Raw genomic sequence first — 55149 nt, 5'->3', positions numbered from 1 at the left:
CTCACTGATCACTGCTGCCGTATTGTAGATCAGCTTGTTAGTGTCGGTAATCGTGGTTGTAGGTATTGCCCGTAGTGCTGCATTAACATCATCTAGCAGACCTTCTGAGGGTACTTCACGTAATCTTGGTAACCGGCTACGGGGGATCCAGGTTTCAAGCTTGGCCATGATCCTATTTTTCAGGTCAGTTCCTCTCGCACTCAACGATCCTTCTCCTATCGCACTTGGGGCTATGTACCCAATCTCGGGTGGGGGTGATGATATCTCCCCCCTGACCTGGCATCCTGACTCCTCCTTGCCGTAGCATTTGTGTTGTACCTCGTCAATCTCTAGCTGTGAGAGCAGTCCCTTCTTTCGAATGTTGGAACACTGAGCTACTAGTTGTTTCGCCGTCATTGTGGATGTTGGGTATCGAAGAATCCATAGGTCCCTCATCCTATTCATGTAGCCCCTTCCGCCGGGGTTACTTGCGTAGTAGCATTCCAACAACGCCCTGTTTTCGTCCCTTGCCCACCGATGCCTTCTTGTTCCAGTAGCCCACTTTTCGTCAGGGTGCCCTGGTTCCTCAACACCTGACGCGGACCTTGTTGATCCGGGCGACGTCCGAGCCGGCATGCCTTCATATTTATCTGTCTCGCTCATGTCTGCGGTAGGCTCGCTTAGCATAGGGGGTCTAGCCTTAGGACCCTTACTGGATACAGACGCCCCAGGCAGGAATTGAACTTGCGATCCTCTGTTCCAAAGGCGTGTAGTTTAACCACTACGCTATCCAGCTGACATATATATATATATATATATATGTGTGTATATCAGAATCAGAATATATATGTGTGTATATATATATATATATATATATATATATATATATATATATATATATATATATATATATATATATATATATATACATACATACACACACACACACACATATATATATATATGGTAAGCTTTCCTTACCATGCATGGTAAGGAGCTTTCCTTACCATGCATGGAGGGTTTCACCCCAAATCCAGCACCCTGAGGCTGTACGCTAAGCGGAAGGAAGGGGGCCGGGGACTGGTGAGTGTCAGCACCACAGTCCAGGATGAGACAACGAACATCCAAGAATACATTGGGAAGATGGCCCCAACTGACCGAGTGCTCAGTGAATACCTCAGGCAGCAGAAACCCAAGAAAGAGGAGGGAGACGAGGAACCATCATGGAAGGACAGGCCCCTGCACGGTATGTACCACCGGCAGATAGAGGAGGTGGCTGATATCCAGAAATCCTACCAGTGGCTGGACAAAGCTGGACTGAAAGACAGCACAGAAGCACTAATCATGGCAGCACAAGAACAAGCTCTGAGCACAAGATCCATAGAGGCTGGGGTCTATCACACCAGGCAAGACCCCAGGTGCAGGCTGTGTAAAGATGCCCCAGAGACAATCCAGCACATAACAGCAGGGTGAAAGATGCTAGCAGGCAAGGCATACATGGAACGCCATAACCAAGTGGCCGGCATAGTGTACAGGAACATCTGTGCCGAGTATAACCTGGAAGTCCCGAGGTCAAAATGGGAGATGCCCCCAAGGGTGGTGGAGAATGACCGAGCTAAGATCCTGTGGGACTTCCAGATACAGACGGACAAAATGGTGGTGGCTAACCAACCGGACATAGTGGTGGTAGACAAACAGAAGAAGACGGCCGTAGTGATCGATGTAGCGGTTCCGAATGACAGCAATATCAGGAAGAAGGAACACGAGAAGCTGGAGAAATACCAAGGGCTCAGAGAAGAGCTCGAGAGGATGTGGAGGGTGAAGGTAACGGTGGTCCCCGTGGTAATCGGAGCACTAGGTGCGGTGACTCCCAAGCTAGGCGAGTGGCTCCAGCAGATCCCGGGAACAACATCGGAGATCTCTGTCCAGAAGAGCGCAGTCCTGGGAACAGCTAAGATACTGCGCAGGACCCTCAAGCTCCCAGGCCTCTGGTAGAGGACCCGAGCTTGAAGGATAAACCGCCCGCAGGGGCGTGCTGGGTGTTTTTTTTATACATATATATATATATATATATATATATATATATATATATATATATACATAACACAACTGCAAATGTTACATATATACATAACACAACTGCAAATGTTACATATATACATAACACAACTGCAAATGTTACATACATTTAACAAGTGCTCCAAAAAATCTGCAACATAATCAAGAATCACAGCAACTCAAAATACAAGTGGCACAGACCTCACATCACCTAGCTTTGTTTAGTGGGGTTGTACGGGGCGGCAAAGTGGGTGTGATTCATCACCGAGGATTGCTCATCTCTTGCTGCATCACTTGGGACTCACAAATCTGTCATACTGTGTTATTGAAATCTTACAGGACTACAGACAGTAAAAATACCAGACAGTAAAGCAGAAAGTTAGAATACACTGCGCAAATACACAATAGAAAAGAACTAGTGTGTATCTATCCACTTTTGGATAGATACACATTACAGACTGTTTAAGGGGAGCTGCCATGAAGCTCCCAGTCTACAGTTTTTTTGGCACTTTGTGGCTGAATTGCTGTGTTTCCTAAGCATTTCCACTTTCCAATTATAGCACTTAGATTTGATGGTGGTTCTATCTCAAGGATAGAAGGACCCACTCTTTCGTAAATCTTTGTAAACCAGACTGTACGACTATGTGCTTTATTTTAGACACCTTTGGCGCTAGGAGTAGACAAAAATTATTTCCTTCATTTTCTTGGTTTAAGAAAATGAGCATTAAGTAACAAAGTCATTTGGGTACTTGCAGCAATTTGTTTCAGCTTCTATGATCAGACCAATAATTTCTGGATCATCAGCAAATTTAATATTAAAAACATCACATGAGTTAGATCAGCATTCATTAGTGTAATGAGTAAATAAAACCAGAGGGGTAAGACTCCCCTGTGGAGCTCCGGTGCTGGTAATAATAGTAAATGGCACTGCAGCATTTACTCTAACACACTAACACGTATCAGCTTAAACAGTATTAAATGCAGATGTAAAATCCATAAACATGGCGTGTATATACATGAATGAGTGGGAGTTTTTAAGAACTCAGCATAATTTCACACCACATTTTCGTCATTTCAAGTCGTCCTGTGCAATGTCAGTTTTTTCACGCTAAAATACATTAAGCTCCAGATGTTTTAAAACATCAGCCACACACACAGTGAGGGGAAAAAACACCTAAAATATAGATAGAGTCAGTTGCCTTTTGGGAAAGGCTTTTTTACAGCATGCATGCCCAGTAACAGCCTGTGTTATGATCCTCGGACTCAGATCAGACGTCTAAAGGGACCAATAAGACCTCAATATTTGCTCAATTGCAGCTCATACAGTAGTTTCCTCCTGTGAATGCAGCCTTGTATGAGATGCAGCTGGAGCTGACTTTAGGTGTGCCTCTCTTGGCCTTGTGTGTAATAATGTTACACAGCTGCCGCTTGACAGATGTGTACCTCTCTTAGTCTGACTCACATGCATACAGATGTGCACTGAGAGAAAAAGAGCAAAGTTTTGCACCCCTCCTCTCCCCCGATTATCCTTCCACACCTTGTTGATGGGACCGGAACTTTCCTGGGTTTCGTCAGGGTGGGCCCTGCTTGACTCATGGGGCTGAATGAGAGGGGTCACGACCTGTGCCGTGAACTGCTTCCTGTTTCTGTTGAAGGGGTCTTCCGAGACCTGCAGTGATCACAGAAGAGGCTGAAGGGTAGTTGGAGTGCATCCGGTTTGAGGTGATGCTGCCGCAGTAAAAAACATACATCAATGGAGCAGTAGCTGGAACAGGGGAGAAGGGAGAGTGAAATGATGTTATTTACTGCTGCGAAGGCTACAGGGAGTCATACATATGCTCATTCATACTAAGAACAATGTGGAAGAGGGGAGATAGTGTTAGACTTCTGGGCTCTGGGTAACTTGATGAGGTAAGTTTTTCCACATTGCTCTTGACCAATAAATATCAATTTTACCTTTGTAATAAGTTGCAAACACTGCTGTTCCTCAAGTGGCCACTTGAGGCAGGCTCCAAAATCAATAAATATAAATATAGTCCCACATTAAAATCTCCAGCTCTACAGCAGAAATAACTGTATTTACAGCCCTACTGAAAACAGTTTGGTGATTTATAGCTAATTCCTGCCAGTGTGGTAACTGTATCAGGGTGGATTTTTAATATAATTTACCCATTTAAATTGACTTGAGGCTCAAAGTTGAGCAGTATTATGGCGTGCTCTCACCAGAGTTATTATAGTTTTGTATTTTTTAATTAGTTTTATTTCATTTTGACTTTTTGTTTTTAAGTCATTGTATAGTTTTGGTTGTTTTCCAGAGCAGATTTGCACATTTGAGTTTAGTTTTTATTGTATGAAAATGTATAGTTTTATTTTTAGTCTTTAACAGCTTCAGTGTTGGTTGTAGTCTTTTTAATTCTGGTCAACTCAAGTCAAGTGGCTTTTATTGTCATTTCAATCCTGTACAGTGAAATGAGACACCGCTCCTCTGAGACCCTAGTGCTACATATGACATGTAATAGTAAATCAACACAGGACTTCATAAAGTGCAACGTGCATTATTATTATTGTATGGAGTGCATTTGTCAGGTAAGATTTAGGAAAATCAGCAGTTGACTTAAAATCTTACTAAACATGTTCACCAGCACTTCATCAGGTAGGTTGTGATCAAAAGAGTCTAGTTTTTCCTTTTACTTTAGTTTTAGTTAGCTAGCTATGCATAACAAAGAAGTGCCCTGATGCATATTCACATTAAAATATGTTCTGTTGGGAATCTGTATTCTCCTATAAACTTTGGCTCCTCTTCACAACACCTACAATTAACACTGGAGAACAATTGTCAGAGAAAGGTGAGCAAGATCTGACAAATGATATGGACTGCTGTGCCATTTGAGTAGAATGATCTCGTTGTAATGTTAAGGAAACCAGTTTGGCATGATGAGAGCTCTGTGACATGGTGCCCTACACTCCTGGAACAGCCATCAGAACATGGGTACACTGTGCTCAGTAAGAGAGGTACAGGCTCAGCAACAAATTAATCAGGTAGTCTGTGGTGTTTAACAATGCTCGGTTCGGTACCTAGAGGTGTAAGGTGTACCAATCACTATCCCCTACACAATTACACCACCAGCAGCTTGAACTGTTGATACAGGACAGGATGGTTCTATGCGTTCATGCTGTTTACGTCAAAGTTTGACCCTAACATCCGAATGTTGCTGCAAAAACTGACACTCACCACACCAGGTTACATTTTTTCAGTGTTCTGTCAGGTTTTGGTGAGCCAGTGTGAGCTGTTTTCCTCAGTTTCCTGTTCTGATCTAACAGATGGAGCCCCGGTGTCGTCCTCTGCTGCTAAGCCTGATTCGGCAAGTTCGATGCCCTTCTACACACCTTTGTAATGAGTGGCTACTTGATGTACTGTTGCCTTCCTATCAGCAAATCAACAACCATGCCACATTCAAAGTCACGTACATCACATTTTATTCCCATCCTGATTCTCAGTTTGACCATGTCTAAATGCCTAAATGTATTAAATTGCTGCCATGTGAATGGCTGATTAGATGTCTGGATTAACGAGCAGCTGAGCAGGTGTACCTAATAAAGTGGTCCGTGAATGTAGGTTTATTCTTTGAATAAAACATGACTCCAAACAAAAGTATTTTCATCAGGTGTGTCTCCACTGTGGTGAATTCCTCTCACAGTGAAGTGACATCGTTACATAGAAGAGGCCAAAAGTTACATGAAAAAACAGTTTTTATTATCACATTTACAGCTCAGAAAATCAATGTTAGTGTAGAAGTTTTATTAATATCATTAAGTGAATGATAGGACTGTAATTACACTGTAATTACACTCTTTTTTTTTTATATATAAAGTACACATAAGCTTTATCTCCTAGCTAACAGACCCAGCTGTCCTATGCAATTTTATTTCTTTTCTTTTCTGGCCCCCTTATACTCCACCGACAACTGTCACACACTGATTTAGGATTATTTTTAAATCAGGAGCTGTCGAGGGTTGATGGGACGAGGATGGGATTTCTGTATCCCTGGAGGCCTTGTAAATCTGGACAGTTTACTACGGAGAGGGGGAGGAAATAGCCTCGCTCTCTCCTCGTACAAGCCCGTCAGTAATCCCACCACTTCCTCCTCTTCGCGGGAGGAGGCTCACGCCGTAATGCATTTTCTGTAACTAACAGCCGTTGTTTCCCGATTGTCACGCTCCCATCCCTTTCACTTGGAATGTGCGTGTATACTTGTGTGTGTAGCAGTAGGATAGGGTGTTAGGGTTTAGAGTTGGAGAAACGTAGAAAAGAAAAGAGAACGACTGTAGTGGAAGGTCTGGAAATGCAGTTAATATCAACACCAGACTCCTCCGTTAGAACCTCTTCCTCCTCCACACGGGCCTTTGCCCCATGACTGAGCCCTGCCAGCCGGGCGGGGTGCTGCAAATGTGGGCCTCCTGCTTCCGTCACGCTTGCCCCCTCTCTCTCTCTCTGTCTCAAAACACGAACACATGGGTGTCAAGTCCTCTTGTGCTGGCAGTGTCGAGCCCCTTTCAACAGCCTTTACTCCATTTAATTAGCCATGTCCCTTCATTTCTACACCGAGCACCCATTGCAGGCTGAAACACACACACACTCAGCACAGGATGGCACACTGAGCGCTTTTGGCAACAGTCAAAGGGCAATCAATTCACAGTCATCTGTCTCAGTAACAATCTTCACAACCCTTCCTCACAGGTCTGAGTCAAGTAGCCCATGTGCTCCACAGCATTTAGAACCTGACTAGCAGCTCAAGTCCCTCACAGGAGAGCAACAGGTTTTGGGGAGCCGTGCCAGCATTAAGTGATGAGAGCATTGACTATAAAACTCACCTGCCTCTCTAATGCTGGTTTTAGCAGGACAGGCACCACTGCAGGAGAAAATAATCCATCATTTTGGAGCATCTTATAAGTCAAGCGGTTTGAGAGGGAGCTAGACCTCTTCTGGGCCCTGGTTTCAGTAAAGATCACCCATGAAGGGAGACTTTGGTCAGCCATAGGTCTTTTTAGACCACATCAGGACAGGGCTGTTTAATGGTTTAAGCAGAGCACCATTTGGGAGAACGTGGTTTAAAAATAAGGTTGAAACATCAACTTCCTCAAGAAGACAGCATCATGAATGGAGAGATTTTTTATTTCTTGGTGATTAGTCATTCATTAAGTTTTTTGCCTCTTTTTTTTTTTTGGCTTATGTTATAATAGATTTTTTTTAACTTGGACTTTCTAATAAAGGAACATTTTTGCAGTGCTAGAAAAGACATTGAGACACCTAGTTCAAAAGTCATAAATGACTTTGATCGCATTGGCACAGCTGGTGATTCAACGCTGAAATGTTTAATGGGTTATATCAGCTGATATATGATAGTGATGTTCATTGAGAGATCCTTTCCCCCCCTCGTGTTCACTTCCCTCCATGCACGGAGTCATTTATTAGTCTCCTGTGCGTCTGACTGTGTGACTGGTGAGCTGCGGGTGGGATTGGGAAGAGAGACATGAGCGATAAAGGAGTAACTGGAAGCTGGTGAGTGAGCGGGTGAAGGTCAGATCTCCAAGTCAAATTGGCTGCTACTCAGTGGTGACAGAATCCATGGTCACATGACTTACGGGTAATAATTAGCTTGCTGCTTAAGGCTGTTTGTGCTGACAGGAAGTGAACGAGTTGGTGAACAAATCTGAAAGAACTGTTTAGATTAAACTCTTTTCGCTGGGCCCCCCTTTGTTTTACAGAAAACAAACATGTTTTGCTCAATTGCGGTTTATTTCACACCATAAACATTTAGTAAACAATTAAGCAAATACAAGTAATCTGCAGGTAGTAATAAAATAAACTACTTACTCTTTTACACTACGTCCGCACCTACACGGGTATTTTTGAAAACGCAGCTGTGTCGTCCACACGTAAACAGCGTTTCGAATCACCAAAAACAGAGATTTTTAAAACTCATTTTTTGCGTTTAGGTGTGGACAAGGAATACAGAGTTCCTCATGCAATGTTAAAGGTATGTGCCTTTTTTCACGTCAGCTGTGCACCACGTTATTGCTTACCTGAGAAGAATTGCAGAATGGCAGATAAACAGTATTTTGTCTCTATCTTCAGGTTTTACACTCTTACATATAAACACGCAGTTACTGTCCCTCTATTTAGAAAGGCAGAGGTTCACGGTTTAATTCTTTTACACGTAGTTGTTTTTTTCCTGTGTAATAATATTCAACATTGCTATCAATAATTTTTTTTTTTAAATGCCTCTCTGTGCAAAATGGGTTTAAAAACATAAACAACTGTCTGTCCGTGATTTAGACAGGGGGAACAAATCGTGGCAGGATCAGCCTGATGTTATTTGTATCCCACTGCAACTTTACTGTATAAAGAGCTAACATCTCCAAAATGTCAGGAGTAGTTAGTCATTACAAGAAGTGTTTGTGAACTAAAAATCAAGAATGTGGGATACTGTTTGTCTGTGATTTGAAGAGCCCAGCCCGTGCTCCCGACGAAGGAAAGACCAGTTCTGCAGGGGAGACCTACCTTGGCACTTGTGCAGGTGAAACCAAAGGGAAGATATGCTTCACCATATTTTCTGGTCTTTGGCTTAGAATGAAGTTGGTTTGGAAACATATTCAGCTATGCTTCATCTCCTGCTTTGCGTTTGTGTGGGCGCCCCGTGCTAGCAGTGTCCAAGCGTTGTTTTGTTTTTTCTCTTTTCATGCCGCGCCCCCCCTGCAATGGCTCTGCGCCCCCCCCCAGGGGACAGGCCCCACACTTTGGGAAGGTCTGGATTCAAGGAATCATACAAACTTTATTCAGCATCACCATCATACACGGTGGGGGGGGGGATGCTGCAGGACGAGGGCTTATCATCGTCTTAATAACAGAATCTAGCATGACTCAAAAATACAGCTTTTGCTATAAATTATTGGTCTCATTTAAGGTGACGACATACACTTTTGTCAACTGCAAAACTTTACAATGAAACATTGGTGCAATCATTGTTTTGAATTGAATCTGGCTGTCATGCAGTAATGATAAAAATGAAAAAATTACTTCAAAATAAAGGTTGAACCGATGCTAGTTTGAGATTGTTCTTGAACACTGAAAGACTGATGTTTTCAGTTCGTTCATTTCAGTCTTTTAAACTAAATGGTGTATGACTTTACTGTTTACCGGTATATTTTGTTCCTGCAACGTCGATGTGGAGCACCCCTGATGTCGTACAATGAAACTGTAGTACTGTCTGCCAAAGCAAGACAACCAGAACACTATAAATAAATACTATATATACTGAATAAAACATACACAGTATGTGCAGAAATATATGCTCACAAGTTACTAATTAGAATAAGAGAGCCTTTTTCAGCTTTGGTTTTCAGAAGAGAATTTTTTATAGCTCACCTTTTTGAATTTTAATGAAGCTAAAAAAGATCTTTATAGCTCCACAGTCGCCTTGATTGACAGGGTGATGCCATCACATAAGACGTTGCAGCTGTTGCTTTGCTGACTGGAATTACTGAATCGTACCTCTTGACCATATTTATGTATTGAGGTAGTAAAATGTTTAGTGTTTGATGTTATTTGTTACTATCTTTTCCTTTATGCATGACAGTGAGATGCATTGCTGTTTGCTGCTAGTGCAATGCCTGTAAGCAAAGTTTTGTACAACACAGTTTGCAGATGGCCTCTAAATGCATCAAATGTAGGTAGCCATAAAGTTACTGTTCTGATAAGAAGACAGCTATAAGTGAAACACTCCTCAAACATCTGTATGTTCAAAGTGTGTGCAGAATTGGCTATACTTGATGATACAGGTCATAGGTCATTACATAATAGTTTTGAACACTGCAGTAAAAACAGCCCAGACACCCCAAAGAAAGCTTATCAACTAACTCAGCTCCTGCAATTATGTGTGATTACTAAACACGCTGTTTAACAAACACTTTTCCTTGTGCACCGCGATGAGTCATTCATCTCAAAAAGAATACACGGGTGACAATATAAAGCAAACATTTCCATCTCCACTCAGGAAAGTTTCTCTCATTTTCCTTTAATCATGACTCTAAAAGAAACAACAACAAATGCGGGGAGAATAAAAAGATAACCTCAATACTTCAAAGCTGTCTGCAATCCCATCTCCTCATAATCTCCTCACCAGTTTTGCCCAAGAGGTGATGGTTTTCAGTGTGTTTTCACTAAAATAGATCCAGGCTGACACCTGAGGAGGGGGGATCACTGCAAGTCCTCTGCAGGTTGTCGCAGGGCATCAGAGTGCCGCAGTCAGGGCTGAAGGGTAAAGGTTGAATGGTGTGAGAGGTAGCCTGTGACCCCCTGATTTGGCTCGGGTCTAACGGTCAAGCTCTCGGGGGGGAAACCCCTGCATGACCCAGCTCACCCTGTGTGCAGTGCCGCAGTGCCACCGACACACTGCCTGCACAAACACGAAGGAAGTAAAAGAGACAGAAGGCGTAAAGAGGTGAGGCAGATTTTGATGGGAGACAAAGGTTCGGCCGTGCGGGCCTACTGGGACTAATTCCGCTTTAGTTCAAGTCTAGGTTAAATGCGTTGGGAATGAGTCAATGCTGGCTGCAGAAAGTGTGACTAACAGAGCGGGTCAGTAACAGGGAGCCCTTTTCTGGCTCCTTTCTGACCAAAAAGAGGCTGAGGGGAGGGCCAGAGTGAAACAGATGAGATGAATCCATCATCGGCTCCATATTCTCACTCAGTCCTTAACGGTAACAAAGTGTACTTTGAGGGGATAGGCGAGTGGGGGAGCTGAGTGGAGCGTGGGATTGTGGAATAAACAAGAGATTTTAAAGATGTCATCCAGATTTATGGCAGACCTCTGAAATGGTAATTTTGAACATTTAGGTGGCTGCTCATTTGGGATAATTGTGCTTTTCCACAGGCATTTAAAAATGCATTACACAAAGTGAACCGATATACTCAGAAACGCTTTGCACACACCAAGTGCTTTTACTTGCGCTTGCAAAACTAACACTATTAACAGACAAATACTTAGCGGTGTTTCCACTCCAGCAAAGATCTTTTATAGAACTAGCAGGCAAATGACCCCAGGCACGATCTCATGTGCATGAAACCCTTGTTTGGTGTGTCAGTTGCAACAAAATCACTAAAGTAACAGAGACAAATGTAACAAGCCGCCTCATGCATACAGATAAAAACACTCTTTTGTTATAGGTGGAGGAGTTTTAACACACAGAAGGACCCAGTAGAACCTGAATTGTTATTGGTCAAGCAGGCTAAACTATAAGCCTAAAGGATATGTTAGCTTTCTGTCAACAGTCACGTGGCTGCTACAGTTTATGAAGGCCCAGCTTGTGTCACAATCAGCTTGTCAGCTCACGGTTAGTGCAGCGTTCCAAAGAGATGTTCGTGTGCCCTCACTGTGAAACACTACACTACGATGCAAACACCCTTCCAGTGGACTACAAGCTGAAAAACATATAGCAGTAACAACTAGTCATCCAGTGGACGTCTTGAGTAATGTGTGGATGACATATTTCCCTCTTTAAAAAAAGAGAACAAGAGATGACGTTTTATCAAACTCACGTTTCATATTTTATGAAATCGTAAAGTATTAGGAGTATGGCCATGGATTGGTGGTGGATACATCTTTTTAGTTGGTTCTATAGTGTAGTGGTAATCACATCTGCTTTACACGCAGAAGGTCCTGGGTTCGATCCCCAGTGGAGCCAATGACAATTTTCATAAGTCATACTAAACTATAACCAAAAAGGATTTGCTTACTTTCCTGTCGAAGGTGCTGTAGCTTCTGAATCCCAAGTGTGAAAAGTCCAACTTATACTTGTATGTGGTGCTCCACTACAAGATGCTATCCTACAGCTGTCTTCCTCTATGGAGAAATGTATAACATATATAAGAGACAACACTATTAAGGAGGTTGGCTGATTTAAATAAGAGATGATGAATTTTGAAGAATGTTTTTGGTTGCAGGACGAGTTTCTATTGACTGATCCAAGACAGTGTTGCTAAACGTCTTTAGGGGAAACTGCATGTATAAAGTATATGCACACAGCACATCTGTTTAGTGCTGCAAGAAGTGAACTTGGTATGTGTTGTTGGCGTGTTCTGATTTTGCAGAAAGGCAAGAAGCAGATGCAATCATCACCACTTCCTTTAAAAGAAGGGAAAAGATGCAGGTTAGCCACTGTTTAAATAGAATATTAAAACACAATATGACAATATGCTCTCTCTCAATATTTTATGTATGTTGACAGTTTCTTGCATCTTTCTACACTCTGCTTAGACTGCTTTGCCTGAAGAATTGTAAAATATTATTATTTCTATAGTTGTTCTATAAATATTTACTATTACTGGTCAATGACAAATGGCAGTGGATTTTTTTAAATGTTTTCCTTTAGTGAAAGTAGCATTACATGTCTATGTAAATGTCCTTAGGATGTACTCCAGTACATTTAACTTAAAGTGTTAAAGGTAAACATACTTAGTGTTCAATTGCTTAATATTAATGTAGATGTTTAAGGATAGTCTTATTTTAAATGTTTTATAGAATTTATTTTATCTACAGTATGAATTGCTGTAGTGAAACTGTAAAATGTGTGTCTAGCTCATTTCCTTCTTAATTAAAGGGGGGAAATGCCCTGATTCTGCTGGAGGTTTCTTCCTGTTAATAGGGAGTTTTATCTTCCCACTGTCAACAAGTGCTTGCTCATTGTTCAACAAATTGTTGGGGTTTTCTCACTATTATTAAAATGGCAAAAGCTTAGATGCTAAAAACAGGAACCGATTGGTGGTGGCCATCTTTTTATACAGTTTATGGTGCTGGCTAAGGGTGCAGACACAGAGATGGGCAGTTATAGCAAACAGCTGGTTAGCTTTGCTTATCATAAAGACTGTAAACAAGAGGACGTAGGAATCTACTGGAATTTAAAAAAAAAATCACAAATTAAGACCTCTGAATGTCATTTATTTAAATGGATGTCAAAACAACAAAATGCAAATCACTTAAATTGACATTTTTTTTTACAGAAGCACAAACTATGAAATAATAAAATCTACAGGATCTATCTGGGAAGCTGGGTGACTAACTCAGCGACCATCAAAACTGGTAAACCAAAAACTGCTAATTGTTTTTTGTTTTTGCACTCTTTGAGTCACAAAGGAATAAATGGGAGTTCTTTAAAAGTTTTACGCAGCATAAAAGAAATAAAACTCAAAGCAAAAAAACAGAGAAGTTTATAGCAGAATTTAAGCTGTGGTGTTACTGAATCTTTGCCTTTACATGCACCCAAACAGAGATCGGCTCCCCTCAAGGACAATGCAGCAGATAAGCACCTAGCCCCTCATTAACACTCTCAGCCCAAACAGCAGTGTGTTGCCTGGCTGGACAGCATTTCATCTAAAATGAAGCCAACATTTGTTGCTGCCTGCCACAGTCCCTGATCTTCAGCCTCTGGAACCCTCAAACAATTGTTTATTCATTTCAGGGAAGAAGACTGGACAAGGATGTGACTGCTACAGGAAGAGAAAGGAGAGCACTTTTGTTTTCCATCTTTTGGCTTGCTGTTTTGTTTTTGTTTTGTTTTGTTTTTTGCATTTCCAGAAAAAATGCCAAAAACTAGGCTTGAAGCCGATTTTCTAAGCATACATTTGGGTGCATTCATATGCTTCCATGTGTTAATTGCACTGTGTGTGTGTCTGTTCATAAAAGGCGTCACGAGGAGAGGAGGGCATAAAGTGCAAGTGATGACAAAATGCATCCTGGCCTAACACCTCAGTGTTGGTGTGATTTGGAGACCTAGCGAGGCAGAGGTGTTAACAGAGGAAAAGCAGGTGGTAGGCTCCACTGTGTGTGTGTGTGTCTGTGTGCGTCAGTGCTGGGCCATGAAGGAAGAAACCCCACACGCTCAATTACACAATTTAAAAGATTCATAAAAAACTGTTGTGCAAAAATATTTCAGACGCCTGTTGTGTTCTGGATCGAATTTACTTAATTTACCATCACAGTCCTTCAGAGGGAAAAGAGGGAAAACAAACCAATACAGCTGCCAACATAGTGCACATTTGCTTTATGTGATACTTTGTGCGCTAAAAATTACAATAAAGTTCACACTGTAGGAAAATTCAATTCCTTTTCTTAATTTTCTGGAACCATGCATGGATTACTTGCCTTTACACGCACCTCTACTAAAACCATTATATACCATTTTTAAATAGATAACCGTGCACAACAAAGTCATTAGCAATCCTAAACCTTTATGAAAGGTTTGGATTCTGCACGGCTAAGCGTAGACCATATAAAAAGCCAAAGCACAATACAATAAACTCACTATGTAGAAAGCTAGTCGTCACTTGATTTATGATTTGTTGTTGTGTTCATTTTGTAAGCATTCGTCCAATTTAAAGTGAAATATGTAATGAAGCTGGGCATGTTTGACAGTCTATAAAGCTCATAATACAACTCTGTTTTTCACAAGTACATAAAGCATTAGTAAATGATTTATTCCACTTTAGTAAAGCCATTTTTGACAGATTGAAGCGTATTAATACAACAAATATATGTATAGCCAGCAAAGAAAGCGTATATTTCTTGTCAATTGTCCCACTGGGGAGTGAACCCAGGACCTTCTGCATGAAAAGCAGATGTGATTACCACTCAATATAGAACCAGTACATAGAAATATCATCACCACCAAGACTTTGTATGTGAAGGCCAAAAAAAAAAGGAGAAAAACAAAAGAAAGTAGTTTGGGAGTGAATCACTAAAGGTCTGAACTTAAATCTGATTTACATGCTTTGGGGATGACCTTAAACAGTCTGTTCATGCTAGGATACTCTCAAGTATACCTGAAAGTTTTGATAGCCTTTCATTCACTTATTAAATGAAATCATCATTTAAAATCTGCTTTCTTTTTGTTTTATTTACTCAGGCTATCTTTGCCTTATATTAAAGTTGGATGATGTGAAATGTCAAAGTTCAACAAAGGACAAAAAAGAAAAACATTTTGACAGTGCTGGAAGTGAAGGATTAAAATTGAGTTTGAGAAGTAAGATGAAAGGAGTCCAGATTCAGCTTCAAGTGTTACTGAGGAGTTATTAATATTATTATTTTTTTATACATCCAACAGGCTTCTGTGAGAACAGCAGATAAAATAAGCTCGGGAACCACTCTCACAACTTACTGTATGAAAAGTAGTTTATGTTATGACAGTTTACTCTTCCCTTTGCAGTCTATTTAAACAGTTATGCACGGTATACACATTATTGTGGAAAAACCAGAGATGGAGACCAATTTTGCCATTAGAGAGAGAGAAATCAGGTGCAAACATTGATCCCAGCCCAGCATTTTCCTCTTCCCACCTCTGTTCCCTACAGCTTTCTGCATTAACTGCATTAGGTTAGTCTGTGTTCTCAGGCATTTCAGAAAACAGCCATTTCCACAGGTGCAGTATGTCCCTGATGTAACATTATGGCCTTCAGAGGTGAGGTTGCAGGCAGGGGCAGAAAATAAACAGTAGTAAACAACAGTAGCAGTAGGGAGTGGGCTTCCCTGCTGTGTTGATTATTGGAGGGCTATAAACAGGCCTGATCCCCTCTGGGAGCTCTCCGAGTGGGAACGACTGTTGCTGACTGCCTACAGAGAGGCCAACAACATCTGGGCCTCAGCTCAGCTCATCATGCTCCCGTTGCTGTGCAAGACTCGGGTGTGCCTGTGCATCGGCGCTGGCGGGAAGGAATAAACACAGATAGCAGTAACAAGCAGTCAACACAACCTGAGGAAACAATGCTGCAGTTTTATGTAAAAATACCGTCCCGGACAAAAACTGGCTACAGAGAAGCAGGCACCATGTAAATTGACTGCGCAGGGTATTCTTATCACAGTAAATAAGACTGCAAAATTACAATAAAACCACCAACCAGGATAATGAAATCTGAAATTTTGGCACACAGAGCCGGGCTTCATTGTTCAGCATTCATCAAATCAGTGTTGGGACACACTGTGGGGTCGCAATATCTCATTTCTAACTAGAAAGTGCATTTTCTGAAGAAACTGCAGTGTGAATGCTTGAATCTGAATGTATGCACTGAAATGAATTAGTTACTGAATTTAAGTTAAAAATCTTGAATGAGATAAAAAAAAAACCCGAATTTAACCTGAAAACAAAGGTGCTGAACTGCTAAAAGCTGAAGGTTACACAGAAGAAGAAGTTGGAAAAAAGCTGAAAATGTTTTAATTGTAAATTAGAAAAACCTAAGAAATGAGAAAAGAACATTTAGAGTCAGAAAACATCTGAAAGAATATTAAAAGGTCATATTCTTTGAATCACTGAATGACTAAAATGTGATCCCTCCACTTGGACCCACACAGTTTAAAAAGTTTACATCTCTGAGCTTTGAAAGACAAGATGTTGGAAAAAGAACAACGATGGCGACGTTTTGAGGGTAAAATGATGGCTGTAACACTGTGGACACAGCAGCAGTTGAAAGAGAAGTGTTTAAGATGAATCTTGGCAGAGTGAGAGAGAGAGCTCGTTAAGCAGGCAGGTGTGAGCCTGGTTGCTATAGTGACCGCACCCAATGGCTCCATACACACGTACACAGACATGCACCTCACTTTTGCTGCTTAAAATGAACAGAAAAGTCAGGCCGAAACAAATCGTTCCCAAATGAAAAGTAAAAGTCGTATTGACAAAATTCTTTCACTGTGAGCGACAGCAATGTCTAGTCTACCTAATTCTCAGTTTTCATGCCTGTGGAGCTTATTATATGGACGTGGTGACAGTGGAAAGACACCATGCTCTTCTGATTTTCAAACGAACCTTCTGAGCCATTTTAACATTAGAGTCTATGGAAGAGTTGGAGGGAGGAGGCTGTGCATTGGTGACATTTATGAAAGAACCATAACACCTAGTACAATAGTAAACACATTGGATGAAAGAGGACAGCCATGGCTACGTTTTGAGGGTAAAATCATACCTGTAGAGCAAACGCTGCGGACACAGCAGCAGTTTTAAAAAAGATTTTAAGATTAATTTTTTTGCTCCTCTCACTCTAGCAGTTGAGCTGCCTCACTCTAGCCCCAACATTCCGTCCCATACACACCCATTATAAACTCTGAAACGGGTGAAAAAACATCATGAAACTTAAACTGGAACTGAAGAAAAAGTATAATAGATATTGAAAAGATAAATACAAGTTGAATAGTTGAATGTCTTGTCTTCGTTTTAAAGTTTGAATGGTGGCTCTATGTGAACGTATGTTGAAGTAGTAAGAGTTTAAAAATGAGTAAGTTGAATGAGAATTTGAAGGGTCTCCCCATTGAAATACATGGGAAATTTTTGTTGAATAAAGTTGAATAAAATTAAAAATATAAATGTTAAAAATGAGAAAAGTAGAAGCACACCATTCCAAAAGAAGAGGAATCTAATGGTGTTTGAATGGTTTTTCTAAGTTGAACGGTTTTGAAGGAGATAGTCGGCGAAAAACGTACGGAATAGGAAAAAATAATAATAAAGATTAGAAGAACAATACTGTGAATGCTTTTCAAGCATTCACACTAATAACAAACCAGCATGGGCCTGGAACAATAATCAACATTTGCATGAGTATTTACTTACACAGTAGAGACAAAAGGAGAGGGGGAAAGCAAATTTAGATTAAGAAGAAATACCGGAGCCTGACAATCAGTTTTCCAAGCAAGACAACATATGTGGCATCATGCTGGCAAAAACTGGTAATGTATAATCTTCTCTATGCATTCACTGATTGCATATTATCTGAGCTATATGATGCTTTCTGACCAGCTGAACACTCTCTCGGGGCTTTTAGTGGTAGAGGGGAGAAATGTGTTACTTTTCAATGCTTTTACCATTGGTTTAGTAGATGGTGCTATAGCACCATCTACTGGTGGAATGTTGCAATTCCAATACTACAATTGGAATGTTACAATTGTAGTATAAAAATTATAAACAAAAAGAACACAAACATCTTGGAATGCAGAAATAAAAACTGGCCCTTGGTTTTTTTTTGTATTTTATTGTCTCCTGGTGTCTTCATGCGTCTTCTGTTTTCTTAACGTTTTGACGGCTGAAGATTACACACAAAAAATTATCTTGCATCACACATTTGGTTGTTTCGCCTAATTAATAATGCTTTGTGTTGGTATTGTACTGCTTTAAATTATCAGTAAGGCCCAAAAAGGCGTTACATAAAGGTCCAGTTAGACATTTTTACACACCAAGTTAATCAATGAGAGATTTGGAAGCATTATGCTCTTTGTTAATATTTTTTGCTTATGGCTGGTTTTCTAGGAGAGTCCTGCAGCCATTGATACTGCACACCCATATAAAGGCTCAACCATGTCCATAGAATTTTAAATAGAGATGTGATATTGAATCAGATTTAAGACCACCAAGTCATCCCAAAAGAAAAGGGAAGCATTTCCCTGTTTTTGCCATTAACATCCATATAACCTATATGAAGAGTCGCCCCCTGCTGGATATTACAATACATGCCTGTTTTAGGCACATTTTCACTCACTTTCTACAAGTTGCATCTTTTACAGTCTGTGCACGTTATCACACAGCTAATCAGTGTGACTCTCAATATTATCTGGTGTCCTTTTCTTATATCAAAACATAAACATTTCTGCTGTTTAAACAAACAGTCTGTAACCTTTCTGAAGACCTATGTAGTGAACTTAGCACTACTAAATAGTTAAGGCCAGTGGTAAATAGCAAACGACTGGGATAAATGCAATAGTTGCAGGTAATTTCTGTGACCACATTAGCAGTAAATACTGTTGGTAGCTTCAGAGAGTTACCTAATATGAGAGCCATGGTTCAGATTGAGTAACATCACAAGTACTAGAGACTGTCAGCAAAAACAAATGCAGCTGCACATAGGTAATCGTCTGTGATATTGTTTCCCACTGATTGAATGTACTTGAGCTATTGTGAATAGAAAGTGGCTGCAGGTGCCTAGCAACCAAAACAAATCAGTGGAGCAGTTGTAAGATGACAATAACCAGGGGTGATAACCGTGGAACAGAGCAAGTCAATAAATAAAATCACAAATTTGTTTTCTTTGTTCCTCCAATTTATTATGAAAATGTACACGGGGATTAACGGTAGGACTTCTGGTAGCGAGCGCGAGCTCCAGGTCCACCGAACTTCTTGGACTCGCAGCGACGTGGATCGGCAACCAGCAGGGTCCTGTCATACTGGATCAGGATGTCCTTGATCTCCTTCTTGGAGGCCTCATCCACATCTGCAGTAAAACAAATACAGATTAGTCCAGATTAAGATTCAGAGTAATATGCAGTCTAGCCAAATGTTCTTCACTGGTTCGACTGTTTGCAGATTTCCATAACTGCAGTAACTTTTTCCTTGTGCTACGTTTCAATATTTATTATGAACTTGTTAGAACTACAGAATTTCCAGCTGTTTCATATCCACAATGCAACCCTGATCTTTCCTAGTCATCAAGAGACAGTTGTACATCAATACATACAAAAATCAGATCAATAAAAACTCATTTCTACTCTCACAGCTCCTTTATAAATGTGTGTTATGTCCAACAAAACCCATATTTAAAAAGTAGTAGTTACTACAGAATGGACGAGTACTCAAGTATCTAAAGCAGAGAAATTTGCACACACGGGGGGAATTTTATTTTTAAAAATTTACCAGATGATAGAAGTCATCTTATTTTTGATTTCCTGCCCTGCTCATGTACTCTGTGAAGTGACTTAGAATAGATGCATATTTTTAGTGAAGTAGTGTGCCACTTCTAGATTGCTTCTGAAATACCTTCCTGTGAATCTCAAAAATAGTTCATGCTGACAATGACCTGCTCTAGTGAGCACAACACAGCAGTTCTATCTCACAGCTCAGCCCACTGCTTATGATCACGCAACAATTCCAATGCAAACAATTAAATAGTCAGTCTTAGTCCAGTTTTATGCAGCATAGAGCAAACACCAATAGCTCAGCAGTAGGCTAACCTACCATAGCATTCAAAAGCCTGGAGTTGTCAAATCAGAAAAGTTCTAATGTATTTAACTGTAACCAAATTTTCTGTACTGTGTTACGGTTTACGATTTTATTAAGAAGAAATGCACCATGGGATTATCAAATACTTTCCACTTCTCACCTATGTGTAGTACTCTGGAGTGACTCTAAACATGCCTATTTACAAAAGAGTGATGTTTGTACAAAAAAAAAAAAAAAAAAAAACTTCATTACTTACACTTCTGATAGTATGCAACCAGGGACTTGGAGATGGCCTGGCGGATGGCTGAGAGAGAAGAACATGTCGATATTCAGAGCCTTTTTTCAACACTAATCATAAAACATCATGAGCAAAATTATAGAGAGGAAATACTTTGCTTACCATAGATCTGTGCGACGTGTCCACCACCCTTCACTCTGACTCTGATGTCCACTCCAGCAAAACGCTCCTTACCAAGCAAGAGCACTGGCTCCAAAAGCTTACAAAAAGAATCACATATTGATGTCAAATTTATGTCATTGATGTTTCTCAAAAGGAAATCCTTTCTATCGTTTTAAAACTGAATTTTAAAATTGTTGAATTCTACATATAGTATTCTAAAATATACACATGCAACTGTAAGTACCAAAAGCAACTCCAATGCAGCTAGATTTATGCTTAAATTAAAAATAAAATAAAATCAATCCCATATGTACAATGTCCAACATCAACTGCCTGAAGAAAGAGCTTTCACGCTCTACTGTGACATCATTTGATGTGCACAAAATTAAATAACGACCACTTACATCACTCATGTTCACCTCTCTTGTTAGGACTCACCTTGTACTGGAGCGTAGCAGGCTCCACCATCTCCAGGGGTCTGCCGTTCACCTTGATCAGGCCATTCCCCCTCTTGCAGTGGGCAACTGCTGTGGCAGTTTTCTGCAACAGAAAGTTCAGATGAATACCACTGAATTTAATATATTGTACTTTTTTGGGGGGGGGGGGGGGGGGGGGGTTAATTTACAAAACTAAACTAAAACAAAGTAAGTTTCTTCAGCTTTAGTCAAATCTGTAAACATCAGGAGTTGATGCACGACTTCATCGGGTGGGGACAGGCTTCACAAACTGTTGTCGCTCAATTAAAGTAAAATATAAAAAATAAAATGACACGAGAAAACCCACTGTGGAAAATGAACATGGCGAAGTAAATGAGTAAATCTATGGCACATACAAACGTGTTCAATCTGGTGATACACAATTGACGTAATGTTTAACTCTTAATTTCCGCTCATTTGTACGCATCGAGATTCAATTTAAAATCCAAGGTGACAGCAACTCCGCATTTCAAGGTGATGTGACGGATTAGCGATATTTAATGGTTTGGTTAAATACGTTCTATTTGACTGTATGAGGATAAACCTGAGCTAACTCTGTCATTCAGAACCCAAACTTAACACTAGCACCAGGGCTAGCGTGGTAAGCTAAAGAAAAGCAAAACCGTCCGGTGTGTAGCACCTACATCACATCGAACAGTAATTACAAGCTTCAATGAAAGTATTATTACTACTTAATGTTATAAATACCATATAAACTGGCTTATTTACTGCGGAATTGCAGTGTAAAATCAGAGGCCCACCACCTTTTAATATCAGCCATTACAGCTACGACTAGCAAGACAAGTTAGCCGCAACCCCACACGTGGATTAAATTGCACATTTTTACTCACTTTACGTCCAAACACCTGGACAGACTGCAGAGGGCCTTTAGCTGGCATGTTTCTGAAACACACAAAAGACAACACTTACATTAGAGACCGGTAAACAAGTATATTTTTCTATTATTTTGCCGGATCACTCTGAAGAACATACCGTCTTCAGCTAGGGTGCCGTACGAAGAGGCCGATGGGGTTTCACATGCGGAGGTTCAGGGGCTGCTGCACGACAATGCAAGCTGTTTTGAGATAGGGCTTGCGACAGTTGATCTCGCTTTACTACCATCTAATATTGAGCAGATCGGAGAGTTTCTGCTGTTGTTTCACAATGGCAGGGAACAGAATGTACATGTGTTTGGCGTTTGATCTCACGTGTTCCTGTGTTTGTAAATCTAAAAAAACAAAACAAAGGCAGTTTTAAATATTGTCGCATGGACCTCTTGTATAATGCCGGGGGAAACAGGTATTCGGGGTGATATTTACTTTTCATCTTCCTTACATTTTTGTATCTCCTTCAACACTTTTCAACTTAGAAAACCCATTCAACCACCATTAGATTCATCTTCTTTTGGACATGTGTGCTTGTATTTTTCTCATTTTTAACTTTTATATATTTTTTAAATTATTCAACTTTATTCAGCAAAAATCTATAGTGTATTTCAATGGAAGAATCTTCAGATTCTCATTCGACTTACTCCTCTTTCAACTCCAACTACTTCCACATACCTTGACCGACAGATTCCATTCAAACTTTAAAATTAAGCCAAGACATTGAACTATTCAGCTTGTATTTATCTTTTATTATCCTCTTTACTTTTACTTCAGTTCCAGTTTAAGTTTCATGCTTTTTTCATCCGTTTCAGAGTCTATAATGGGTGTGTGTGGGACGGAATGTTGGAGGTTAGAATGAGACAGTTCAACTGCTAGAGTGGAAGCAGGGGAAAAATTGATCTTAAAATCTTCTCTTTCAACTGCTGCTGTGTCCACAGCATTCGGTCTATAGCCATCATTTTACCCTCAAAACGTAGCCATCATTGCCCTCTTTCATCCAATGTTGTTATTATTGTAGTAGATGTTATGGTTCTTTTATAAATGTCACCAACGCACAGCTTCCTCCATCCAACTCTTCCACAAAGTCCAATGTTAAAACGGCTCCCAAAATTTGTCTGAAAATCACAAGTACAGGCTGTCTTTACACTGTCACCACATCCATATAATAAATCTGACAGACATGAGAACTCCTCGGGTGGGTATGGCGGATGACCAGTCATTGCCTGTGCCTGTTCTGGTTCCCCGGGTGAGGGCAACTGTGACCTTGCTGACTCCTGCACCCATTTCAGTTCCTCGGGTGGGAGCAGCAGAGGTCCAGCTTGCTCCTGTGCTCCCAGGGTAAAGGTAGCCAGAACCCAGCAGTTTCTTTTATTGAAAAATTGCATCTCAATTTTATACTTTACAAAATCATCTCGGGGGCCAGATTAAACCTATTTGCAGGCCTGATCCGGCCCGCGGGCCATACGTTTCATACCCCTGCTTTAGCTAGAAAAGGACACTGGTTTTTCAGCAGGACTTGTAGAAACCAGAATGTAATTTAAAGGTGTAGATGGCAGCTGCAGCCAATTGACTGAATGTAAGAGCACTGGACATGAATTAGCACATTGTGGATCTCTCATCATTGCTGTGGCTTTGAAGTTGAGCAAAACTGATGGTAGAAGTTTCTTCTGAATTCTTCAATTCAGGGTTCTGAGTGCAACCCATTTGAACAAGCTACCCAGAATGCATTGCAGCGTGAGCCATGGCAGCATGTAAGTCAAATAATTAGTTTTTAAAAATACATATATAAAACAAAAACCATATGAACTATATAAAACACTGGTGCTTGTATATGTTGGTGATTGAGACTTGTATAGCGCAGAAAAAAAACTATCTGAGAACCAGTCACATGGAACACATGGAATTATCATTGATTGTGGAGATTAAAATTAATGATATATTTTTATGTGGTTCAGCCACAACTCTACTAAAACTTCAGCCAGTAATAGGTAGGCCAACTTTTGGACCGTCCAGTTGTCTGTATGACTGCCGCAGTACGTACATCACAATTGCACACTATCAGAAAGTGCCAAACAGCCCTGGTGGAGTGAGGAGCTGTAAAGAGAAGCAGAGTGCTCTGTTTATATTCTAAAAGTGTTTTAAGCTTGTTTCAAAGATTCTGTACAGCAGCTTTAAATGTTTTCCAAAAGCACACATACACTTATCAGTGTTTCTCAAACTTTTTACAGTGTGATACCACCTGAGAAAATGTCAAGCTCTCCTAAGTACCACTATGAAAGCATGAAAGTCATAAATCTTACAACACAAAATTAGTATCTGCAGTAAAGATTTTTTCATACATTGTATACATTCTACCACAGGCAAAGTTGCCTCCATTTTTATATTCTTTTTTTAATATTTTGTAATAATTTATTTGTAATAATTTATTCTGTTTTGGGAGTGTTTTTTATGTATCTGTATTATATTATACATACACATTAAAAGTGAATCTCTGTCTAAAAAATGCACTCAGTTTACTTTTTACTCACTATGAGCATCATTCATTATTCTCCCCCAGTAATTAAGGTTAGGATATGTTTTTTTTTTTTCCAATCCATTCTTCTTTTGCAGCATTTAAATAACCTTGATCAGATTTGATGGTTTTGTTACAGACTTTTCAAAAAAAGTGTTTTGCTTTTCTTTCACAAATGTGGGGATTAAATTGTGGGGATTAAAAGTAAAAAAGGGAAAGTGGTTCACCTTGGCACAGAAACTCCTCAGATGAAAACTGGCTCTTGTTGGCACAATCAGGGGAAGCAACGCAAAGCTACCTCCCCAGCTTGTCCAGTGTGGATGACCTAGGCAGGATGTTGGCACCTTGAGTTGTTGAAGAAAAACTAGCTGCTGGCTGCTAGCTTTTTTTCTACAATCTCCTGGATGTCTTGGAATATAATGCCTTTGTCCCATGGAAACCACTTCACAAGAGTGGGAGTCCTTTAAAATCTACAAATGAAGAGTGATCCCAGAAGAGGGGTGCATGCTGGTAACCTCAGCAGCTGCAAGATAGCTTTGTCCCCGATGCTCATCAGTCGCTTCTGCCACTGATCCCAAGATACAGTAGTCTGAATCAGAGTGTGACCCACAGCCCACCAACAAAATGAGAAAAAGGTGCAAAAGGTGCACCTTTAGGATTAGAACAGCAGCCACTTTCTCCAGCTGTGGAAGTGTGCCTACAAAGACCACGCTACTGTGGTTAGCACATCCTGCTGCTAATGAGGATGCACACACACACCGAAATACAAATTTTGCTCATCGTAGTGGTCGTTTGGTCATTAAATGGCCATTTCTGGCCACTAACACGCTATGTGTGGGAGTTTGTTTTTTTGTTTTTGTTTTTTTTATTCATCAAAAGAAGAAATAATGCCAAAAAGGCATTGTTACTGTTACTGGTGCTGACCTGCAATGATGAGTGAAAAAAATATGAATTTTTATCAATTACATGGTGAAAAAATTGGAACTTTATTGCTATTTTTCCTAAAAAGTTAGTAGTAATATGTAATTTGACTGGTATTTGAAGGCTGTAGTTTCTGAATTTGAAAAATATTTTAGTTTTCACAACAAGGACTGGTGCTAATTTAAAAAATAAAGTCGGGCAAAGTAGAAAAATTTTTGTTTTGTTTTTGCCTGTCCTGTTTGGTTCTTTAGCCATATTTGAATTTTATAACATTTTGTGAATGTAAACAACATGAACATGCTGAGAGAGTTTTTCTCTCAGCATGTTCATCATGCTGTCACTGCACAAAAATATAATATCGCATAAAAATCATTGATACTGTTCATTATTCCCATACATGTAGCTGCAATGATGGTTAAAAATAAATCAGGTTGCATGTATTATTTCGGAAAACATATTGTGATTTTCTCAATTTGTGAACAAACAAACAAGCTGAAAGATAGTTTGATCTATTTTGCTTTCCCTGCACAAAAATAACAATAGAAGATGATCAATGTTGACGTTAATCAATTACATGTCCCAGACTCTTCCATTAATCCAGTAGCATTTGTCTTCCAACAAGTGCAATGTACAAACAAACTGGTGTTTTAAGGGTTAAAGACGTAAAAAGTAATGACTGACAAACTCAGATGGTTAATTAATTAATTTTTGACACATTTATTTATTTATATCAAAATGTAATTACTTATTGACACATATAATTAATTCCTTAAAGGAATGAATTTATATCCTTCAAGAAAACAGATAAATAAGATCAAATAGCAAAACCATAAAATACAAAGAAGTGACACTGAGGTAATTATTGATTGATCCAATGAATGAAAAAGTCAAAGAAAAAAAACATCAAACACCAATTCAAACTGGAGCATCCCTGCAATCTATTTAACTATGTTACATTTCCCCCTTATGTGGTAGCCAGAATCCTCCAGCAGCAAAGCAGATGTAAAAGAAACTTGAAGTTAAATGCTCCTAAACTACTGCAAAAAGGAGGTCCGAATAAGTCTCCAATAAGAAATTTAAAATGACAGCATCAAGTGGGCCTTATTTGAACTTGTTTTGGTATAATGATAGATATGCTTCTGAATATTTGACAACCAGAGTAGATTAGAGCACTCTAGAGCACTAGAAATTTCTTCCTACATCGAAAGCCTCGCCTTGTATTGAGAGAAATCCTCTTCAATATGGACAGTTCGGATGGTTTAAATAGTGTCAGATCTAGATTTGTTTCTGTCTTGCTGCTTTGTAGTGATGGGATTTCAACGGGGTGGCTGTAGCTCAGGTGGCAGAGCAGGTCAGCCACTAATCAGAAGGTCGGTGGTTCGATCCCAGGCTGCTTCCTGGCTGCATGCCAAATATCCTTGGGCAAGATACTAACCCCGTGTTTGCCTACTGGTGGTGGTCAGAGGGCCCGGTGGCGCCAGTGTGTCCGGCAGCCTCGCCTCTGTCAGTGCGCCCCAGGGCAGCTGTGGCTACAATGTAGCTTGCTATCGCCAGTGTGTGAATGGGTGAATGACTGAATGTAGTGTAAAGCACTTTGGGGTCCTATGGACTAGAAAAAGCGCTATACAAATGCAGGCCATTTACCATTTCCGGCTCTTTTTAGAGAACCGGCTCTTTCGGTTCGGCTCACTAAAAAGATGTGGCTCTTTCAGCTCCGAACCGGCTCTTCAGGTTGTTTTGTTGCTTTAATTAATTTATTATTAACAATAATATAAAATTATGCACAAAAGGAATTACTAATGTAAAAAAAAGTGGTTTTATTTATATATGTTTATACATAAATATATGCGGTGGCCCCTAGAGACAAAACACGTACAAACTCCAAAACACATTTCTAGCATGAACTGAACTTCCAAAACAGAGCTACCTAAATCACCTAAATTACACAATTGAAAGCATGAAAGCATATGTGTATTGTTTTATACACAGGCACTCATATATATTCAAATAATTTAAAAAAAAGTTCATTTACCTGTTATTACCACACACCAAATCCAGTCGTTGGTACTTGCTGGCTTGTGTAGCCACTAGGTAACAAAAGCTCAACACTGCGCCTAGCATCCTGGAGCACTTCTGTTGTCTTTTGTACGTGTTTTGAGTTTTTACGTGCTTCTGAGTTTTTACGTGTTTTGGAGTTTGTACGTGCTTCAGAGTTTGTACGTGATTTGAAGTTTGTATGTGCTTTGTCTGTAGGGGCCACCGTAAATATACTTTTATTTACTCCACATAAAATGTAATAAATAAATCATATAATACAAAAATTAACTATTCACATTTCAACTTTTAACTATTTAGATTTTCAGCTTTTTCCTTTTACAAATTTAAAGTGAAACAACACAAAACACTACAAACCACAACACAATTAAATATAAATTATAATGTGAAAACAAAAAGAACATGCATATTCTCTGTCATATGGGCCTGCATGAATAAACTTTCTGAATCCTTTATCATCTGCAACTGAAAATAGTTGTGGATGATTACTATCCGGTTGTTCAGTCTGACGTCACTAGCCGTGTCTGGGTCTAAACTCCGCTGCAGGTCCATATATCAAACGATCACTGTGGCATTACTGAGAGTTGAAAAACTGTCTAAAGTCTTTCATCTTTAATAAAATGATCAGCGTTCTGCTCTACCAGGTGTAACAATTGAGTTTAACATCCAGGCATCCATGAAAACGGAATTTATGACATTTAACGGAGTTAGAAGTTAGCAGGGAGTTAGCTCGCTAGCTTCTATCTAAATACAATATAGCATGTCCTGACTGCGGGGTTTTGGAAACAAATTAAAACATACAGCTTTCTTATCACTTCCAGCATAAATGAAGACAGAAAACTAAACAGCAGTGACGTTTGTAGGGTTACTGAAGTTTGGCTAGCTGGTATATAATGATGTGCTACGTGACCGCTAGCGACATAGCTATGTTAGCATAATATAAACAAGCTAACTTTTTTTCCACTCGATAAAAGTTAACGTGAGTTTTCTCGGTGGTCAGAAACAAATGTAATCGCATGGCAGGATGCTGTAAAAGGACCAAACTTCAGCCAGGAGAACAACTGAGATAATTCATCTACAATACAAAGTTAGTCATTCATATACTGCTGCATGGGCTGGGCTGTAGTTACATCCTAAGGTTTTAAAAACTGAGCTTAAATAAATGATTAGCGGTAATAAAAGCCGAGGGAGGTCAACAGGGATCACTGACTGTTTTAGGAGCTTTTTGAGATCAAATAGAAGAAAATACATAGCATTAAACATGTTAACAACATAAAAGCCATATTAAACGCAGACTACTTTAGACCCGGAAGTAGGATTCGTCGCGTCATCACTGAACAACCAGATACCTTTCTAATGTGACGTTGTTGTCCCTGGCTCTTTCTCTCTCTCTCCCTCCTGCTCTGTTCCTGTGCTACTGAGTGTAACTACTGCCCCTCCCCCCTCTTCCCAGCTTAAAGCACAAGGCTCGCATGCGGAGTGAAGCGGGGAAAAAGTGCGAGAGAGAGGTTGAGAGAAAGAAAAGGAAAAAAAACACGGCTCGCGATAAGGAGTCGGCTCGCGTCGTTCACGTCAAAGAACCGGCTCTAAGAGCCATTTCGTTCGCGACTGACCCATCACTAATGTTCTGAGGAGTACAGCGTCTGTCTAAACAACAAAAAGCAGAAGAAGAAGAAGCACCATTTAGCTGCCAGTTAAAAAGGAAGGACCAGGACACGGTGTCAGAAAAGAAAATACAGTACTGTTCGTTTCTTCAGACGATAAGTGATAAGCTGTACCCAGTTCATAAAGCATGCAGATTGTTCATGTTGAGTCTAAGCAAGTCTCCTGATTATCTAGTAAACAACAGCACCCTCTGCTGTTCCTAAGGAAAATTGACAGAGTTTCAAGTGTAACGTCATTGCTGGTTCAGCTGGGGGCAAGGTTGCATCATTAACCACAAGCTGAAATCAGTGCAGAGCACTAAAGCATGACAGGTTACATCCAAAAACTGAAGCTTGGTGCCGCTCCTGCTTCGCTAAAACTCATTTTAAGCCTCTGATGAGTCGAACCACTGAGATCACGTGATCCAGCTTTGCTCGGGGTCGAGGAGCTGATGGGTCAGGGTATGGGAAAAAGGAAGTGGGGATCTTTTTGGACACCAAATATCCAACTGTAGTCCTTACACTAGAGACGGCTTTTGATCTGACCACAGGCTTGGACAGTGTTGACACAACCAAACTAGACCCCGCAGTTGGGGGCAGGAAACTGCGTCCCCTCTCCACTTTCTCATGATTGAACACTGATGTTGCAAAAGCACATGAAGTCTTCAATCAGGGTAAATAACTGCACTCGGATGCCTTCTCTTGAAGCCACGACAAAGAGAGAAACTTGTCAAGACTCTCAAGTACACACACGCACACATCCTTTGGGGATGAAAGAAAAGTGTCAGCATCACGGCACAGTCTTACCCTTAAAGGAGGGAAGCAGTCGGGCCATTCCTGGGCCAGAGTAGGAGAGAAGACAGATAGCATCTTGGGAATCTGTATACAGTGATGTGAGTCATGTGTGCAGTGTGTAGTACCTACGTATGCCTAACATTTATCGCAGGGAGAGTGGTGTTTATAGTGTCGGACACAGGCGAGCAGGCACCTGGCTTCTTTTATTGTCAAAATGCGTACTCCCTTTGGGTCTGCTTGCTGATGAGCTGTTCAGGGGTGTCAAACATAAAGCGCAGGGGCCAGAATCGGTTCGGGAAAGACTCTAATCCAGCCCACTGGACAAAATAGTTTCAGTTTTTCTGCTATTTACTACAGAAAGTATCTATACCAAATAGAAAAAAGTGCAAAAAAAGCACTTTTTCTGTAATTTTACACATTTATCAAGTTTCACTGGTTCGGTCCACTTCAGACCAAAGTGGGCTGTATGCAGCCCGTGGTGTAAAATGACTTTGATGTGTCAGTTCTAGATGGATAATGAATTTGACTACTTTTAGTCTCTACTTCAGCGCTGCTGGCAGCATTCACAAACTCACCTCAGCTGCCGCCCCATGTGGGAGTGAAGAAAGAGTGAGCTATTTGCAAAAAGAAAATAGGGATTTTATGGTTTTTATCTCTTTGTAGATCATTACATTTATGTAATCTAACTGGTATTGAAAGGGTTAAAATTCTGAACTTGAATGAAATTTTGGTTTTAAGGACCAGAACTGATTCTTATTTAAAAAAATCAAGTCAATGAAAGTAGAAATATGTTTTAATATATTTGAATTTTATAGCATTTTGTGAATTTAAACAACAGGTTGGCCATTTTTGGCCACGAACAAGTCGAGTGGGAGTTTTTCTGTCACTGTGCAAAAATATATTAATGCGTAAAAATCATTGATACTGTTAATTATTGATATAATTGTAGTTGCAGTGACGGTTACAAATAAATCAGGTTGCATGTATTACTTGGAAGAAAATGGGATTTTATGATTTTCTCTGTTTATGAATACTTACAAATGAACAAGCTGAGAGAAAGTTTGCTCTATTTCGCTTTCCCTGCACAAAAATAACAATAGAAAAAAAAATCACTGTTGATGTTAATTGATTACACGTCCCAGACTCTGCTATTAATAATACAAGAAAATCCAGTAGCAATGCAAATATATGAAAGTGAGTTTTGAGGTTGTCTTCCAACAAGTGCATTGTACAAACAAACTGGTGTTTCAAGGTTTAAAAATGTAAAAAATAAAGGGTTTTTTATATTTATAAAAAGAACTGATGTTATAGTTTAAAAATGTATGCAGAAAAATAGCACAAAAACCCCACAAAAAAATTATAAAAATTACACACCTAATCTGTTGCTGGACACTTTTGGCCAAGAACAAGCTGAAAGGATAGTGATTTTGAAGAAACCCAGAGGGTTAGTTAATTAATTAAAGACACATTTATTTATTTATTTATTTATTTAATTTAAAATGTAATTAATTATTGACACATATAATAAATTCCTTCAAGAAATGAATTCATGTCCTTCAAGAAGACAGACAAATACAGCAAAAAAGGAAAACCGTAAAACACAAAGGAGGCCAAATATGTAAAGAAATTCAAAGAAAGAACGATGTTACACTTTTCCCCTTCAAAAACAGGTGACACTGGTTAGCAATAGAGTCTGTGTCGGCCCTCTGACTACTTCAGCTGAGGGAACAACTCAGACCAGCTCATGTTTGCCATACCAAGTTCATCATCATCAAGACTAGACAAGCTAATATCCAACAATATCTTGTTCAGGTTGTCGTTCAAGGTATCTGAGACGAGGCCCTCTGTGATTGAGGGACTGGCTGGTGCGCCTCCTCCCCACAAAAGCTTTCTGGAGTAACTACTTGTGAAGCATCCGGTGGGTGACTCTGCTGGTCCGGTCACTCTGGACGGAGCGGATTTGAGAAGCTCAGTTGGGGAGTTAAACAGAGGCAAGTCTTTAAAGGGAGTGCTGCTGAAGCTGAAGGTGGTGTTGTCGTGTTGTGGAGTATCTGTGGGACCACCTGGTGTATGAACAGGAAAAACCATCAAACGGTAATTGAAACTGGAGCATCCCTGCAATCTATTTAACTATGTTACATTTCCCCCTCATGTGGTAGCCAGAACCCTCCAGCAGCAAAGCAAATGTAAAAGAAATTTGAAGCTAAAAGCTCCTAAACTACTGCAAAAAGGAGGTCTGAATAAGTCTCCAATAAGAAATTTAAAATGATAGTATCAAGTGGGCCTTATTTGAACTTGTTTTGGTATAATGATAGATATGCTTCTGAATAGTTGGGTAAAACAGACAACCAGAGTAAATTTCTAGAGCACTAGGAGCGTGATATTTCTTCCTACATCAACAGCCTCGCCTTCTGTTGAGAGAAATCCTCTTCAATATGGACAGTTCGGATGGTTTAAATAGTGTCAGATCTAAATTTGTTTCTGTCTTGCTGCTTTGGTGTGGGCCTAATCATGTAGTGTTTACACAAAGAAAAAAAAAGGAAAAAGAAACAGGTGACACTGCTTAGCCATAGAATGTGTTTCGGCCCTCTGGCTATTTCAACTGAGGGATGAACTCAGACCAGCTGATGTTCGCCATACCAAGGTCGTCATCATCCAGACCAGAGAAGCTAACATCCACCAATATCTTGCTCAGGCTGTCGTTCATGGTATCCAAGACGAGGCCCTCTGTGATTGAGCGATTGGCTGCTGTGGAACTGCCTCCCTGCAGAAGCTCTCTGGAGCAGCTACTTTTGAGGCATTCGGTGGGCGACTCTGCTGGTCCGGTCACTCTGGAGGGAGCAGATGTGAGCAGCTCTCTTGGGGAGTTAAACAGAGGCAAGTCTTTAAAGGGAGTGCTGCTGAAGCTGAAGGTGGTGTAGTCGTGTTGTGGAGTATCTGTGGGACCACCTGGTGTATGACTAGGGCTGAAGTCCAGAATATTTTGACTTCCTTTGCCCACCGGGGTCACTTTAAAAGATGCAACATAAGAAGGTGGCTTGCTGGGGGTGGATGAGGTCAAATGGCTTCTACTTTTTATCGGGGTTTTGAATGAGAACTCCCTATCTGGGCTTTCCTGCCCATGCTTGTCTTCATCCAGCTCAATATGTGGATTGTCCTGGAATGTCGAAGCATCGGAGGCTACGCCAGAGTCAAAGAAATTACTTTCGTGGCAGAGGAGAACAGGCTCTTCATTCACAGAGAGAACCAAGTGCTGTTTGCGCCGTGAGCTGCTGGCTTGTCTCTTTGGAGGAGCTTTGGGGGTCTCGCATTTAATTGGAACACATACCAGCTCCTCCTTCACTTCTACCTTAAAGTCCGTATTCTTCTGAGGAGATATCATCACAGCTGGGGAATCACTTTGTGTCACCTGTCAGACATGCAACCATTCCCATTAAAATCTTAGTGGTATGGGTGAAGTTCATACTCATCTCTATGCACATAATGTTGTCAATGTAAACTCTAGGGAGTTCCAAGAAATACTTGTTTTGAAAAGCAGTTTGCAACTTGCATAGCTTATGAAGTAAAACAACAACAACAACACATTTTAAAAAGCTGAAATATATGAGAAATTCATTACCTTCGGTGCTATGCGGACTCTCTTTGTTCCTCGTGAATTGTTCCCCTTCTGCTGGGAGCAGGGCGGAGGAAAAGGGGTAGAAGTGGATGGCAGGTAGACAGAAGGAGTGACGGGGAGCTGTATGGGCACCAAGTATGAATCGGTTCGAGGCAGAAGAGGTTTCATCTTTCTCTCTGAACACAGAAAACACATCATCATTGCACTACACATTTCCAAACTAAACAGCAGTTTGCCAACCTCTGATCTTTCTCAAGTCTCAAATTTATAAAACAACTCATACATTTCTTTTAACTCACCAGAGCTAGTTGGTGTTTTTCTTGCATCTGGAAGTGTCCTCTTTTGGTGCTGTGAAAAGTAAGATGAGACAGAAATTATATCAGTTAGGAGCCTTACTGTGCTGCCACCTACCAACACTGTAACTTGGCGTTCTGTCCAAAACTTGTCCCTTGATAGCTGACCCTACATCTTTACCCTCAGGAAAGGACTAAAAGGAAGTTTTATGATTGTATGGATACCAGACATTAGGAGAAACAAGTGCTCTTAAAGCACATTAGCCTTTCAGACTGACTTCAGCCTCTCTGCTTCCCTGCTGCTCTCGTCTCCTCCTGCAACAAAAACAGGTGTAGCTACACTGTGTAGGTTTGAAAGTCTGGTGACAAATAGATTCATGAACGTTCAGATTTTTCTGAGGTTGTGACTTGAAGATGGCTCCTGAAGAACTAAAAGAAAAGAAAAAGAAAGGGGCTAAATCAGTCTTACTTGATTAGCCAGTAAAAGCATTGGCACAGGAACAGTGGCAGTCACTGGATCACAGCCCGGCTACAGAGAGAGATGTGAAGTGAGATTAGGGGGAAAATAAGATGAAAAACAACATGAGGAATCTCAAAACACTCTCAAGGTGTCAGCCATGAAAAAAACAATTGAAAAACAAGGATCCAAGCAAAATCATTATATAAACACAAGGTAAAACAATAAGCATTTAACAAGCATTCTTGCAACAAAACATTCAGGCCAAGTACCACAAATGTTCCCAGATATCACCGATGTAAAAGCAACGAGTCAGCTGCACTCACCTTGTACACATGATCAAGTGTGAGGCATCGATTGGCTTCAGGTCGGATAGTCCAGAAAGACTTTTTACCATCTGGAGATGTTTCACGAATGAACAGGTCATGCACAGAGAGGTTATGGCGGATGGAATTCTGCAATTATAAATGAAAAAGTATTTGAAAACTGCTGCTTGCTGCAGAGCTGTGAACATATCACACTTTCAGCAGCTCTGAAGTACCTTCCAGCCTGGTTTGGCCACATCTCTATAGTAAGGGAAGTTGTCCTCAATCCACATGCAAATCTCTTTGAGGGTCATCCTCCTGTTCTTTCTGCTATTGATAGCAAACTGGATCATGACCATGTAGGAGTATGGTGGCCTCTCTGAAATGGGTTGCTGAGGAGCTTCTGCACTGGTATGTGTATTGTGTGCCTATATGACAAAAAACAAACAAACAACAGTCAATAAATCTGACAGTGTAACTATTTTCTGTAATCAGACTACTATTGCTGTCATTATAAATCACAGTCATGACCAATTGGTTACGAAAGGGTGTTTAGGGAACATGTAGCAACATGTCTGGGGTCAATGTTGCCTTCAGACAAGTTTGTGTCGGCACATAAAGGGCAAGGGAAAAAAAGCAGTTAACAAGAAAAAGCTCTGAACCTGAAAAGTCTGTAAAGAGTTCTGGTTCTCCTTGCTGCTGAGCTGCTTTGTAGAGTTTGGCTCCAAGGCACATGTGCTCATCCTACCCAACCACTTAAGGTCGGTAAGGCTGTCGTCAAAGGGACCGCAGTTTACATCCTTATTCACTAGTAAAGTAAAAGGGGAAAAACATTGTTGCTTAAACAGAGGAGGAGTTAAATACAGATTATCAAATCAGACAGAGAGAAAAACAAGCACTAAATTCCACACTTATACTTTAAGTATTATCCTAAACATTTAAAAAAAAAACTTCTTTTTTTCCGTACATGGTTTAATTTCAGTTAGAAGTTTGTCACCTGGGAAACTGCGTGTAGTTTCAGCTTTGACTTTATGTCCTTCTGTACTCCTTGTAGCAGCCGCTTCAGCAGCAGACTGAGGATCAGCTCCATAGTCCCACTTGTTGCCACTCCCACTCAGAAGAATGAACTTGTTTGGGCCCTGGGCACCACACTCATTGCCTTTAGCTGTGAGGTCCCCAATAACGCTTTGAGCTTCTACTTTTTCGGGACTGACAACCACCTGAGTATCAGACTTGGATGGATGGTCCATGATGCGGATACCACCAGGAAAGCTCTGAACAGCAGCTGGTATTGACGGATCTTTGGAGCCTGATTCTCCAGGCTGTGAATCCGTCGCATTTTGATGAAAAGGCAGTTTTCTTCTTTTGAGAATCCGGGGTCTCGTCGGGCTCCGTCTCATGGTCAGATCATTGAAATGTGCCAAGTTGTTCAGAGGTATTCTGCACAAAAAACACAAACGAGCCTGAACAACGGAGATTAACTGTTACAACAAGAGTTAACAGTAACGGTAACGTTTAGCTGGGAGATGGAAATTATCAAGTCAGTTACTGGCGTTAGCCATCAAGTCCGTTCACAGCAATTCAGTCTAGATCAACTCGGAAAACTCACCGATTTAGCTCAAATACTGATCATAATAAAATACTAAGCATTTAACGCTAAACGGGTTAAATGTTATCTAGATAAAACTAAGGTCCGCACCTTCTTTTTATATCGTCAACTCCTCACTTTAGCGGCTAATTTCCTTCGGTTAGTGACGATTTCCAGCTTGTAGAACAAAAGACGTTAGCCAATGTTTTTAACTGTATGAAACGTTGCCAGGATTATATTTATTAGCAATCAAGATGTTCGTATATAATAGCTACGACACTAGAGAATTTTTGTCTGGATAACCATTTTGACAATTAATGAAACATTACCATATAACTTACATTAAGGTTAAGTATTTTTCCCGATGTAACAAGTCAAAATATATTCTAGTGAAAACCTCAATAGACTCAAATGACAACTTCAGACATAATTTGCGGTAAAACATACAGCATCGCTGTACATTCACTCCAGACATACTGCGCTATCCTGGGAACCACAGAACCATCCTGTGACTACATTACAAACAAATAAATGTAATTAAAATATATTGATGTCGCGGTAAAATTGACAGTTTTACTACAGATTTAAAGTAACTTTTCCACACATGAAGTCCTGATTAGGTGATGAGATTAGAAATACTTTATGTATTCTATATTTAGGGAAATATTTTTGTTACACCTGTGAAAAGACTGATGATATAATAATCATAAGAAGAAGAATATTTGGCAGATGACTCTGCCAGACAGATGTATTCTATTATAGAGAGTGAAAGCATACGATATGAAAGATTTCCTGCATGTGTGTTTATGGCAGTGGAGTGAATCAGATATCCAGTTTCTAACTAATTCCAAAGCCAGCCTTCCTAATATGTTTCTTGACGCTTTCTTGATGTCACCAGGTCTCATGCTGGCCCCCCAGCAGACCACAGCAATGCTGACAGATTGGAAATCTCCAAGTTTTTGCTGCACACATTGAAGGATCTCAGCTTTCTGCGCTTCCCCATTTTATATACACTCTCTGTGCTGGTTTTCCAGTTCAGCCAGTTGTCGATGTGGGCGCTCAGGTACCTTTTACTCCCCTACCACATCACCATACTGAAGAGACAGGCCTCCCAGACGACGCCACGAAATCATCCAGGAGTGTTTTGGACATTATTTCATACATCATAGTTATTTCAGGAGTACTTTGTTCTGTTATCTCCCATTTATATTTTGTATAATAATAAAAGTGGGACCAAATGGGACCCAGTAAAATATAGCAGTGAGTGTTTTTGGTCTATGTGCTTTCCAGGAAGTTTAATGTTCTGAGGAGGACAGCGTCTGTCTAAACAACAAAAAGCAGAAGAAGAAGAAGCACCATTTAGCTGCCAGTTAAAAAAGAAGGATCAGGACACGGTGTCAGAAAAGAAAATACAGTACTGTTCGTTTCTTCAGACGATAAGTGATAAGCTGTACCCAGTTCATAAAGCATGCAGATTGTTCATGTTGAGTCTAAGCAAGTCTCCTGATTATCTAGTAAACAACAGCACCCTCTGCTGTTCCTAAAGAAAATTGACAGAGTTTCAAGTGTAACGTCATTGCTGGTTCAGCTGGGGGCAAGGTTGCATCATTAACCACAAGCTGAAATCAGTGCAGAGCACTAAAGCATGACAGGTTACATCCAAAAACTGAAGCTTGGTGCCGCTCCTGCTTCGCTAAAACTCATTTTAAGCCTCTGATGAGTCGAACCACTGAGATCACGTGATCCAGCTTTGCTCGGGGTCGAGGAGCTGATGGGTCAGGGTATGGGAAAAAGGAAGTGGGGATCTTTTTGGACACCAAATATCCAACTGTAGTCCTTACACTAGAGACGGCTTTTGATCTGACCACAGGCTTGGACAGTGTTGACACAACCAAACTAGACCCCGCAGTTGGGGGCAGGAAACTGCGTCCCCTCTCCACTTTCTCATGATTGAACACTGATGTTGCAAAAGCACATGAAGTCTTCAATCAGGGTAAATAACTGCACTCGGATGCCTTCTCTTGAAGCCACGACAAAGAGAGAAACTTGTCAAGACACTCAAGTACACACACGCACACATCCTTTGGGGATGAAAGAAAAGTGTCAGCATCACGGCACAGTCTTACCCTTAAAGGAGGGAAGCAGTCGGGCCATTCCTGGGCCAGAGTAGGAGAGAAGACAGATAGCATCTTGGGAATCTGTATACAGTGATGTGAGTCATGTGTGCAGTGTGTAGTACCTACGTATGCCTAACATTTATTGCAGGGAGAGTGGTGTTTATAGTGTCGGACACAGGCGAGCAGGCACCTGGCTTCTTTTATTGTCAAAATGCGTACTCCCTTTGGGTCTGCTTGCTGATGAGCTGTTCAGGGGTGTCAAACATAAAGCGCAGGGGCCAGAATCGGTTCGGGAAAGACTCTAATCCAGCCCACTGGACAAAATAGTTTCAGTTTTTCTGCTATTTACTACAGAAAGTATCTATACCAAATAGAAAAAAGTGCGAAAAAAGCACTTTTTCTGTAATTTTACACATTTATCAAGTTTCACTGGTTCGGTCCACTTCAGACCAAAGTGGGCTGTATGCAGCCCGTGGTGTAAAATGACTTTGATGTGTCAGTTCTAGATGGATAATGAATTTGACTACTTTTAGTCTCTACTTCAGCGCTGCTGGCAGCATTCACAAATTCAGTCTACTGTGCTGCGTAGGAAGCTTCTTTATTCATGCATATTTCTACCTAATTTCACCTGCTTTGTTTGACAGCAGGGTTGTCACTATAGCCAGGTTTTTACTATGCTTGTGAGTTTTTTTTAAATGAGATATAAATACCCACTCATTCTTATATATGATAATATTGCAAATAATTGTGTAATTGCTATTTTTGTAATCTTTTGTATAGTTTTAGTAAACACTTCCACAAACTTATATTTTCTCCTTTTTCTAAAACAGACACCATCAAAATTGCGACGACATTATGCTGTTGTTGCTCAAGCTTTAAAAATGACGTGATTCACAAACCAGTGGGTGGAGGGGCAGTGGCTAAATCATCAGCTTAAAACAAGCTTTAAAAATGACCCAAAAGGCACAGAAAACAAAGTTACAGTCCAGTGACAAATTAGGTGTGGCGAAGCCTTGCAGGCAGCTAGTGGTTGTAGGTGTTTGAGTGGGTACCGTCTGTCAGCTTAAACTATCTATCTCATTATAATGGATAAAGACTTAAGAATATTCTCAGTTTTTGTGGCCAAATGTAAACATGCTCTTTTTCTGCGGTAAATCTGTGCATTTTAATGTAAAAGTCTGTGGAGTGTGGGACCAGCCGCAGCACTTTTCTCTCCCTCTTAGACAACTAAACGCAGTAACCCTTCTTTCATTTTTTCTCAACCAAGATGTTTCTGCCATGTTTCAGTCCTGCTTCTCTAACAAAACGCATGAGAAATTAATGAGATTGTTCTCACAGCTACGAGGGCTAAAGATGGAAAAACCTATTTTAATTTAATGGTCATCAAACCACATTTTTATTTCTATATCTACCAAAGGGTCAAAACTCATCACTATGGGTGAAGATGTCTGTATGTGGCAAAGAGCTAAGGGGAAGATGACAGTCATGGTACTGCTGGGGATTGAACCCAGGACCTTCTGCGTGTAAAGCAGATGTGATAACCACTACACTACAGAACCAGATGGACTGCCAGCCATTGTTTTTACCTGATGAGTTGAATCCCATGCTGCTGATTCCTTATAAATATGTGGAAATATGTACATTCCTGCTTGTTAAATGATCAAAAAAATAAAAATACTGTAAAATGCAACTTTAAATCCACCAGAAGTCATTTCAGAGCAGAATATTAAGAACAAAGTTATATGAAATGAATAAAGGCACACAGCAGGCGTTTGACACTTTCCCCCTAATGCTCTTGTGTTGACAAATTGAGCCTGCTTCTCTGAGGAGTCGTTATATGACAGACCTAGTCCAGAACCCAGTCTACCTTTCTATTTACCTTTCATTTTATGCGTGACAAGTCTGAAGACTTTATTAGCCAACAGATAAATCAAAGGGATGTAGCTATCGACTAGCAGTGCCAATATCTACAAAAGAGACAAACAGAGGAAACACTGAGTGGGAACCCGGAGCTGAATGACAAGCTTTCCGATATCCCTGTGTTTGTGTTATTGGTCTCAACAGCAACCCCCCATTACTGTCTGCATGCATGCTAAGACTCTTGAATTGTCCCTGATTTCCTGCTGTGTTCAGCAGTTCACGAAGGCAGACAGTCCTTCTGTGTTACTGTCAAATTCATTTTACAGTATCCAGACCACTCAACCATTTACATCCTGAGATTACTGCTTCGGGTAGAGATATTTTCAGCTTCGGCCAGAAAACTGAAAAACGTACACAATCACATCATAAGTTATTCTGTAAATACACAATAGATAAAAAAAAATCACATCATAGATCTGAAGAGATCCAATCTCTTAAATCCCTCATGCACTCAGGGGTTGATTGCTTTAGAAGAGGTGCAGAGCTTGCAGAAGGAGGAGATTCTGCAGTCATCCAGTTAAAAGAGCCAGTAATAAATAAAGACCACACCATATATGTGCATTTCCTCTCCGTGGACTTATGGAAACACATCACCTGGAGGAGCAACCCCTGACCTTGTCTTGTCACAGCACTCTGAGCATGAGACAACGTTCTCAGATTTACAGGGGAGGAGATGCTGCTCCTGGCTGGCCATAGTGTTTCATTTGACCATAATAGGCCTTGTAGTGGTTGAAAAAGTGTGTGCTGGTAATCAAAGTTTCCCTGAGCAGAAAGACAAGATTGACTAAAACCAAGTAGACGGAGAGAGGACTGGAGGGGCGCACAAAGGTTTTGTAAGGTATACAGAAGTACGGTTGTCATGGTGATGACGGGAAACTCTTTTGTGCTTACGAGGCAGAAAAGTGTCTCCCCCTGGGAAACAGATGTGAGGCCAATGAATCTGCTAGTCAAAAGAAATACAGCTAACCTTTTATATCCATAAATTGTAATTTCCCTCAGTGTTACGCTTACTCCCATATCTTCAGCTTATGTTCTGTTCCTTTCTCGCATTTCTAGGTTTACACAGAAGTTTTAATGTTATCTTGTTGCCCTGTTGCCTCATTTCGTGTCAGCACTTTCATCTGCTTTTAAATTAACCCCTAATGACTAACAAAGAGATTCTGAAATTCAAAAAATATAAAAATAAAACTGGACAAATCAAGCTTTTTTGAGCTTGTGTTTCACATGAAATTTAGCATTTCAGAGCAACATGCTGTATGCAAGAATTCTAAGAGCTGGAAAACAAGACCCTCGTTTAGTTTGGTCTGCTATTTTTAACCTTTTGCATTTTTACAGTAGGCTTGCACACGCGTCAGACTTTCCAATACACAACTAACGAATGGGCAACAGCACTTGCAGTATTTCTGTCACATTCAGACCTCTACTAAGAAACAACAATCCCAAGGTGGTGCACCAACGCACCACAAAGGGGGGATTTCCTGACAGTGGCACAAAGTCGCCCCTGTACCAAAATGGCTGCCTCCTCCTCCTTTCTGCCTCTCGTCGTGCCATGGCAGCAGTAAATATTGATGTCTGGCTGACTGGATAACAGCTCACAGCACTAAAATGTAGCCTGATATTGAACCCTGGTTTGGACTTGAGCCCCTTCTATTAATTTGGCTATTTCAGCATGCATTTACCACATAGCAGTGGGTCTCGCAGCTGTCCCATGCTCTGTCAACTTCCATCTGGCTTTGGAGTTGGAGCTGCAGTATAAGTCAGAATGCAGCCCAGCACTGTAATTTCTCCTCTCAGAATGCAATTTGTCGCCCAGCAGTAATAAGACTAGACCCAACCCAGCAACTCATTCACTTATATACATAAACGTGGCCAAGATGACCTGCTAAATTTCAAACCAAGCATCAGAATCGAAATCCAATAGAACACCTTTTAGATGTTGTGGAAGAAAAGATCCATTTGTTCAAACTGTGAGCTGTTATGTTGGGGATGTGTATTTAACCACAGTTTGTGAAATATCAGCTAAATACTACCTTCTTTTTGACATGCAGAAATTCCTCTGTATTACGCAAGACCTTTGAAATTTAGCAATTAAACGTGACTACAGACGAGGCCTGAATTTTGTGCTCTTATTCTGAAAGGGTGGAAAGTAATTGGTGATATAAATCATTTAAATCAAATAGATTTGTAGTGCTCATTTGATTATTTGTTCGGTGTTAAACTTTAATTCTAATTCTAATGCGTTCAAGTTAAAAGTTGTGACTTTTTTTCTTTCAGGAAAGGCTAAAATTTCAGAAATTTGTTGACTTCATTTAAATGAACAGCACTGTAACGTGGAATCAGATTTGGCTGATGAAAGCAAAATGTGCCCGTTCAGCTGACTCTAAAAGGCTGATCATGTATTTCAGACAGGCTTATTGTTTCCAGAGAAAGCTGAGGAGCTCACTTGAAAAGCTGAATTCACGCTGCTGATCTGGCATCAGCACGGGGACAAAACTGGCCAACATAACAACCTTTTTCATTCTCCATTTGTCTGTGCTGTCACGTAAAGCACCGGTACTTCCCCTCAATCAATCTCTCTCACTTGCACACGCTCAGTTCGCCCACACCGTCTTCACTATCACCCTCCTTCATCTCCTGCTCTTTCTCTGTGTGTGTGTGTTTGTGTCTGTCTGCGTGTGTGGGGGTGGACTTTGGTCAAGGTTCATGTGTGAGGCAGTGGGGTGAGAATGGGACCATGTGGGGTCTGGCTGACACTGGCAGTAATACATCCAGAGAGGGTCATCACAAGACAGCAAAGACTTCCTTATTCTACTTTTTCTTTTTCTTCTCCTCTCTGAAGTGTTTCTATCAGATGGGCTCTGAAACGCTGAAACAACGTCATGCAATACAATAATGAATATGATCACTGTCAGCAGCTGGGACCTCCTCATCCCTCTGTTTCTCGGCTCCCTCCAAAAGAACATGATAAGCGCTTGTTAGAACTCGTGCTTTCTTTCTGTCCAAAGCACATACAGCAGTTGCTTTCATTGCCATGCCACTGTCTTGTGTTTTGTGTATTTTTCCTTCACTATCTTAGTCTGTTTGTTGCAGTATTGTGCTCAGTCACTCCGTGTTCCAGGCTCCCAGGAGGGAAAGTAGACGAAGCTGGGAAGCTTTGATGGGAAAGTGGGCCAGCGCTCTCAGCCCTCCACTGGAGAGCTCCTTAAAAGGCCTGGAGAGATGATGTCGTGGACTCTTTCCTTTTCTCCCCTTGTGTTTTTTTTCCTCCCTCCTGCAGCAGCGGAGAAGCCCGGGAGCAGAGCGAAGGCTTTGGCCAAACTCATCATGCACATGAGTGAAACACACGACACTGATGACTTCACCGAGCTGAAATAAGGCTTCCATCCATCACAAGTCTGGAAAGGCTTGTTATGAAAGATAGGATTTCCCGGAGTGGGAGTTATTCTACCTTGTTGTACTCTGTTTGAACACTTTTTTGCTCTTTCTTTTTCTGTGTTACTAAATATTGTGGAAGTGCTGCAAAGTTCCCTTTATTTTCATGCAAAAGCAAAAATCGGGAGGAAATGATATACCATGAGAACAACGAGAGATGCAGAAGTAGGTTTTTGTAATTGGCTGTTGGTTAAGAATGAAACCTTATATTTAGACACTTTTTGCATACGTCGACTTGAACTGTTGCATCACACCAATCAGAATGCCCCAAAGACATTAAGCAGCAGATGTCTTGTCACGCAGCTGCCGGTCCTTATGTGTTTCAGCAAGCCACAGTAATTTTTTCCATCCTATCCTGTGCACTAGGGTTCAAGAACCACTTCGTGTACACAGTGCGTGGAAGGCAAAAAGCAGATCCCTGTGCCCCCGCTAACCCCTCACAGACCATCATCTCAGAGGCTTTTGCCAGGTGAGCTCGACTGAGACGCATCAGGCACGTGTGGGCGAGCTCTTCACCCTCTCCTCACAAGGCTTTAATCTACAAGCCATCTGCTGTTATCTGGGGAATGTTCTCCACACACTTCATGGACATATATGTACCAGCGCTTTGACGTCTTTGCTATTTTTAGCACCAGCCTGCCACTGGAGGTTGTTATGATGATGTCATGCAGGCTTTCAAAATAGATCTGATTGTTTATCTTGGGTTACACTTCCTGTCTTCTTTTCATGTCCTGTTTGTTTGTGTCTGTTTATCTGTCCAACTGCTCGTCTTGTTTTGCAGGGACTTGTTTTGCCGGTCTTGCGTCTTGAGTTTAATTGTACAGTCTTCTCAAAGCAAAGTTACTTTTTTCTTTGTTTTTTTTTAGATCAGATCTCCCTTGTTAATGTTAATTCTGTGTAAAATCCTATCTAGACTTCCAAAGAAATTTCGTTTAACAGAGCAGTTAAACATTTAGGGAAATACTCCTATTTGCTTTGCAGTAGGGAGGTCAATGTGAGCTAAAACACAAGATGAGATCACTGATGCCCTCACATTTGTGCAGTAGATATTGCTAATACTGTCAGCACTCACTTAGCTCCTATGCTCCAGCCAGAAGGGAGTAAGTGTAAATACGTAGCTGGAGCATAGACTGTATATAAAAGACAGATACAGCCATTCTTTCCAAAGACCAGCAGAAGACAACGTTTCCAGTTAGGAAATAAGGAAGAAAGACTCTTCCTCTTACTTTTTTTTTTTTTTTTTTTTTTAATTTGTGCACACATTTTGTGCTAGCTGAAAACAAAGACCTTCTAAGAAAAATTATTTGAAATGCCTTTGGGAACTTTTTTGGCAGTTATTTTACATAAATGAACATTAATTTACAGGAAATGGTCACTGTAGCATTAGCAACAGCTAATCATCTTGTATCTTTTGACGAAATATGGTCGCGATGTGTTGAATCACGGTGGCTACTTTCACCTTTTGCGTGCCTATGAGCTGAAGTTAGCCTAGACCCCAGTCACACAGGGGAAGGGAGACCAGCTGACGACCGTCTTGAGTTGCTAGGTAATCCCTTGCTCGCTATCACTCAGTGAAATCAGTTGCAAAGAGGCCAGAAACCACACTGAAATCTGTTTGGTCGCCTAGTTTCCAGCTTGTGTTGCACTCTTCATAGTTTCACTATGGCTTAGCGAGGTTTTTGTGACCAATTCGGCTAACGACAGTAAGTAACCTTCCACAACCACTCACCAACCAGTCAGGGAACACCTATTTTTTCCTAGCGACAAGTGGTTACCAGGGGAGGTGTGATTGGTTCCCCAGAGACTCCTCACAACCAGTCACAGAAAACTCATTTCTCTCCACTTCCACAGGTTGGGACCACTGACTGGTCCTTGCCTACCATAAAAACCTGTACGCCATTTATCTTCCATAAAACCAAAAGCTGACATTTTTTAATCCCAAAAAGTGAAACTATCCCTTTAATGTTCACTTCAAAGTATGGCTTAATTCAGGTGTCAGGATAAGGAGATCACCTACAGTGAACTGATAAAACCAGGCCGCACTAAAGTATGCTGATCGCATAAGGAAGTTGAATTATCCTGCTCTTTCTCCTTTGCATTTGGTGGATCCCAGTTAGGGAAAGTTACGTTGATTCTAAAAACACCACCACCATCCCCCATTTGCTCTATCCGTTCCGTGCAGTTACGACTAGATTGAGGCAGTCGAAAATACCACATGTGGTAAAAAGCATCAATCGTCACCTTGTCAGTTGCAGCACAGGCACACCTTGTGTGCGAGGCCCACGCCTAACAGATAACACAGCAGAATCGAACACTACAGAAGGTCACCACGATTGAAATGACACAGTTTCTATCAGCACAGTGCTCAGTGTATCCTGGACCTTGTACACAGCGTTCAAAATGCCTTTAATTTACATTCCTCTGGCTGCACTCTGGACTTGGGAGACTGGGACTGTGAATATTAGCACTAAAACTGCCTTAACCCAATTTATAGCTCACTCTAAATTTAAACTACATCACAGAGAGCATTTCAATCATCCGGCTCCTGCCGCTGCATCAAAAACTAAAGCCTGCCTGTATTTGCATGGTACGTAGAGGAAAACTCTCAGGGGACTTAAAATTAGATAATCTGTTCTCAAAAAAATGTCTGATTTCTTCTTTCGCTGCTTTATTCATGAAAAAATCTTTTTTGCTGTGTTGCTGATCACATGTGGTATTTTTTAAACTTGCCTCTTATGAGCAATAACTGATTGCACCAGCAGCTGAGCTAAAATGACAAATGCTTATCATATTTTTCTCTCCTGCAAGCTTTATTCTAGTGCCTGCAGGATGCTGCAGAACTTGGTGCTGATAATACTGTCAAATGGCTGCATAGAGGGTAATAATCATATGTGGGTGGCTTCACTGCAGCTGAGTAGCACAAGTAATACTTATCTATTTTGGGCTTCTGCTTGAGGGCTTCCTTTGTGAAGTGTGTGGATGGAGCATAAGTGAACATCATTTCTGTATTACAGGGGTGAGTTAAAAGCTAGATTTTCAGGCTGGACATATTTCTGGGCTTTAAATCATAATTATTAGATCCATTGTCTTGATTTAAAGGCCTTTACATTGTGTCTCAAGTGCAGTTTTATTCTTTGGCTGAAACATTCTGAGCAGAGGAATACCATGTTTATGTTATACTGGCCGAGTTAGATGACATTTCCAAAGTTAATTCCCTTGAAACAGCCTTTTGTCTGTGACAAATGAGACGATCTGTGACCTTTGACCTCGGAGAATGCACTCACTGGCCTTGCAAACCCTGACTGTCCACAGGGGTTGAGCTTAGTTCTCAGCGTGTAAGTGATATTTAAACCTGATAGGGCAGAGGCTTTAAAAGACTGAACGCAGCTCTCTTTTTCCGCTCATCCTGCTTCTCATCGAGGTGAATGGAAATAATGAGGGCGGTGGGTTGCTTCACAGCCTAAATCAAGAACTATACAACAGGATAACTAAAGCCCTAAAATAACTTAGTACTCCCATTGGACATAGGAACCCTTGAAGTCCTTGAAGTCATATGTAAAAGAAATAGAAACGTTAGTCTAAAGATACTTGCAAAAAAAAAAGTTCTCTTCCTGGATTCAAACCTGCTCATCAGCCTTCCTGTTTGGAGTTTGTAGCCTTGGTTCATACGTAATTCTTATAATTATGTTGTATAATGTCTGTGAAGGTTCTCAGTCATTCAGGTCATCGTAGTCTGAGGAGCTTGAAAAGAAAAGCATCTGGACTTCTTTAAGTTGCTTGAAGACCTTTCACCTCTCATTCGAGAAGCTTCATCAGTTCTAAGGTCAAATGGTGGAGAGTCCCAGATTTAGACTGTTGCATGATCATATCATGTCGAAATGGACGAAACACAGCTTCTTAGGTCTTGGAAGATGCAGCAGGCTACTAAACAGTAAAACAGTATAAATATCTAGAATAAATACTAAAAATATATAAAAACTAAGTACTAAAATATAAATATGGATCTTAATGAATGTACAATATTGCAAAACAATGCACAACTGTCCTATGCAAGTGTATACGAACTATGACCATAGTTTTCTGTTCTTAGCTTACAGGAGCAGGACCAAGTTTTGCTGCCAAAGTCCAATTACTTCAAGGCTCAGTGTTCTGTGAATTCAGAGATGCTCTTCACCTTAGTTGTGACATGTGGTTATTTGATTTAACTTTGCCTTCCTATGTCCTATCTCTCAGAAGCCGTCTGGACAGATAAGTGCCACGCACTACAAACTAGGCTGCAGCCACCCTGGTGTTCAGTGATAACTGAACATTCAAAAAAGAATGCTAGCATCTTAAGCCAGATATTTGTCTCTGAAGGTGGTAGTTGAAGACCTGTAAAGACCTGTAGCTGAAATGAGAGTCAGTTGGATACAAACACAGATGTAAATGAATGCCAGTGTTTCATATTTACAAGAAGTGTCAGTGGGCTTGGTAACTGTTTGCTGACTGTTAGCTTTCTAAAGCTGTGTCATTGTCAACTAAAGCAACTTACACAAGAAATATAACCTAACTTTAAAGACTTTTTCAGACACTAAAGAGTCTGAAATCTGTTTTAACTGCTTCATGTGACAAATTTCAACTGCTGATGTCTCACTTTAGCTTGGCGCGCTGTCGAGCCTGACTCTGATCTCTTTCCTTGGAATTACTTCAGGAAAGAACCTCATCATGGCTAGATATGTGTGGGCATATGAGGGTTGTTATGAAAGACTTAGACTCCTTTAATACAGCTGTTGTTTGGCCTTTTTTTAAACCCTGCAGTTTGTTTCTTTACATCCTCCTCCAGATTCATCTGAATAAAGATGTAAAACATCTTCATCTTGCCGAACCATGATATGATATTTATTTCTGACAAGAGAAATTGATGGTCTCTTTTTTCCATGGTTTGCTTGGCTGGAATGATTCAAAGTAGCTTTTAGTACAAACCCATTACAGGCTTCACCACAGCTCCAGATTTTGGCCTATTATTAGCCTCTTTTCTCCAGGAAACAAGGTCACTCAAATAGCCTTGTCTTATTAGGCTGCCACTACTCATTTGGCCTTAAAGAGACATGCATTTCAGAATTACATGTGTATTCCTCACACACTAAATCTACTATTCATTTGCACATGTCTGACCTAATGCAGTCACCCTACGCTAGTTATCACAATCAAACACCCATTGTTATCATGCCAGTATAATGGTGTGGGACTGAAAGAGTGCAATCAAGTGATGTTCTGGCTGTACAGCCCCTGCTAAGTGAAAGCGACTGCCCTATTTCTGTCCAGGGTTAGTGCTCAGCTGTCGTCTGCGAGTAGATCACCTCATATACTCTCCCCAGCCCTGTACTACAATGCCCTGTACCGCAGTTTGGGGTCCAGGATGCATGTGGATGTTATTAGAGGCCATTGAAACTACAGGTGATAGCTCTCACAGTGCACTGGATCTGTGTGGCAAAAACTCTTAAGACGGCATAGAGAAGCTGCAACAAACTACTATGTACATTTCCATCTTGAGCCAGAATTGGAAATCATTAACCTTGAAGTGACTGAGTGAGGTCATCCATCACCCCAGCTGTATATGTCTATGCATGGAAGTGATTTTTTTTATATCATAAATTTAAAAATAAAAATAAAAAAATTATATATATATATATATATATATATATATATATATATATATATATATATATATATATATATATATATATAGGTTTTAAACAATAATTTAATAAAAATGATTGAAACAAATGCATTTTGATAAGGTGTCAAAGGCACACTGTCTTACTAAATGTGAAAAAAAATGCACTAGAAAACTTTATATTATGTGTAATAGGCCAAGAAACAATGTAGAGTCATCTGAAAAAGAACATTTTCATAGACTCTAGACTTTGACTGAGCTTACAACACATTTTTGGTTTTGTTTTCTTAATTTTCAGCCATCTTGTTGGAGGTTTGCTGCTCTGTTTGCAATCCCAACGTTGCCAAGCTAACAGATGGCCCCACATTTGACTCTAGAACTCCTCGGTGTATAATGGTACACAGAGGAGTTCATGGTCGACTACAAGGTGCCTAGTTTCTATGAGGTGTTTGTGCCGATGTGCTGTGTTCGGTCTTTGGCACGCAGGTCACTGCACTCCGGTCTCGTCTGTTCAAAAGACATTATTCCAGAAGTCTTGTGGTTTCTTTCAGATACAACTTTGTAAACGTAAGTCGTGTTGCTATTTTCATTTTAGAGAGAAGAGGCTTTCTCTTGGCAATGCATCCAAACAAGCCAAACTTGTTCAGTCTTTTTCTAATTGTAATGTCATGAACTTTTCCTGTTGAATGCTAACTGAGGTCTATAGAATGTGATATGTAGCTCTTGGATTTTTTTGTAGTTTCTTTTTGCATTGCCTGGCTTTGGGGGGGATTTGCAGGGATGTCCACTTCTGGGAATATTATGCTATTCTGATAACACACACACCTTAATGCTCCAGACTTGGCGCAAACTGTCAAAACCTCTGCTTTTATTGAGTTAGCCACGCTTGCTGATGTTCAGTTGATCAAGTGCATTTGGCTAGCAGCACCAGGCTGCTCCTCTTAATTAAGGGTATAACACAAACAAGCAGCATTGACAGCTGAGTATAAGGTCACACCATCTGACCACTGGCCAGTTACAGTCGCTGTAACAAGACAGTTACTGTCTTTATGAGAATGGTTTGAAATAATATGCACTCCCCCCCCGCCCCCGCCCTGTGACCCCACCTGCCTGTCACTCATCTGCCTTTTCTCTCACTTCGTTTTGCTGCCAGTTGCTTTCTGTTCATCCACTTCACTGTCTGACATGACTGGCCTTGAACTGAGCATGTGATCTCATTTTGCTCTGCCTGTAAATACTCTGACAGTTGAAGCCCCCACTGTGACATTGGATGGGAAGGTGAAGTTCTCCACATAGCTGACTTGCAGTAAAGTGTAGACCTGATCATCAGGGGTGCTGGGTCAGGTCCAGTCGTTGCCTAAAAACTTTTCAAAGAAAACTATTTTTGGATTTCAATATAATCAGACCTTTCATTGTCCACTGAGCTCGGCACTCTCTCCTTATTCCACAGGTTAGGACAAGCTTTTTCATCCACCGGTGACTAATTGCATCTGAAGAGCTGAGCAAGCACTATCAGTCTTCCTCAACATCATATTTTAGGCGTCTTAGGATAACATCAAAGCATGACTGTTTCTATCTACTCGGTAAAGCTGCTGTCTTCCCACAAGTTGGGAAAGGAGATGAGTGTGTTAGTATTGCAGGCGCCAACAACATGCTCTGGGTGACATACGAGCATAGGAGCATTATGTCTGGCTTTTCTCAGATGGGGCTGAGATGTCCGCACTTCACCAGACACCACTCAGTGAGTGCTGCTTGTCTAGGTCACTTGCACTGACATGCTGGTAGATATGACTGGTTACAGTTACTCTATGTGCAATAAAAAGAAACAGGATTTTCCATGTCTAATCTCATTAACTTATTCATTTATCAGTCACTTCTAGTCTGAACTGACACCAGTGACAAGTGGTCTTATTTTAAGTTTCTTATTACAGTTCAGTTTCCAGAAAACAATTTACTGCCACCAGCTCATTTAAAATATCTGGGACTGTGAGGAATCATCTCTTTTGTTAGCAACACTTTGCAAGGCACTTTGCGAGGCAACCAAATGATGTAAGTAGCATTAAAAGTAAAATGTTTTCCTTTTCTTCCTTGAAGTAAGAGTTGTGGGCCGTCTCCATCATATTTTTCACTTCATAATGTGCTAAATGTTTTCAGTTAGTAACAGGTTAGAGCACCGGGCGGGTCACTTTAGCACCCAGAATCTGATTATGGCACCTGACTGTTGTAAGGCATGCAGGATGTGGTTAGGCATTGTTTTGCTAGGTGTGGCCTTTTCTGAGAAAGAAGTCTGAATACTGATCAAAAATCTTTCAGTATTAATGAGGTCTTCACAGATGTACTATGCATGCTAATGTATCTTCACATGCTATCATGGATGCTTGCACTAAAGTGAGCATATATTTAAAAAGAAAAGAAAAAAAAAGAAAAGAAACATTTGGCCTGAAATGTAAACACAAAATATCAAATAGAAGTTCACCAGAGAAGAACAAGTTTAGTTTAAGGAATAGATAGCATTGTGCTTTCTTACTAACTGTATCATAGCTTTCTGCTACAGCTAGCAGCAGATTAGCTTTAGCATAAAAAAAAATTCATCAGACATCGTGGGAACTAGGGACTAGGACACATAACAAATAACACATATTACATTTTCTTGCAAGCACCTCTAAGGCCTGATAGAGGCAGAGCTACTGCTGGTTGTTTCTTTGTTTTCTTTCTGTCTTTATGTTAAGCTAAGCCAACGAGGTGCTGGCTAACCTGGAATATACTCCATTACAGACACACACAGATAGCAAAAGACCTGATGGTCAAGCAGTCATTCCTGTTATACTTATTTGAAATCCACTTATGCGGCTTCATAATGTTTGATCTTGGACTGAGACACAAATCAGTCAGGAAGTGTATCTGGTATAAAAATCTGCCAAATCAAAACATGCAGACCTATTTGCCCTAGCAACCCCTTGTGAATAAGGGAGCAGCCAAAGTCCACTTGAAGTCTGCTGCCTGGGGCACAAGCATAGCTGGTGCATTGTAATGTAAATTCTTGCACAGTTATAAAAAAACAGACAGGCAGGCAGGCATCCGTACATAATCTTGCAACAATTATTTCTTTGGTTGTGAATTCTTCCTAAACCATCAGGAGTTGAACTACCTTAGCTGTATCAGATATTATGACACAATCACATTGGCTAGAAGTCAACAAGCATTTACGCACCCCAGTGCATAAATTTTCATTTTAATTTCACAGCCAGCAGCAAAAACAGGACAAACAATTATGTAGCATGAGCGTATATTTGTACATGTAAATTTAGCAGCCTGAGAGAAAGACTCAAATCAATCTTCTCCATAAATCTTTGTGTTTGTGTGTTTATATGAGCATGTTGCTCTAGTGTACACAGGAATTATTATAGGAACTGTAGGAACCTTTAGAATACCGTATGGCTGACATCAGGCTGGATAACATCCAACGCAGCCTGTCCAGTAACATATAAATACATACACACTTAAAGAGGCACACGCTCAGGTAAACAACCCTCGTCAACCTCTCCAGCTGTCTTTCCAGGACACTTGACTTGCACACCTCATCTGTTTCCACAAACCACAAACGGTTCACAGCGGAAATACTCAGTTAAAGCGGTAAACAAGCGCTTCCTCTCAGGGATAAGTCATAGATGCAGAGGGCCCTGACGCTGGTGTCGTGATGCTTGGAACACGCCTACACTGACACAACTTTGAGGTCCGTCGCCGGGTTTTAATCATGCACGTCTCAGTGGCCAGAGACAAACAGTGAGAGTGCACCATTGTAATTTTGTGGCATCAATACACTTGAATCACTCCCAGACAGTTTTATCCCCTCAAGGAGCAGAAACAGAAGCAAACAGTCATAGGAGATCAAAGTGAAGAGTAATGAAAGACAAGAGTTTGCCTGGCAAATATACAATGTGACAGCCCTCTTAGTCACATCTGCATGTGAAAGGTAATGCTGACAAATGATTTTTGTCTCAATAAAGGATTTACGACTCCTCTCACATCCCATTAATTATGATCAGCCGACACTGTGGCAAAAGTCATTTTACTGTTAGTCAATAAGCGCTCTGTGTCACTGGCATTACTGACATAAATACAGCTGCTGGGAGGGAGGGGGTATAGTAGGATACATAAACAGGATGCATTCAAGATATTTAGTGGTGTTAAGTGAAGGATGTGGATATACATTGAACAGTTTCCAGGCCTTCAGCGCGACATGGGGCCCCCTAACAGTGTAGCTGACGCTGTAGACTTTAAGTAGACTGTAAAAAAAAGAGACTAATGGCAAGAACATCCCTGAACGACCGACACTGGCTACAACGAAGAGCTAGCAAAGCAGCACAAAAGAGGAATCCTATTATTATTTCATCAGTTTCACACATTACATACACATTTTCAGTTCACAACACTCATTAAATACATTTCCCTACATTGAAAAAAGAAAAAAAAAAGTAGACTGTAGCAGGCAGATGCATGGCACTTATAAGAAGTTCAAATCAATTGATGCTTTTCCATTGTTTTGGTTTCAATACAAATTTAAACATGTTTGGCAAGACAAGCATAACCAAACCTACATCCATTTTGGACGTAGTAGTAAGTAGTAGCTGGAACCTAGCCCAGCTGTCATAGATTGCCAGTCTATCACAGGGCTAACATAGACACAGGATGCCATCCACACCTATGACCAACTTAGAAATGCCAGTTAAGCTAACATGTATGTTTCTGACTGGAGAACATGCGGACTCCACCCCGTCACATATTCAGAGCCTGGTGTTCATATGTTGACAGGGACTGGAAAAATTAATCTTACGAAACAATCTTTTCAAGCAACTGAACCAAAACCTCCAAGTAAGCACATTTTTTTGCTGTTTGTGCTGTCTGGAGCTCATAAACTCGCTGATGTATCACACAGATACACAAACACCTACACACAAGACTCTTATTACATTCAGAGCTGGAAGTGACCCACAGCGCTCGCCTTGTTCTGTCAGTCACTGTGAGGTCGGCTTTCCCTGCCAAACAGCAGCTTGCACATCACTTTCCCTGCAACCCTCCTGGTATCAGCAGACTGAAGCCAGTGGCCAGCAACTTCCTGACGCTGACGCTGTTGGTGTTCCATATCGCTCTGACTCATTAGAACCGTGCAGATTTCCCATGACATTTGTGTAACAGCTGAGCTGAGTGTCTTCTAAGTCCGGTTTACTGTGCTTTTAGGCAGTAAATGCTTCTGAAATGAAATAATATTGGGTTTACGTGTACACACTCCACACAATGGCTCACGGTGGCAGTTGTATAAATGTTTTGGTTCATGATTTTGCTTGAACAGATTGTTATTCAGGATGTCAACTTCAAGTTCAGTTGGAGGGGGGCACCTAATTACGCACAGAGATTATCTTTCTCATTTTTAATGTCTTTAAACAAAAAAAAAACATCATTAAGTGACACCTTGCTGTAAAGAAAACAAGAGCGACTGCATGCTTCATACCTACAACTTGATGGCAACACCGCACCCCCTGCTGAGTACACATGAATGTCTGCCAATAATAACACATGAGGGTGCCAAAAAAAACAAAACAAAATAAAAATCACATGCACTTTATGTACCACCCTGTTTTCACTCCAGATTGAACTGGACCACCCTGGTGCTTAAGTCTACTAACACTTCAAGTGTTCCCCATCAAATCATTGCAGGTACTCTGTAATAAGACGGCTTCCATTTCCCTTTGGGGAGCGATGTCTTTTTTATGACATGGAAACTAAACGCGTTACATCGTTGGAAAAGCCGTTTCGCGAATCTGGGTGGAAGAAAGGGGGAAATACCGCCAAATGAGAGTTTGTTTAGTTAGCATGTCAAAATTCCTTCCACTTCCTGAAATGAAAATAGCCACGTCTGTAAAAGTTCATTTGAACCACAACGTTGATAATGAAGCATTAAAAAAAAAGATCTTTGTACACAAATACATAAACTGAAGAGAGTCACAGTGTGACAGA

The 55149-nt window shown here is 40.6% G+C and overlaps 2 protein-coding genes and 2 non-coding genes across 7 annotated transcripts; 1 reads left to right on the top strand and 3 right to left on the bottom strand.

Annotated features, from left to right (window-relative positions):
• The first annotated feature begins 11708 nt into the window (after positions 1 to 11708).
• trnav-uac (transfer RNA valine (anticodon UAC)) lies at positions 11709 to 11781 on the top strand. The gene has a single exon. It is a non-coding gene; the product is annotated as a tRNA-Val (tRNA).
• Positions 11782 to 19143: 7362 nt separating this feature from the next.
• Positions 19144 to 22030, bottom strand: rps16 (ribosomal protein S16). The gene is made up of 6 exons (XM_085252238.1): positions 21931 to 22030; positions 21789 to 21840; positions 20900 to 21001; positions 20462 to 20558; positions 20318 to 20365; positions 19144 to 19336 (listed from the first exon to the last, which is right to left on the bottom strand). Exons 2-6 carry the CDS (start codon positions 21834 to 21836, stop codon positions 19191 to 19193), a joined length of 441 nt encoding a protein of 146 aa, XP_085108364.1. The 5' UTR covers positions 21837 to 21840; positions 21931 to 22030; the 3' UTR covers positions 19144 to 19190.
• Positions 22031 to 31217: 9187 nt separating this feature from the next.
• On the bottom strand, positions 31218 to 36209 carry LOC146555543 (forkhead box protein M1-like). Of its 4 annotated transcripts, none has more exons than XM_085252381.1 (10): positions 36121 to 36209; positions 35419 to 35861; positions 35084 to 35229; positions 34658 to 34849; positions 34443 to 34571; positions 34129 to 34188; positions 33666 to 33714; positions 33370 to 33542; positions 32391 to 33159; positions 31218 to 31813 (listed from the first exon to the last, which is right to left on the bottom strand). In XM_085252381.1, exons 2-10 carry the CDS (start codon positions 35819 to 35821, stop codon positions 31461 to 31463), a joined length of 2274 nt encoding a protein of 757 aa, XP_085108507.1. In that variant the 5' UTR covers positions 35822 to 35861; positions 36121 to 36209; the 3' UTR covers positions 31218 to 31460. The 4 variants fall into 4 exon arrangements, with proteins under 4 accessions (XP_085108507.1, XP_085108508.1, XP_085108509.1 ...); XM_085252382.1 differs by having other exon boundaries at positions 36031 to 36175; XM_085252383.1 differs by lacking the exon at positions 34129 to 34188 and having other exon boundaries at positions 31219 to 31813; positions 36121 to 36203.
• A 3403-nt stretch (positions 36210 to 39612) lies between these two features.
• On the bottom strand, positions 39613 to 39685 carry trnav-uac (transfer RNA valine (anticodon UAC)). Its single transcript has one exon. It is a non-coding gene; the product is annotated as a tRNA-Val (tRNA).
• Between the last annotated feature and the right edge of the window lie 15464 nt (positions 39686 to 55149).

The sequence above is a fragment of the Mchenga conophoros genome, linkage group LG17 (genome assembly GCF_057382185.1).
Source record: "Mchenga conophoros isolate Kocher_MC1m ecotype Shallow Benthic linkage group LG17, M_conophoros_male_GT1.1, whole genome shotgun sequence".
Taxonomy (NCBI): Eukaryota; Metazoa; Chordata; class Actinopteri; order Cichliformes; family Cichlidae; genus Mchenga; species Mchenga conophoros.
Note: the sequence above shows the minus strand (reverse complement) of the source record. Positions and strands in the feature narration are given on the sequence as shown.

Bases quoted from the DNA above. Each gene is read 5' to 3' on its own strand.
- rps16 (XM_085252238.1), bottom strand. From the start codon at position 21,836: ATGCCAGCTAAAGGCCCTCTGCAGTCTGTCCAGGTGTTTGGACGTAAA. The intron at 21,002-21,788 runs GTGAGTAAAAAT...TTTCTGTTGCAG, and splicing joins TCCAGGTGTTTGGACGTAAA to AAAACTGCCACAGCAGTTGC. The intron at 20,366-20,461 runs GTAAGCAAAGTA...CTTCTCTCTCAG, and splicing joins ACACGTCGCACAGATCTATG to CCATCCGCCAGGCCATCTCC.
- LOC146555543 (XM_085252381.1), bottom strand. From the start codon at position 35,821: ATGAGACGGAGCCCGACGAGACCCCGGATTCTCAAAAGAAGAAAACTG. The intron at 35,230-35,418 runs GTGACAAACTTC...TTACTTTACTAG, and splicing joins AACTACACGCAGTTTCCCAG to TGAATAAGGATGTAAACTGC. The intron at 33,160-33,369 runs GTAATGAATTTC...CATGTCTGACAG, and splicing joins GAGTCCGCATAGCACCGAAG to GTGACACAAAGTGATTCCCC.